Source organism: Bufo bufo, chromosome 6 (genome assembly GCF_905171765.1).
Source record: "Bufo bufo chromosome 6, aBufBuf1.1, whole genome shotgun sequence".
NCBI lineage: Eukaryota > Metazoa > Chordata > Amphibia > Anura > Bufonidae > Bufo > Bufo bufo.
In genome coordinates, this window is record NC_053394.1 from 413,361,118 (window position 1) to 413,433,206 (window position 72,089).

General features: G+C 45.2%; 1 protein-coding gene across 1 annotated transcript; it reads left to right on the forward strand.

Moving 5' to 3' along the window:
• Nucleotides 1-9,081: 9,081 nt before the first annotated feature.
• Nucleotides 9,082-50,696, forward strand: ENDOV (endonuclease V). Its single transcript, XM_040437204.1, has 8 exons — nt 9,082-9,307; nt 11,311-11,482; nt 11,961-12,095; nt 13,790-13,829; nt 15,835-15,947; nt 29,922-29,990; nt 31,836-31,964; nt 50,475-50,696. The coding sequence occupies exons 1-8, from the start codon at nt 9,105-9,107 to the stop codon at nt 50,538-50,540; spliced, it is 927 nt and encodes a 308-aa protein (XP_040293138.1). The 5' UTR covers nt 9,082-9,104; the 3' UTR covers nt 50,541-50,696.
• Nucleotides 50,697-72,089: the final 21,393 nt, after the last annotated feature.

Here is a 72,089-nt window from a genome sequence, read left to right on the forward strand (position 1 = left end):
CAGGCTGGCCTATGTATTCCCTCCAATTTCCATGATACCAAGGGTATTGATGAAGATCAAGCAAGACCAGACCTCAGTGATAGCCATCATCCCATTCTGGCCGAAGAGGTCTTGGTTCACCCAGCTCATGCAGATGAGTCAGGGCAATTATTGGAGACTTCCCCTAATACAGGACCTTGTGTATCAGGACACAGGTCCCTGTCTAGATCTGAGGAGACTCAGTCTGACAGCCTGGAGACTGACCGGTCCCTTCTAGAAGCTAGAGGGCTTTCGGTGGAGGTCCTGAGAACAATCTCTCACTCCAGAGCGGATTCTACGAATCAGAAATATTCCCGCATATTCAAGATATTTATACGATGGTGCACGGATAGAGAGGTAGTTTCCTCAGATCCTCCTCTCTCTGAGATTCTTCAATTCCTGCAAGATGGTCTAGACAAGGGTCTAAGCCCATCTACATTGAGAGCTCACGTTGCTGCCTTGTCAGCATGCCTTGGTAAGCCAATTTCTCAGGACCCCCTAATTAAGAGGTTCCTTAAAGGTGCTCAGAGGCTTAGGCCCAGCATCCAGAGACCAATCCCTGAGTGGGAGCTGCCAGTGGTCCTAAGGGGGTTGTGTTCCCCCCCCTTCGAGCCTTTGGAACAGGTAGACTTAAAATACCTTTCCCTCAAAGTTACCTTTCTCTTGGCCATAACCTCAGCCAAGAGGGTTGGGGAGCTCCAGGCTCTGGGGGCAGCGGAACCATACTTAAGTTTTCTGCAGGACAAGGTCCTGTTAAGATTTCTGCCTACCTTTCTACCAAAGGTGCCTTCGTTTGTGAACACCAACCAGACAATAACACTGCCGGTGTTTTCTCCTACCTCTAACACTCCTGAGGAGGAGAGATTACTTTCCTTGGACATCTCAAGAGTCCTTAGAATTTATTTAAATAGAACGGAAGAGTTCAGGAGATCAGAAAATCTGCTGATCTCTTATTCGGGGAACAACAGAGGGCTCAAGGTTTCCAAACCCACCTTGAGCAGATGGATTAAGGAGGCTATTAAGCTGGCGTTTACGTCCCAAGACTTACCACCGCCATCCTTCTTATCTGCCCATTCTACAAGGGCAGTTTCTACGTCATATGCGGAAAGGAAACTAATCCCTTTAGAGCAAATTTGTGCGGCTGCCTCGTGGAGCACGCAAAACACCTTTATTTCCCATTACCGCCTGGAGAATAGGCGGTTACAGGGAACAGCCTTTGGACGGTCCGTGTTAAATGCTGCTCGTCCATAGGTCAGCTCTCTAACTCCTGTGGATAATCCAGCTACTTAGTAGTAGTCCTTTAGCCCTCCCAAAATTTGTGCGAGGTTCCTTGCTACTTCCCCACTTGTGCTGCTGGTTAGGACGAAAGGGAAGCGTCAATTTTGACGTAAATTTGTTTTCCCTTAGTCCTAACAGCAGCACACAAATATCCCTCCCTCTATGCTGTTATGATTACTTGTTAAAAAAGCGACTAGCCCTGTGTAGGGCGGCCTATATAAGGAGGGGGGAGTTAATTAATTAATTAATTACTTATGATGCAGAATTTTATTCAGCAAAAATTCCGCCTGTCCTGACCAGCTTCACAGGGGCGAATACCCCACTTGTGCTGCTGTTAGGACTAAGGGAAAACAAATTTACGTCAAAATTGACGCTTCCCAGTGTCAGATATCATCACAGAGTTATTACCAAGCTTTCCCAGTGTCAGATATCAACACTGAGTTATTACCAAGCTTTCCCAGTGTCAGATATCATCACAGAGTTATTACCCAGCTTTCCCAGTGTCAGATATCAACACCGAGTTATTACCAAGCTTTCCCAGTGTCAGATATCAACACTGAGTTATTACCAAGCTTTCCCAGTGTCAGATATCATCACTGAGTTATTATCCAGCTTTCCCAGTGTCAGATGTTATCACTGATCCGTCGGTGATCAGACTGCAGTGTGTGGACGGTGCTCTGTGCTGGAAAGGGTTAACCTGTTTGCTCCAGGTGAGGTCCCGCTGCACAGCGCCATCTATTGGTGTTTTTGTTCTAGAATCTTAAGTCCAGGCTAGTTTTAACCCCTGGTTGACCAGTAACTGTTTGTCAGAAGTGATCCTTACAGAAAGTCCAAACATCTTCTGAACAAGTTTTTTTTTTTTTTCCTGGCGTATACTTTTATAACAGCGTGTACAAATTGACTAACACTGGATCCTTCAGGGGACATTAACTCCATAGGAGCTCCGAGTTGTAGTTCTACCGTTGTGGAGATGGACATGGAAGCGATAACATGGTTCTATCATAGACGTGGTTTGGAGCGCCCTCTATTGGACTGTTTAAGAACCTGCTGGTGTTTGCTAATGAAACCAAGTAGTACTATGGCTACGCGTGTATCTACAGCGCCCTCTATTAGTTGTAGTTGGGCGTTACAATCCACTGCGGACAGAAGTTTCTAAAATATAGCGCCATCTATGGGTAGTGCAGGGCGGCTGAGCTCTGACATGGACGAGTTTACCTCAGTCGCTGCCCCTGCAGTCTTTTTCTAAGTATCGGCTCATAGCGCAGTACGGCAGAATTCACAGCACACAGAAGCTTTGTAATAACTGTTATAATGATTGTTTTATTGTCTTCACAGTCCGTTGTACACAGCGCTCTCTGTTGTTTTTCAATGCAGTTAGACGCTGCAGTAGTTTAGCGCCCTCTATTGGGCATTAAGTGCGGTGTCGCTATGCAGCGCCCTCTATTGTTTTCAAGCTGTAGTTGTAGCTGCTCTGTAGTTTAGCTCCCTGTATTCTATTCCACTGAGAAAGTAATTATTAAAGGGAGTCTGTCACCTCCACATCAAACTGATGATATGGCTCTGCGGGAGGCAGATCCACAACACTGATGGTGGTACCCGGGTTTAGTTTTTTAGTGCCTCCAAAGTGTCAAAATCGTTAATTTCTAACGATAATTTGTTTTCCCTTAGTCCTAACAGCAGCACAGATGGGGTTAACTGCCCCTGTGGACTGGTAGGACCAGCGGAATTTTAATGAGCCCAAGAACCAATAAACGATCTTCAGCTCCCTGAAAGGGAGGAGATCACCCCCCAGCCCACCGTGTTTTTAACAAGCATAATGTATTTAGGGTGGGATATTTGTGTGCTGCTGTTAGGACTAAGGGAAAACAAATTATCGTTAGAAATTAACGATTCCCTTACGTCCTACCAGCAGCACAGATGGGGAGATAGCAAGAAGAATCCCCTAGGGAGGGTCCTCATGCCTGGCAGAACTAAGAACAGTCTGCCCAAAAGCCGAAAACTCTGCCATCCTAGCATCTATCCTATAATGGGAGATGAAGGTTGACTCAGAGCTCCAGGAGGCCGCCTTACATATCAACTCTAAGGGGAGGAGTCTTCTCTCCGCAACCGAGGTGGAGACCGCCCTAGTAGAATGGGCTCTCACAAACTCAGGAGGATCTAAGGATTGGGAGACGAAAGCTTCCATAATGGCCTCCTTGATCCAGCGACTAATGGTAGCTTTAGACGCTTTACGGCCTTTAGACTTACCGGCAAACAGGATAAGAAGATTCTCATCTATCCTGAACTCTCTAGATCTATCCACATAGATCTGGAGGCATCTTGAAATATCCAGCGGGTCTCTAGCTGGAGTATCAGAGGAGGAGGCTGTAAACAAAACTGGTAAAGAGATTACCTGATTGATATTCTGGAAAGTAGGCACCTTAGGCCTGAAGTAGGGTAAAAACTTCAGGAGTACTCTATCCTGTAGGAAAATAATGTACGGGTGAATTGCAGAGAAAGCCTGCAATTCAGAAATTCTTTTGGCTGAAGCTATAGCCAGAAGAAAGACCATCTTTAAAGTCAAAAATTTGAACTTTACCTCCTCCAAGGGCTCGAAGGGGGGAGATGCTGGCCCCCTGAGCACTACTGAAAGATCCCACTGGGGGATAGGTTTCAGTATAGTAGGCTTTAGTCTTTCAGCTCCCTTCAGGAAACGTTTAATGAGTGGGTCCCGAGAATGTGGCCTGTTGAGACAGGCCAAGATGGCATAAACCTGTACCTTCAAGGTAGCTGGAGATAGGCCTCTATCTAATCCATCTTGAAGAAATTGAAGTATCGCAGGAAGGGGCGGATCTGCAGACTCTGCTCGGGAATGCGACAAAGTTCTCAGGACCGACTCGGAAAGCCCTTCTATGTTGGGAAGGGACTGATCAACCTCCAGGCTGTCAGGTTGAACCTGTGCAGATCTGGGCAGAGGTGAGTGTCCCACGACACCAGGGTCTGCTTCGGGGGGAGTCTCCAGTATTGTCCCCGACTCATCTGAATGAGCTGGGTAAACCAGGATCTTCTGGGCCAAAACGGTATGATGGCTATTACCGAGGCCTGATCCTGACGGATTTTCATCAATACCCTCGGTATCATGGAAAACGGAGGGAAGATGTAAGCCAGCCTGAACCTCCACGGTATTGACAGAGCATCTATCGCCAGGGGGTTGTCTTCCCTGTAGAGGGAACAGAACCTCAGCACCTTGGCGTTGAACCTGGTTGCCATGAGATCCACTTCTGGCATACCCCATCTGTGAACTAGCTGCCTGAAGATCTCCGGATGCAGAGACCACTCCATGGTCGGTAATCCTCGACTTAAGCGGTCCGCTATCATATTGAGGGAGCCTCGAATATGAATGGCAGATAGATGGCAAAGGTTCGTCTCTGCCCACCGAAGAATTACCCCGATCTCTGACAGAAGGGGCAATGATCTTGTGCCTCCCTGTTTGTTTATATAGAGAACTGCAGTCATATTGTCTGACTGGACTTTCACTGCTTTGCCCCGGATCTGAGGGGCAAAGTGAAGGAGGGCTAGCCGGATAGCTCGCATCTCGCGAAGATTGGAAGAAAGACGCCGCTCCAGAGGAGACCAAGATCCGTGTATTGGGGATCCGTCCAGGTGAGCGCCCCAGCCTACAAGGGACGCGTCTGTAGTCAATATGACCCAAGCTGGTTGGGTCATAGACTTCCCTGGTGGTAGCTGAAACCACCATCTGAGGGAATTCCGGGTTTGACCGGACAGGGAGCACAGGGAATCTAGCCCCGCAGGGCTGCCGTTCCATAAGTGTAAGACCTCCGACTGAAGAGGACGGAGGTGCCATAGCGCCCAAGGGACTGCATCCGCAGCCGCTGACATGAGCCCCAGCATCTTCATGAGAGTCCGGATAGAGACTCGACGAGGGACATAAAGGACCTTTGCCAGGTCCTGAATCCGCGCTCTCCTTTCTGGAGTCAACCGGAGGGACATCTCCACAGAGTCGACCACGAATCCTAAGTAATGGATTGAAGTCGATGGGCTCACATTCGACTTCTGCCAGTTGATAATCCAGCCTAGGCGGAAGAGAAAAGAGATTGCGACCTGAAGATGGTGGGTAAGGATCGGAACTGAAGAGGCTATGAAAAGCCAATCGTCCAGATAAGGAATAATAGTCAGTCCTTGAAGTCTCAAAGCTGCCACCACCGACACCACCACCTTGGTGAAGATAAGGGGGGCAGAAGAGATTCCGAAGGGAAGCGCGGCGTACTGAAAGTGCCTGCGAACCCCTGAAATCTGGACCGCGATCCTGAGGAGTTTCCGGGACGCGGAATGGATCGGAATGTGAAGATACGCATCCTTGAGGTCCAGAGTAGCCATGACGTCCCCAGGGTTGAGGATATGGCTGACTGACCTTATGGTTTCCATGCGAAACCTTGTTTTCCTTATAAATCGATTGAGAAATCTCAAGTCGATGATCATCCGGAGATCTCCCGTCACATGCGGCGAGGGAGGACGGATACCACAGCTGGGTTCAAAGAAGAGGGGAGGGGACACCCCTCACCCCGACGGTACCCCAAATAGAAACGCCGACCAGCCTATAATAAAGGCAAATGAGAGGCCATGGAGGGCAAACTTTAGATTCAAAGAAAAATAGAGCCCCTAGCAAGTGCCCAGTGCTGCCCGCTTTACTTGCCCCTGACTCCTCCCCTCTGTATTATCCCGCCAGCCCTGTATCCTTGTGGCATCATTCTCGTCCTCATTCATAATCCAGCGCAAGTGCACTTTATCGCAGGGTCTGGGCATGCGCAGTACATTGCCCACTGTGGGCAGAGGCATACTGATATGCAGTGCGCATGCGCCAGTTAAGTAAGTGCACAGGCGCTGGATTATGAATGGAGACTAGAATGACACTGCAAGGATACAGAGGGGAGGAGTCAGAGGCAAGTAAGGCGGGGAGCACTGGGCACTTGCAGCACACTCTCCGCCCCTGGGCACTTGCAGCACACTCTCCGCCCTGGGCACTTGCAGCACACTCTCCGCCCCTGGGCACTTGCAGCACACTCTCCGCCCTGGGCACTTGCAGCACACTCTCCGCCCCTGGGCACTTGCAGCACACTCTCCACCCTGGGCACTTGCAGCACACTCTCCGCCCCTGGGCACTTGCAGCACACTCTCCCCCCTGGGCACTTGCAGCACACTCTCCCCCCTGGGCACTTGCAGCACACTCTCCCCCCTGGGCACTTGCAGCACACTCTCCCCCCTGGTCACTTGCAGCACACTCTCCCCCCTGGTCACTTGCAGCACACTCTCCGCCCTGGGCACTTGCAGCACACTCTCCCCCCTGGGCACTTGCAGCACACTCTCCACCCCTGGGCACTTGCAGCACACTCTCCGCCACTGGGCACTTGCAGCATACTCTCCGCCCCTGGGCACTTGCAGCATACTCTCCCCCCTGGGCACTTGCAGCACACTATCCCCCCTGGGCACTTGCAGCACACTCTCCGCCACTGGGCACTTGCAGCATACTCTCCCCCCTGGGCACTTGCAGCACACTATCCCCCCTGGGCACTTGCAGCACACTCTCCGCCCCTGGGCACTTGCAGCACACTCTCCCCCCTGGGCACTTGCAGCACACTCTCCCCCCTGGGCACTTGCATATCTTTAAAACTTTGTTTTCGGCACTTTGGAGGCTCTGAAAAACTAAACCCGGGTACCATCAGTGTTGTGGATCTGCCTCCCGCAGAGCTATATCATCAGTTTGATATGGAGGTGACAGACTCCCTTTAAAGGGGTATTCCCTTCACAGACAATGGGGCATATCGCTAGGATATGCCTCCATTGTCTGATAGGTGCGGGTCCCACACCTACAACAAGAATGGAGCTGGGAGAGTTGTGGCTGGAGGACCCCAGGTTTTCCGGGGTCTGGCCACCACGAAGCACTGCCCCCATACAAGTGAATGGGAGTGTGCCGCGCATCCGCGGCCCCTGCTCCCATTTATTTCTATGGGGCCGACAGAAATATCTCCACAACTCTCTCTGCTCCGTTCTCCATGTAGGTGCGGGTTCCAGAGGTGGCATGGCGATATGCCCCCATTGTCTGTGATGGCAGAACTCCTTGAAGGCCTCTTTCACACTGTCAGTGTTTGGTCAGTCTTTGATCAGTGATTATGAGCCATAACCAGGCGTGGGGCTTAGGCTACTTTCACACTAGCGTTTCTATTTTCCGGTATTGATATCCGGCATAGGATCTCAATACTGGAGAATAAAACCCTTCCGTTTTGTTCCCATTCATTGTCAATGGGGGAAAAAACTTAACTGAATGGAACGGAGCGCTCCAAAAAGCATTCCGTTCTGTTTAGTTGCGTTCCCATACCAGAGAGCAAGCTGCGGTTTTCTTTCCGTCATGGGAATTTGACAAAATAGAAAACTGATCCGTCCCCCACTGACTTTCAGTGGAGTTCATGACACAATTTGCGGTCCCCAATGCACGGGCAACGTCCATGCAGCGGCCGGGACGGATCGAGACCCATTTAACTTGAATGGGTCTCGATCCGTCCTCTGTAAGCAGCGTTTTTCTGTTTGGATGTGGTGCGGAGCAAGACGGATCCGTCCTGACACACCATGTAAGTCTACTTTCACACTGGCGTTTTGGCTTTCCGTTTCTGAGATCCGTTCAGGGCTCAGCGGTCCAAAACGGATCAGTTTGCATTCTAATGCATTCTGAATGGGAAAGGATCCGCTCAGAATGCATCAGTTTGCCTCCGTCCCGTCTCCATTTCGCTCTGGAGGTGGACACCAAAACGATGTCCGCCTGACGAAGCGGAGCCAAATGGATCCGTCATGGCACACGGCGTAAGTCAATTGGGACTGATCCGTTTTTTTTCTGACACAATAGAAAACGGATCCATCCCCCACTGACTTTCAATGGTGTCCATGACGGATCCGTTTGCGGTTGTATTATGGTAACAGAAGTGTTTTTGCAGATCCATGACGGATCCGCAAAAAACGCTAATGTGAAAGTGGCCAACGGAACGGGAGGCATTTTGGTGCATTCCGTTTCGTTCAGTTTTGTCCCCATTGACAATAAATGGGGACAAAACTGAAGCGTTTTCTTCCGCTATTGAGATCCTCCAACGGATCTCTATAGCGGAGAATTCTTCACCATATCCAGAGATCCCTTACTACAGTGTGGTAGAGCTGAGAACAGGGTAGGAATAACAGTAATCCCGATAGATGGCGCTGTCCACCACTCCGCCTCACAATATATAGCGCCATCTATCGGTTTTGAATGTTTTGTTATCATGTTTAAATTATGAAAAGCGACGTTTGGTAAAAGTGCGCCCTCTATTGGATGTAAGATGTCTGTCATCATAATTAAAAGCGACGTTTGGTAAAAGTGCGCCCTCTATTGGATGTAAGATGTCTGTCATCATAATTAAAAGCGACGTTGTGAAAAGTGCGCCCTCTGTTGGGTTTACAGTGCTAACGTGTATTTATAGATTACGGGCTCAACTTCTGAACCGCTGACTTCTGGGATTTATAGTCTTTCACTTCTATTGCAGTCAGCCATGAGTGTTTCACGTAGCGTAGTGCGCCATCTGGCGGTTTCTCATATGATCGCGTGTAAAAGATGTTGCATGGCGCCCTCTATTGGTTGTTCGTTCACAAGCGTCTCTGAAACCGTCGCTTTTTTACAATTTCGCGAAGTAATACAATTCTCTGAAAATATATACCCTGCATTCCGGCTCTAAAAGACGGTGAAGATGCCCCCATAGTGAGTGACTCGCTCTATCGACGCCACAGCATTAATGGCGTCATACGTCCCTTATTTGGCTGCAGTGACGGAGAACACACAGCAGAGGGCGCCGCGGAAAGGCGTCGTTGTGTGCGGTGATGAGACATGCCGGAAGTGGGTCAGCCTCTGTGCTGTCACCATGGCGTCCGCGGAGCAAACCGAGAACCAAGCTCCAGGCCAAGCCATGGACGAGGAGATGTTACAGGCATGGGAGAGGCAAGTGGGACCGCTTCTGGTGCACGTTTTCTTTCGGGCATTACCGCGGGCAGCCTTTCCTACCTGCTGCTGTGGGACAGGAAGGTCCCATGATGTCGCACGGTGTGCTGGGATTTGTAGTTCCACTACTTCCAGAGAGATTGGGACTTTTTGTTGCTGCACTTTCAAGTTGTGTCCACATAGAATTGTGCAAATGGATGTGGACACGGGAGTGAATGCTCTACGTGTCAGTGGCTGTCTTCTGCCTGATTTCTATAAGATTACACTGCCAGTGAGCTTCCTGGCTTCTTTCAAGGGCAATGACGTCATATTAATCAGTCACATGACCTAGGCTGCAGTACCAAACACGGCCACTATACAATGTATGGCGCTGTGAGGAGACCGCACCGCTCAACGGAGCGCCCTGGTGTCTTCAAACATCTGATGGGTGGGGTACCAGGAGTCCATCAGATATTGATGACCTATCCTAAGGATCAGTCCTCATTATCAAACGCCAAGAAAACCCCTTTAAGACTGCCAGAAGAGCTTGTATGCAGGCAGCGTTTCTTTGGTCGAATGCCGGCATTTATGCCAGAAACCCAACAGACTCCATTATAGTGAACAGGATGCGGCAGCCCCTGGCGGTGTCCGACTGCAGGAATAGAATGCCTGCCACAGGTGTGGACTTACCCTTGGAATTTGATAAAATTTTGTCTGCCTTCAACCCCCACTAGGGGGAGCTCACTACATACATATTTATCCAGCTCCAGCTGAAGTTAAAAGGGTTTTCTGAGATAGGCAGGCCGGCAGTGTAACGTCACTCAGTCCGTCATGCTCCTCCCACTTCATTAATGAAGCTTGTGGAGCCGGAGCGTGACGGAGTGAGTGACGTTACGCTGCCGGCCGGCCTGCTAGTTTTATAGTCAGTACTACTGAGGTTTACATAACTAGACTTTACATATGAAGACTGCTGTGAGCGGGGCCCAGTGTGATGGGGGTCACTATTTACACAGGGACATGAGAAGACACAGAGGAGACCAGCATAAGATGCTATATATGTGTCATCCACAGATTCCCCCCCCCCCCCCCATAGCAGTGTATAATCCACAGATCCCCCATAACAGTGTCATCCACAGATCCCCATATCAGTGTGTTATCCACAGATCCCCATAACAGTGTGTCATCCACAGATCCCCATAACAGTGTGTCATCCACAGACCCCATAACAGCGCGTCATCCACAGATCCCCATAACAGCGCGTCATCCACAGATCCCCATAACAGCGCGTCATCCATAGATGCCCTCATAACAGTGCGTCATCCACAGATCCCCTCCATAACAGTGTCATCCACAGATCCCCTCCATAAGGTGCGCCATCCAAATATGCCCCCATAACAGTGCGTCATCCATAGACCCCCTATAAGTGTTTCATCCACAGATCCCCCATAACAGTGTCATCCACAGATCCCCCATAACAGTGCGTCATCCACAGATCCCCATAACAGTGCTTCATCCACAGATCCCCCATAACAGTGCTTCATCCACAAATCCCCTCCATAACAGTGTCATCCACAGACCACCATTAGTTCAAAACCCACCAAAAGCACACCTTTTGGTTCAAAATATATTTTTTCTTATTTTCCTCCTCAAAAACCTAGGTGCATCTTATAAACACACAGCTAGCTCCCCCTGGTGGTAGTTGCCAGCAGCATTTTGCCTGCTCTGTCCAGAGTCCCGGTCTCTCTTACTTCATAGACCAGGGGTTAGCAACCTCCACCACTCCAGCTGTTCTGTAACTACAACACCCAGAATGCTCCATTCACTTCTGTGGTAATTAGAAGAATTGCCAATTATGTTTGCATGCTGGGAGTTGTAGTTTCACAGCAGCTGGAGTTTCCAAAGGTTGCTAATCCCTGTCATAGACAATATGATTATATGGGGGGGGGGGGGGGGGGCTTTAGAAATGTGGTGTTAACTACATTAGTAATCCTGACGGAGGAGGACGACTGTCCATTTCATTCCAGGGAGCAGGGCATCTTGAAAGACAGATTGATCACCAGCAACACTGAAACCTGGCAGAATATCCCTCATTTCCATGGCCTGGAGCGCATTGGAGGAGTGGACCTGTCCTATGTAAAAGAAGATGACACGACTGCATGTGCCTCACTCATAGTACTGAGCTACCCAGATCTGGAGGTAAGTGTCACTGCAAACCCAAAACCAATGTGAATCATCCACCCGGAATGCTAAATGTGTGAAGGAGTCCGTGCCACCAGGATGTAGAAATTAATATAATGGATCAAGTTATTTTTTTTAATTGAAAAATAAATCCATTTCTTTAACTATATTCTCCTATTGTTTTGTGTCTACAGCTTCTATGTACACCAGTGTGTCTCCATGGCAACAGACTACAAACAATCCCTCTGCAGTCATTCTCCTTCCATCCGCCTCCTACTTCTTGCTGTCATACATCAGAACTAAGGGAAGAGAGAATGACTACAGGATCAGACTACACAGGGTTTGTTTGTAGTCTGTTACCATGGAGACACAGGTCTGCATAGGAGATGTCGAAGACTATTAGAAAACTTTTTTAATCATCATTTTCCAGTGTAAATACGTTGGAGCAATCACTTTTAAATTTCTTATTGCTGCCACTATACCTGGTGTGTTCTAGGTAATCTACGAGGACTGTCAAATGGTGACCCTTGATGCCCCCTACATAGCTGGCTTCTTAGCCTTTCGAGAAGTACCATCACTGGTGGAGGCAGTGAAGAGGCTGCAGGAGAAGGACTCCAGATTGATGCCTCAGGTGAGCTGGACCTGGGGTTTATAGTGCCGTGTACCTGTGAACGAGTGATTGCATCCATCACACCCGGCCATTATTACCAGAGCCTGTGGCCGTCTCAGTTTTTGGCACATTTTTGACTATGTCTTCTGCATGACGGAAACGGGACGGATCCGTTATGCAGCGGAATGAATAACAGAATGCCTCTAAAGGCATTCCGTCATAGTATTGCGTTATGGTCCGTGGTAACGGAATCCATAACGCAATTCGCCTTTTACCAGTAAACGAAGCATGAACGAATTTAATAACTTGAAATTCGCTCATCTCTAGCCGTGATCAAGTGAGATCACGGCATCTAAAGTGTTAAAAACCAAGAAGCACACGCTTCCTGGCTTGTTACCGCCATCCTTTGTTGCCAATGAGGATGCCAGTAATTGATTTAAATGCGCTCAGCCTCACTGAAGAGACAGAGGGTATTCATGGTGCAATTCTATTTTGGCCACCAGGTGGCAGGCCAACATAAGAAATGAGCAATAGTCAGTAATACGGTAAATGCATTTTAAAAATCAATGATTGTTCAAAATAAAAAAAAAATGCATTTTGTACGCTCATATATGAGCTTCAAAAATGTTTTAAAAAACTGTTAAACATTTAAAAAAATATAAAAGTTTAAATCCTCCCCCTTTCCGTATAATAAAAAATAAATACCTAAATAACAAAAAATATAAACATCATGGGTATCACCGTAACTGAAAACGTCTGTACTACGGTGAGTGGCGTAAAGGAAAAAAGGGTCAAAATGTCCAATTTGCCATTTTTTTCATTGCTTCTGTTAACCAAAAAAATTTAATAAAATGTGATCAAAAAGTCACACACACTCCAAAATGGTATCAATAAAAACGATAGATTATCCTGCAAAAAATGAGCCCCCACACAGCTCAGTAGATATAACAAAAATTTTTTTTTTCAAAGTTTCAATTTATCTTTACACTATTTAGACATATACATATGGGATATCGTTGTAATCGTACTGACCCAGAGAAGGGCATGGGCCAGTTTTTCCACAAACGGAACGCCGTGGGAACAAAACCCGTAAAACGGTTGAGGATTTTTTTTTTCTCCAATTCCACCCCATTTGGATTTTATTTACCGCTTCCCACGACATTGTATGGCATTAGAAAGTACAACTTGTCCCGCAAATAATAAGGCCTCATATTACTATGTGAAAGGAAATATAAAAAAGTTAAGTCTCAAGGAAGATAGGGAATAAAAATGAAAACAAAAAAAACTCTGGTATCCTAAGGGTTAAACAAAAAAAATATATATATGTTTTCTCTGCGCCATAGGTGAGGTTACTGTGTGCTTCGGACCTCCTGCCTTCAGTTCCTGTGACATAAAGCAGGTGTCTGACCACGTTCAGTGCGTAGATCCAGTACACGTGTTGGTTTGAGGAAAAGCTCTTAGATTTTTTCCAGCAATCAGCAGAATTGTGAATGCAGCTCTGGATTATAATACAGATTCAGTAGCACAGAATCAGTACTGTCCTGTAGGTTGACTGTGTTTAGCTGTAATGTTGTCTTCAGAGAGGACATGCATTGATTCATGTAAATTCTGTAAGGGTATGTTCACACGTAGAGGTTGTGCAGTGCAGTGACCACATCATTATCCCTTCGTGTACTGGTTCTGATATTCTCCTACATATTTTTCTTGTGTTTCAGGTGCTTCTTGTGGACGGTAATGGAGTCCTGCATCACAGGGGTAATTTATGATCCTCATTATTTAGTCTTTGGCTCAGTGGGATCTTATGGGTTAAAGGGGTTTTCTGACCTATGTAAAATATGGGTTTCATATAGCCAACCCTTAAAGGGATTTTCCAAGCGTTTTTTATTTTTTTATTGATGACCAATCTCTGGATAGGCATCATTATCTGATTGGTGGGGGTCCGACACCCAGGGCCCCCACCGATCAGCTGTTTGAGAAGGCATCAGCGCTCACAGTAGCGACGCAGACTTCTCAGTGCTCACCAAGCACAGCGCCGTACATTGTATAGTGGCCGTGCTTTGTATCGCAGCTCAGCCGAATTCATTTCATCGGACCCCCACTGATCGGATACTGATGACCTATCCAGAGGACACTGGACACAGCAGGGACGTCAGTATGGACGGGACATATGGTCACCTGTCTGGCTGATACACAGCCCATTGGACAGCTGCGATGCACGTAGTAAAGCCTTTCTTTTTTATCTTTTATGGCCTGTCATTCAGACCCCCACCTAAATGTCTAACCTGTGGAAAACCCAGTGTTGCCCAGTCCCCCTTCTTGGCCTGATGACCATGCATTACCCTCCAAATAGCCGCATTTGCCCATTTTTTGATGCCACATTCAAATCTATGGAGCTGGATACTGTCACTGACAAAATTGAGCCCCATGTCTCTTGGCAGAAGCGGTCACAGACCACTCCATCGAGGCTGAGGAGGCACATGTATTGCTCTGCTCCTCTTCAGCGCTGGTATCTATTAGCAAAAAGCTACTTACAGAAGCTGCCTATAGGTTGATTGAATAATGTTTCATACCAGCGTTGCTCTGATTACTGGGAGAGAGAGCTGGTAGGAAAAGAAGCCATACCACACCATAAAGAGGAAAAGAAGGTGAACCTGCAATGACTACTGGGAAAGTCAGAAGAGTCTGCTTTGACTACTGGGGAAGTGAGGGGAGTCAGTTGCGACTACTGTTGAAGTTAGGAGAGTCTGCTGTGACTCCTGGGGAAGTGGGCAGAGTTTGCTGTGACTCCTGGGGAAGTGGGCGGAGTTTGCTGTGACTCCTGGGGAAGTGGGCAGAGTTTGCTGTGACTCCTGGGGAAGTGGGCGGAGTTTGCTGTGACTCCTGGGGAAGTGGGCGGGGTCTGCTGGGAGTACTGGGAAAGTTAGGGGAGTTGGCTGCAACTACTGGGGAAGTGAGGGGAGTCTTCTGGGAGTACTGGGGAAGTGAGGGGAGTCTTCTGGGAGTACTGGGGAAGTGAGGGGAGTCTTCTGGGAGTACTGGGGAAGTGAGGGGAGTCTTCTGGGAGTACTGGGGAAGTGAGGAAGTGGTAGCTGCAAATACAGTGAAGGGGTTTAAGCATGCATGGGATAGGCATAAGGCCATCCTTCATATAAGATAGGGCCAGGGGCTATTCATAGTATTCAGATATATTGGGCAGACTAGATGGGCCAAATGGTTCTTATCTGCCGACACATTCTATGTTTCTATGTTTCTGGGAGTACTGGGGAAATAAGGGGAGTCTGCTGTGAATACTGTGTAAGTCAGGAGAGTCTGACTACTGAGAAGGTGAGGTGAGCCTGCTGTGACTACAGGGAAGTGAGGGGAGTCTGTAACTACTAGGGAAGTTAGAGAGTCTGCTGTGAGTAATGAGAAAGTGAGGGTAATGTGCTGTGAGTACTGGGGAAGTAAGGGGGAGTCTGCTGTGACTATTAGGGAACTGAGGGGAGTATGCTGTGACTACTAGGGAAGTACATAAGAGAATATGAATCAATTCTTACTACTGGAAAAAAAGGAAGAGAGGCTCCTAGACCTGGCTAGGAATGGTCCTTGCCAGGTGTTAGGTATTTTGCCCAGAGTGTTCCTTTAAATCAATAGTTGACCATATGGGTACCAACCATATATAGACTTAGGAATATTCTATTGATTTCTTCTGCCTATAATACTGGTGAACGACCACCATTTGTACAGCTGCATTAATTACGTCTCCTTTATTCTTCTCCAGGTTTCGGAGTAGCGTGTCACCTTGGGATCCTCACTGGTCTTCCCACCATTGGTGTTGCCAAGAACTTGCTCCAGGTCGATGGTCTAGAAAATAATGAGTCACATAGAGAACAGGTAACTACAAGGATCCACAGTAATCCTGTTATCTACTAAAACCCCACTACAAATGTGGGAGATTTATAAAACTGTCTATATTGCCCATAACAACCAATCACAATGCACCTTTTATTTCATATTTTGCTCTTGAAAGCTGTGCTTTGATTGGTTACTATGGACGATAACGATAGTATTGATATCAGATTGGTGGGTTCTGACTCTCAGATCCAACTCCAATCCACCGTGTGAAGGGGCCTGCTCAATTTTGGACATGGGTCACTCGACATGCACACTGTAGCATTGTCCTCCTGTTCAAGTGAATGGGACAAAGCCGAAATATCCAGCACCTTTACTACCAGATGTTCAGCATGCAAGAAACGGCCCCATGTAAACGATGAAGACTCGCAGTGCTCGTACAAGCATCGCAGTCCCTTCATGCTACTGATCTACAAGGGTGCTGAGAGTTGTACCCCAACCGATTATAATACTGATAACCTAAACCAAGGATAGGTCATCAATATCTAGAAACTGTAGAACCTCTTTAAAAATTAAACTTAAAGTTTTCTTTCTATAAATAACTATTACTGTACACGCTAAGATGAAAAAACGTTATAAAGCTTATTACAGAAAAATGCCTCTTTCTCCACTTATCAGACTCCTCACCGCCTTCTCCTTCTTTTTTTTTTTTTTTTTGTTTTGAAAATACTTTATTTTGAATCAAGAGCAGAAAATACATCTGCCCCACAACAGGGTACTTATTTCACATATCATACATCAGAGATGCAAACATATTTAAGTACTTACAATCATGGGAAAAAAGGGGGGAAGAAAGTAAAAGAGAGGAAAGGGAATGGGAAGGGGGAAGGGATAGGGATTTCCTACTTTCCCTAACTCGCTTGCCGAAGAGCCCTGTCTAATTCAGGAGGAGAAACCTCTATATTTTTTCCAAGGGGACCACGTGGCCTCGAACACTTGTGTTCTTTTGGACTCCCACCCTGCAATCTGTTCCATTCTGTACAATGCATCACATTTCACAGTCCATTGGGAGATGGACGGGGCTCTACGACTCTTCCAATTGAATGCTATCAGAATTCTCGCAGCTGCTAACAGTTGGCCTAGCAAGGAGGTGATATGTCTATTACCTTTCACCTCACCCAATAAGCCTAACAAACACCCTTTAGCTGAGGGGACAAACTTTACACCACTAATCTGTGAGCAAATCTTACAAATCTGTGCCCAGTAACTAGAAATAACAGGACAAGTCCACCATATATGCAGTAGGGATCCCTCTGCAATAAGGCACCTCCAGCATCTAGAGTCACATTCAGGGTAAATGATATGTAATCTTTGGGGCGTGTAGTACCACCTAGTAATCAGTTTATACAGGTTTTCCTGCAATTTAACGCATCTGGAAACCCTGGGTGCATTTGAGCAGATCTGCCCAACCTCCCTGTCTGAGAAGTGAATATCTAAATCATTTTCCCACCTACGGACGAAGCCATATGAGTCAGGTCTGGTCTGGGAAACAAGCACAGAATACAACTTCGCTACCTTTTTCCCAGGGGGTACCTTGGAAAGTGTAATTTTTTCGAATTGTGTCATAGAGGCAGTTGGTGAAATTTTATTTTTTCCCAAGTATTGTTTAATATACAATTTGTGGATAAAGGATAACGTTTGTAATTTAGGATGATCATCCCATCCATCAACTAAATGACCCGATGGGTCTAATAAGTCAACTAACTGGAAGGACAGCTCTTTAAGGTTCCCTGGCAGTGTAGAGCCGAAAGTTCCCCCAGAGCTCCCTAGAATGTCCCTCACCTGAAGCACAGGCGACACCTCCTGGCTTGAAAGTAGCACCTTAGACAAGTCAGAGTGCCATATCTTCAAAGTATTTTTTGTCATGAGACTAAGTGGCTTGATCTGCTGAGGCATATCTCTAGGGGGCGAAAGAAGGAATGATCTCAGAGGGATCTTTGTATCACCTGACTCTGTCAGGATGTCCAACCTATTTTCTGCATTCCTAATCCATTCCAGACATCTCGTCCCCTGAATAGCCCTATAATACTCTGCCATATCAGGAAGACCCATCCCCCCTAGTCTGTTTAGCTGTATCATTGTTGAATGCGGGATACAGGGTTTGGATTTTTTCCAGAGGAATCTAGAAAAACATTGTCTCAGTTGGGCGAAAAAGGATTTTGGCAGGTGGATAGGCAATACCGACATGTAGTACAGTATTTTGGGGACTAATACGGACTTAATCAATGTACGCCTTCCAAACCACGAGGTGAATGGGATGCTCCATGAGTCGATAGTGGCTGAAATTGACTTGTGTAGATTACTGAAATTGTCTTCAAATAGATCACATGGATCTGAGGTTATGTTTACCCCTAAAAATTTAATAGAGCGTGTTGTCCAGCTATATCCATAAAGCTTTTCTAAGGTCGTCTGTAACTCCTTACCTGCCGTGACATTTAAAGCTTGGGATTTCGTGGGGTTAATAAGGAAGTTGGACATTGACCCAAACTTCTGGAACAGGTCCTGTATAGCAGGAAGCGCCTCCGATGGATTTGTTATAATAACCAAAAGATCATCGGCAAAAGCCGCCAACTGGTGATAGGTGCTTCCCACCTTCAGCCCCTGGATTTTATCCTCCTGACGTATTGCTTGGAACAAGCATTCTACTACAAGAATAAAGAGCAGGGGGGACAGGGGGCAACCCTGCCTTGTACCATTGCCAATCGTAAAACTGGGGGATAAAGTTCCGTTTACCATTACTCTAGCCGTGGGGGAAGCATACATAGCCATTGTCGCACTAATGAATTGAGGCGGAATCCCGAACTTAGCTAGGGCCAGACGCATAAAAAGCCAGTCAATGCGATCAAAAGCCTTTTCTGCGTCTGTCCCTAGGAGAACCAGAGGGATGGATTTTTCCCTAGCTTGGTGTATAATATTGACCATCCTAGCAGTATTCATCCTTCCTTCCCTGCCGGACACAAATCCCACCTGTTCCACATTGATCAGTTTAGGTAGAAAGGGTTGTAACCTGAGAGCTAGCATTTTGGCATACAACTTCAGGTCTGCATTTAAAAGCGAAATAGGCCGGTAACTGGCACAGGATGAAGGATCCTTGCCCTCCTTCGGCAGGATGGTAATTAGGGCCGACAACATATGTGTCGGAAGTGGGTTACCTTTATACACTTCATTATATACTTTTAGCATTCTGGGTAACAGTATTGAGGAGAAGCTGGTATATTATCCCGCCGTTAATCCATCTGGTCCAGGACACTTGTGTCTAGGGACTGAGCTTAATGCCTTGTTCAATTCTTGCAACGAAAAGGGCTTAGCTAGGGACTGAGCTTGAACCTGTGAAATAACCGGGAGGCGTAATCCTGATAGCCACTTTTTAATGTCCTCTTTCCTTATTTCAATTTCCGTCGCACTACTAGTCTCTCTAAGGTTATATAGCGAGCTGTAATAGGTACAGAACTGCTTTGCAATAAGGTCAATTGACATAAGTGATCTCGCAGATGCATCTTGAATAGAGTGTATATAAGATTTAACTCTGCGTTTTTTCAGACTAGACATCATAAACTTTGATGCCTTATCCCCATGCGCATAGTATTTAAACTGCGCCGACAGGTAAAGTTTGGCTACCCGGTTGTTCAGTAAGTTCTTAAGCTCTGCCCTTAACTTATTCAGTTTATTTAATATTTCTGGCGAAATCTGTTTTTTGTGCAATAATTCCATTGCTTGTATCTGATCCTGCAACCTCACAATCGAGGCTTCCCTTTTTTTTTTAATATGAGAGTTCAGCGCAATAAAGTGCCCTCTCACAACCGCTTTGTGAGCTTCCCAGACCAGACCCGGCGACATATCCTCCGTCTCGTTGAGACTGAAGTATTCCTCCAGATGCTTACTAATACCTAGAACATAGTCATGTTTGCTCAGTAAAAACTCATCTAATCTCCAGGTAAACTGCGTTCTGGGAAGAGACCTAACCCTAATCGTCAAGTATACAGGGGCATGATCTGACAATAGAATACTACCTATCGACGCATGGGAGCAATCGCCCAGAGACCCTGAGGGGACAAACAAGTAGTCTAACCTCTGATATGACGCATGCGCCACTGAATAAAATGAATAATCCTTCGAGGTAGGGTTCAAGGCCCTCCACACATCCACTAGTCCCATATCGGCTAATTTCTTCTTAATTCTCCTAATAGTGACTTGGGACAATGAAGAAGAACCCGTTTATGTGTCTAGTTGTGGAATCAATGCTGCGTTGATGTCACCCCCTACTACTACTACTATACCCTCAGCAAAATCTTGCAGTTTAGCTAAAGTTTTTTCCATCCACACTGCTTGACCCGCGTTGGGAGTATACAGATTACCTATTGTAATTTTCTGGTCTCCTAATGACCCTTTCAAAAATAGGAACCGGCCCTCTTCATCTTGGAGGGTTGAATGCACCACCAGCGGAACATTTTTATGAATCGCTATAGAAACCCCTTTCGAGGCCCCAGATGGAGAAGTACTATGGAACCACTGGTTGTAAACCATGTGTGATAGACGAGGAACATGTTTTCTCTTGAAATGGGTCTCCTGCAAGAGAGCGATGCTCACTTTTTGTCTATTAAGAAGCTGGCAAATTTGAGTGCGCTTGGGTGGTGCATTCAATCCTCTCACATTATAAGTGCACAGTTTTAACTCCGCCATACTTTAGATATAGTAATCATTACTTGCCCGTAATACTTCTTTTCAATATTCCTTCGGGATAATGCTTCGGAAGTAGGAAGAAGGGAAAGGAAAGGGAAAAAGGTGAAAAAGGGTGAAAAACAAACTGAACATATAAACATCCTTGAGATTACCAAAGATAAAGCCTCAATGACCCACTGTCTAGTTTTAACAGTGCATTTGAAAACCTGAAATGCTACTGTGGTCATCAAGAGGGGGTAGAGAGGACCAGGGGAACGGGTCCTAAATGTGAAGAATGAGTATAGAAATGTTAATGGTAAGACATATCTATAAAATCGCATGACAATATAATCAGTTATGGATTCACTCTGCGGTAAGGCTACTTTCACACTTGCGTTGTTCTGTTCCGGCATAGAGTTCCGTCACAGGGGCTCTATACCGGAAAAGAACTGATCAGGTATGTCCCCATGCATTCTGAATGGAGAGTAATCCGTTCAGTTTGCATCAGGATGTCTTCAGTTCAGTCGTTTTGACTGATCAGGCAAAAGAGAAAACCGTAACATGCTACGGTTTTATCTCCGGCTAAAAAAACTGAAGACTTGCCTGAATGCCGGATCAGGCATTTTTTCCCATAGGAATGTATTAGTGCCGGATCCGGCATTCAGAATACCGGAATGCCGGATCCGTCCTTCCGGTATGCGCATGCGCAGACTGAAATAAAGGTGAAAAAATAAATGCCGGATCCGTTTTTGCCGGATGACACCGGAAAGACGGATCCGGCATTTCAATGCATTTTTTCGACTGATCAGGCATTTCTAAGACTGATCAGGATCCTGATCAGTCTTACTAATGCCATCAGTTAGCATACATTTTGCCTGATCCGGCAGGCAGTTCCGGCGACGGAACTGCTTGCCGGATCTCTCTGCCGCAAGTGTGAAAGTAGCCTTAGATGAAAGAAAACCCCAGGGGGTAACGCTGATACTAACTCCACACTGGGAACATGAATATAATCTACTAAAAGGGGTCGTGCATAGAAAACATAACTCCCTACAGTCCAAGGTGACTGACAACTCACGGGAATTCAGGCACAGATACAGGCTCTGACAAGCCCTAAGGAAAGTCCCACATCAGGTGAGGAACATAGCGAGACTCTTCACTCGATATCCATTCCTGGTGCCTCCTTCATGGGGTCTCCCGATCTCCTCCCCCTGCGGCGGTCCTTCGTCTGGGTTACCGGGATCCACGGCTTTACTCCGGGTAAGTCCGGTAAATCGGTCAGGTCCCTCGCTGAGTGCCAATTAGGGATGTCCATAGAGTCCACTCCCAAGACATCACATACTAATGGGATATCTGCCGGAGAACGCACCGTTAATTTTCGGCCTGGCGCATTAATCAGCAATCCGAAAGGATGGAGCCAGCGATAATTAATACTCTTGCCTCTCAGAACATCCAGGAGCGGTTTCAACAACCTTCTTTTTTGAAGGGTGATCGGGGATAAATCTTGAAAGATCTGTACCTCCGCGTCTCCAAAAGGAATAGTTTTTTTGGATCTGGCTGCTCTCATTATCTGATCCTTGGATAAAAAGCTGGATAGCCGGCAAATCACGTCCCTTGGAGGTTCTCCCTCTTTCGGAGGGGGGCGCAAGGCTCTATGAATTCTGTCCATGGTGAGATCCCCCACAAGATCAGGGCCCACCAGCGCTGTGAACATTTCAGTCACCGCTCCCCGCAAGGCCTCAGGCCCTATATCTTCCGGTAGACCTTTCAGTCTGAGATTATTGCGGCGACCTCGGTTGTCCTGATCCTCCACCATCTCATACAGGTGGTTAATGTGCGCCTGTGTTCTATCTAGGCTACTAGCCACCGCTGCACTATGCAATATGACAGCTTCTTGCTGGTTTTCCACTTCTTCCACCTTTTCCTTCACTTGCCTGAGATCCCGCTTAAAGTCCTGCAGGTCTTTACGGAGGGGGGAAATAGTGTCTGCCAGGAGATCCTTCATAAACCTCCGTGATATCGGCAGATTCTCTCCTTCTAGCTCCTGCTCATGGTCACTTTCTCTGTCAGAGTCTGCCGAGACTTCCGACGCTGCAGGGGTTCCCGCTCTCGACGCCATCTTGGGAGCCTGCTTGCCACCTGCCGTGCTATGTTTGCGGACATATTTATCCATTTCCCCATGTCCGGAGCCGGGTTTGATCGGTCCCAGAGTGTCCTTAGACCTTTCTCTCAAAGTCTTGCCCATTTTCTAGCTTGTAAACGCTCAGTAGAAACTCGTTCTCACAGGACCCAGAGCAGAGCTCACAGCGGCATGTGTGTCTCGCTCTGCTGCCAAGCTCCGCCCCCCACCTCCTTCTCCTTCTGACTCCTGATTTCATAAAACCCCTTAAATGGACCAACTACCCCACTGTGCAGAACAATCCGGTTATTTTATGATACTGCAGCGAGTGACTGTTTTTTTTGCCTGCCACAAAATATTAATGCACAGTACACATTTGTCATTGAATATTTATACTTAACCCCTTTAATATTCAGGAGTGATTTGCACCAAATGGTGAAATAAATCCGTCTGCTGAACACGATGCCCCTATCTCCACCGCCAGAGCATGATAAATAATGTAATGCTGCGGGTGACTTTCCTGGTATATTTGATAGGATTTCACAGAAATGTCATTTATCAGCTTGAGATGTCTTGTTTATAAAGCGTTGGATTCTAGTAACTGTTCGGCTTCATTTCCTTGAGGACGTCTTTGATCATAATTTTCCAGTTTAAGGAAACGTATAACGATAACTGTGTACTTATCTTGCGCACATCATGAGTTAACTGAGTTTTCTGAGACTTAAAGGGGGTTTTCCAGGCATTTAATATTGATGACTTCTCCTCAGGATAAGTCACCAATATCACCCGGCCCCCCTTCGCCGCTCAGCTGTATAAAGAGAAGGCACCCGCTGTGCATGCAGGAAGAGAGAAAGGAGACGGCCTTCTCTTCATACAGGTGTCGGACACCCGCTGATCTGATATTGATGACCTATCCTGAGGATAGGTCATCAGTATTAAAAGCCTGGAAAACCCTCTTTAAATACAGATGACCTATCCTCTGGATAGGTCATCAGTACGTGATTGGTGGGGTTCCGATCACCGCCGATCAACTGGTTGAGAAGGCAGCGGTACTCGCAGTAGCACAGCGCCCTTCTCTCAGCTTTCCCTAGGCCAGTGACGTCACGTTCATCGGTCACGTGGCCTAGACGCAGCTCAGCTCCCTTGAAGTGAATGGGGCTGAGCTGCAATACCAAGCACAGCCGCTATACAATGTACGGAGCTGTGCTAGGTGAGCAGGGAGAAAGCCATGGCGCTTACAGGAGCACTGCTGCCAGCCAATCAGCTATTTGAGACAGCACTGTTGCTCACAGTAGCACCAAGGTCTTTTCTCAGCTCGCCAAGCACAGCACCGTACATTGTAAAGTGGCTGTACTTGGTATCGCATCTCGGCCCCTTCACTTTAGTGGCGCTGAGCTGCACCTAGGCCACGTGACCGATGAGCGTGATGTTATATGGGCTAGGCAAATCTGAGAGAAGACCGTGGCGTTACTGCGATCGGCACTGCCATCTCAACAACAACTGATCTGCAGGATTCTCGGGTGTTGTGCCCCCACCAATAATATCCAGTGGATCTGATAGTAGATGGAAACCCCTTTAAGCCTCGTTATAGGCTGACACAGGTCTGTAGAAATCACCACTTAGCAGTCCTCTCATTATCGTCACAATCTAGATTAAAAGGACAGGTAACGCCCATTTATAGGTAACACAGGATCCACCACTGGCAGTAGGTGATGTCACAGCTCTACTCCACCCCCTACCTGCAAAATGACTTCTGCAAAGGTCACAAAGTATTCCCACAACACTCCTCCACAGAAGTCAGTGAGTTATCTCCAGTCTGCAGCTTCATAGGGTTAATGTGGCTGCTGTAAATCTGTAAAACCTCAGGCAAGATGGCTGCCCCCATAATCATGTACATAAAACAGAATGAAAAAAATCTACCATCAGAAAATAAAACTGATAAAAAAAAATTCAGACAATAAAAAGATAGAGTCTCTGAAAAATATACTAGTCTCCTCTAGCGCTGCAAATCCAAAGACAATGTGGGAAAAGTCTATTACTTGACGAAAATGTATAGAAAAAGACTGCGCTGCAAGAGGAAAATCTTCTCTATGTATAAAGTTCGTTTTTGAATCTTCAACTAGTAGGATCACATGCCACCTCACGGTCCAACATTAGTGTGCAAACCTGTAGATGATGAGAAAACGCACTATGGTGTAGCAGGTTCCAAGCATCTAACGCTCCATGTGAACAGGTTATACTCACAGGATTCCTGGTAAGTGAAGGCGTGTAGAAATCTCGATGGTATCAAGGTAGAACTCTGCTAAAAGAGAGGACTATAGCGTAGTATGTCACAACACTTGGTCTGCCTGCAAACAGATTATACTCACAGGGCTTCACTTGTCAGGTGCGTATGTAAAATCTATTATAGACTGCTCAGATCCTGGATTACAGCTAACATCGATGTCCAAAACCTCCCAGGGAAAAGGTCGCAAGAGAAGTATGTGCGCACCAAAGGTCAGATAAAAACTATTTAATATTGGCAAAAAGTACAACTATAAAACATATAAAAATCTGGAGTATTGCCCGACCCGGGTTTCGCGATGATGCCCCAGACGAAGCATCATCGCGAAACCCGGGTCGGGCAATACTCCAGATTTTTATATGTTTTATAGTTGTACTTTTTGCCAATATTAAATAGTTTTTATCTGACCTTTGGTGCGCACATACTTCTCTTGCGACCTTTTCCCTGGGAGGTTTTGGACATCGATGTTAGCTGTAATCCAGGATCTGAGCAGTCTATAATAGATTTTACATACGCACCTGACAAGTGAAGCCCTGTGAGTATAATCTGTTTGCAGGCAGACCAAGTGTTGTGACATACTACGCTATAGTCCTCTCTTTTAGCAGAGTTCTACCTTGATACCATCGAGATTTCTACACGCCTTCACTTACCAGGAATCCTGTGAGTATAACCTGTTCACATGGAGCGTTAGATGCTTGGAACCTGCTACACCATAGTGCGTTTTCTCATCATCTACAGGTTTGCACACTAATGTTGGACCGATAAAAAAAAATAATGTTTTACTTTCTGATTTTTATTATTAAAAAATATATAGGTGACACATTCCCTTTAAATCATTTTATCCTCCACTTACAACCATTCTGTTTTCGATTTAAACCCGTTCTCGTCATAGGCGGTCTTGTCTCCACCAATCAGGCTGGCTTTATGCCCTATAAGCAGACCAGAGATGCCACCAGAATTCAGATAGTGGGGGCATCGGGTGCCCCCCACTGTACTCCTGTTTTTAGATGAAAAGCTTTCGAGCTGGTGCATTGGGGGGTTCCTGAGGGCTGCATTGGTTAAGTTCGGCTTTTCCGGCTTTTAAAAAAAAAAATTGATTATGTCGTTATACACGTGTCCTACAGCCCGAATATGGAACAAGGGCTTCTGGTCGGAAGAGATTAGGATGCATAACGGAACTCGTCAGGGCTTGGTCTTTTGCCCCCCCTCCTGCTATTTAACGTGTTGCTGAAAACTTTGGCTCAAGTCTAAGATTTAATGAAGGGATTCATGGCATAGAATGTGGTAGGTACATATGTAAAGTCGGTTTGTATGCCGACCATATCATTATCACATGTTAAAACCTGGTATCTTCCTTGAACGACCTCAAAGAGAGAGCCCAATACCCAAAGGTGTCCTAGTATAAGACGAATGCCAATTAATCCGACTGCAGATTTAGTTTCTGCAGGTTGCGCCTGCGCATTAAGGCAGCCTTGGGCACTGACAGCTCACAGTGCCCGAGGCTGCCTGATGGCAAAGGCTTAACCCACGTACATGGCGGTTGTAACCGGGCTAGGATCAGGCACCGAATGTACGGTACATGATCCAGGAAGTGCCTTCCACCTAATAACACCGGTGGGAATATTTTCAACACTTTAACTGTTAAAGTGCTTAAAGGGATTTTCCAAGATTTTGACACCGATGACCTATTATCAGGTTAGGTTATCAGTATTTGATCAGTGGGGGTCCGACAAATGGGCCCCCCGTCGATCAGCTGCTTGAGAAGGCACTGGCGTTCCTGTGAGCACAGCGGCCTTCTCTCTGCTTTTCCTAGGCTGAGTGACGACACGTTCATGCGTCACGTGGCCTAGGAGCAGCTCAGCCCCATTCAAGTGAAAGGGTTGAGCGCGATACCAGGTTACAGCCGCGATACAATGTACGGTGCTGCGATCAAATATTGAAGGTAGGTCATCAATATCAAAATCTCGGAAAACCCCTTTAATCACATAAAGGGAACTGGGTGGGATGTGCACCCCAGATGTGGCTCTATATCAAAAAGCTGCCCTGCTGTCCAATAATTTAAAAGGTTTCTATATTTGTGGTTCGCCCAGTTAAGATAAAATAGTAATCGAGCAACAAATATCAATTACCTTTAGATTCCATCAATAGTGCATTTAAAATGAGGCCAGGATTGTTAGTAGGAATAAAAACCTTAAAGGGGTTGTCTCACTTCAGTAAGTGGCATTTATCATGTAGAGAAAGTTGATACGAGCAACTTACTAATGTATTGTGATTGTCCATATTGCTTCCTTTGCTGGCTGGATTCATTTATCCATCACATTATACACTGCTCGTTTCTATGGTTACAGTCCTCCCTGCAATCTATCAGCGGTGGTCGTGCTTGCACAATATCGGAAAAAGCACTAGCCTATGTGCGCTCCCATGGTCCTGGCCACAAGAGAGGCTGACTCTTTTTCCCATAGTGTGCAAGCACGACCACCACTGATGGATTGCAGGGTGGTCTGTAACCATGGAAACGAGCAGTGTATAATGTGATGGATAAATGAATCCAGCCAGCAAAGGAAGCAATATGGATAATAACAATACATTAGTAAGTGGCTTGTATTCACTTTATCTACATGATAAATGCCTCTTCCTGAAGCGAGACAGCCCATTTAGGATGTATGCATCAGATTTTTCTCTAGAATGATTCCCTGGTTTAACTCCAGGTTTAAGTCTTACCTCCTGGAGGGGAGTGGGTATTTAATCATTGAGCAATCTGTCTTTTTAGGGTAAAGACTTTTGAGGAATTGTTAGATGAATTTAACCTTTCCAGAAACTTCTTTCTGTTTTCAGATACAGTCCTTTGTAAATACACATGGCCCTTTACGAACACTTGATCAATCCTCTCACAGGCTCCCAACTATTTGCATCGGGGCATTTCCGTACTATATAGAGAACTCTTATCCTTTAAGGATAAGGCTAAACCACCATTTACAGGTGAAAAGCTTCCTGATAACTAGTCAGCAACAAGCATTCAAATGGTCTAGCAAGCTATCTCATTGTATTAATCATATAGAGGCCATGCGAAAACTTCAGTGGTGATGGTACTTAAAGGAGTGTAAGAAGGTACAAGGAATCATCGTAGATGATGGGTATGTGTCACCGAGGTTCCTGACCTCGGTGGAGTAAGAGCCAGTGTTCTGTGTCAGCAGCAGTTGCTGTTTGACACCTTGCTATATAGTATGGCTGTAAATAGCTGATCCGGGACGGCTCTTACTGGCAGTAGTCAAAGTGCTGGGTGGGTGACTACTCCCCACGATCCAGGCCGGGTTTTGACAGGCCTATAAAAACCAGCCAGCACTGCCAGGTGTGGTGGATTACTCCTCTCTGACACTGGAGCTGTGTGTGTGCTGGGATCTGAGGCTTGTGCCGTGCTGGAGGGCTAAGACCTGTGAGTAGGGGAAACGGGCCCCCTAAAAGCCTGCTATGGACTGCTGGAGGCAGGACTGCCAACAAGGTGATTTTTGCTATGTGGACTTTCCATTGTGTGTGAACTAACACCAAGACTGCAGCAAAGTGACGTTTTGTTTTTGCTTTATGTGTAAATAAACACGGAAGTTTGATTGAAGAACTGGTAATTTGCCTCCGCACACCTTGTCTACCAGAGCGAATCCCCACAGGGGTTATCCAGTACTAAATGAGTGGCCCAGACGATGCCTTCCTGATCCCCAACGCTGGATCCAGTCACTTGGGCTCCTGCACTGGCAGTTCTTTTCCCACGTGCGCCAAGGAGAACATATTTAGATGGGGGCCCAAAAGACCGCTGCAGGCGATCACAGGCCGCAGTGGTGACCTGCTCCCCCTGCGTCACATGTGATGTCATACGGGACACAAGTTTATTCACTAAAAATGTGCATGGACGATGATAAGATTTCATGTAAAAAATTTGAGATGCTTAGATTGGTCAGAAAATCCCATAGGAAGCTGATAAACATAGGAGGTAAACATCCTGCCAGGATGCAGTGATATTAAGAACAGGAAGTGAAAGTGCTGACATGAAAAACAGGCATATGGTGCAAAAATATGCAGAGGTACTCTTGGCAACTGAAAAAAAAAATCATTATGGGACCCTCCTAAATCGGTTTCGAAGGAAGCATACTTCCATGTCAGGTAGGTAGTTTGAAACATAACCATAACTCTCCTGTGAAAATCCGGTCCTCTGATCCTGAGAAATGCCTTTTGTTATTTTTATGCAAATAAGGTTCATGGTGCACCGTGAGCAGGGCCCCTGTCTTTGGTCGACCATCACTCTGCCAGTAACGCTGCCTCCTCACTCTTGTTTGATTGACAGCCGCTGAGATTTCAGAGCTGGTAGTGATGATGCAGCGGAAACCATGTGCAATGAATGCACCAAATAGAGCAACCCCACCTACAGTGCACCGAAAACCTTATTTGCATAAAAATAAAAAGAAGCATTTCTCAGGATTAGGGGGACCGGATTTTCATAAGAAAGGTATATGGGGTATCTAACCTATATGGTGGTATGCTTATTTCAGTACTGATGTTGGTGGTGACATACTCTCTTTAACTCTTAGTTTGAAGAAGCACTGCCCCCTGCTGGATCAGGGTCTGGAGAGAGCATACTCTGCTGTTATGCATTGTGGGGGATGTAGTGTCTCCGTCAGTCTCAATACATGCACACTCAGCCGTGCATCATGTGTATTGAAATGGGGTAGGGGCAGGAGGAGCAGCTATTAGCCAAATGAGGATCTGTCAGATTAGCAAACTTCTGATGAGCTGCCCCTGGGCAGATGCTGTAAAAGTAAGGAATGCTAAGAGATTGCAGCTCTGAAGCTTGCAGAAATGTGAATTCAGCTCTGGACTACAATACAGGGCTGTATATTTTATTTTTCAGGCCAAAGAGCTTCAAAGTTCAGGAGACTTCTTTTATCTGGAAGGCAGCTCAGGAAATATTCTGGGAGCAGTAAGTATACAGCACAAGTGCATTTTAATTCTGGGAAAAAATTGCATCATCATCTTGTATTGAATGGAGTTTTCCAGGAATATACATAAATGGCCTATCCTTAGGATGGGCCATCACTGTGTGATCGGGAGCGGCCTTATTCCCAGGATCTTCAGCGATCAAAAGGAAGTGCAGCTGCCCCTATAAAATTTTTCCAGGCCCAGCCTGCAACATGATGGGACTTTATAACTTAGCTTTAGTATATTATAGAGGGGCCAAGAGAAAACATGGGACCTCTATGGAAATACAGTATCCTTCTCATGCAGCCAACCGGGCTGAAGGAATCAGATGTTACGATGTGGACAATGACCAAGTGACCATCATCTTTTGCTGCCCTCCCCACACCCCCGGCCACTAACAGTATTTTAGGCTTACCAATAACTATATGGGATAGACAAAGCAAATGTACATTCCCAGCCTACACAGAATGGTAAAAGACAACTGAGCCTAAAGTGGTTGTCCGGGTTCAGAGCTGAACCCAAATATAACCTCTTCTTCACTCATGTGGAGCATCGGAGCATTTCTTGCCATGCGCTGCATAGCACAGGACAAGGTCTGTTTTCTTGACATCCTCACTCAGGGTCGGACTGGGAACTTAAAGCGGCCCTGGAAAAAATAAATAAAAGTGGCCCAAAGTTGTAGGTGCCATCCAAACTGACGGACGGCAGGGCAACACAAGTAGGCAGGGACAACTAAACTAGGCCAGCAATACTGTATTGCAGAGCAAAATACAGCACCAACAAAATACTGCCACCCATGCCACAGTATGAAACTGTATCATCGTCCTATGGAAGGCCGTTGGCAAGGAGAGTAAATGCCTGCTCCTACATTAATTTATGCTGAGAGCATCAGATCTTTATGTACCTGGTTAGTGGCCATGAGAAGAGCTTCGGTGGTCTTCTGGGCATCAGCCCACTGGGAACTTTCCCTGTAAGGTCTATGGCCAGTCCACCCCTGTCCTCACTATTCTATTCCACCTAGCAGTGATCCCGGTGATGTCACAGTCTCAGATGGGCTGTCTATAGCGCTCTAAAACAGCCTACAGAGAGATAGTGGAGCATGATCTCCCCTACTGTATGTGTGCTGTGCATGGGAGACATCATAGTAGCTAGTGTACAGCCACTAGTTCAGGGAAAACTGGCAATTAGAGATGGAGCCTGCAAAAAGGTTCTGAATACTCACCTGAAATGACAGGACAACCTGAAATTGGCCGCAATGGTCACTGGACCAAGCCACTTCCTGGTCCTGCAGGGACCAGAATCGTCCGGGAACAGAGCAGCTTCGGGATCACGGACAGTTAAGTGGGTTTTTAGTTTTTTTAGGGAGTCATGGGAGGACCACAGGGGTTGTCAGCTCCAAGGTTGGATATCCCCTCTAAGGGGGACACCAGAGTACCTAGAGTAAATCCACACAAACACGGGGAGAACATGCAAACTCAATTCAGATCTTGTCCTTGGTCAGGTTCAAACCTAGGACCCCAGCGCTGCAAGGCACGAGTGCTAACCACTGAGCCACCATGCTGCCATGTTATATATACACATGTACATAAAAGTATTGCTCATGTTTTTGGCTGCATTCAGAAAGCTGGAAAAGTGTTCACATTTATAGATATTGTTTTCAGATTATGTTCATTGTTAAAGAGCTTTATGCATAAAGAGTTCATCCTTCCATATTCCTGCATTCCTACCGTCTAGTTCAGTGCCAATGCTGAGGCTAGGAATCACCAGTCGAGGGGACCACATGGTTTTCTGCACATCTGTCTCTGCAAAGCTATAGTGACGCCAAACTCCATACTTCCTCCCTCAGGGCTTGAAGAGTAGCCAAAAAAGCGTTAAACCCATCTATATCTCAGTTGGACACAAAATAAGCCTGGAGACTGCTGTGAAGCTAGTCCATTCCTGCTGCAAGTATCGGGTACCTGAGCCAACAAGACAGGTACGTCATCAAATCCTTTTTATTTTCTTTATTAAAGTAACTGTCTGCCTTTGAATAACATACTTCTTTCTTAATTAATTTCTTTACATATCCGTATAGGGGCCAGAGCTCCATTTTCTCTTATACAGAGCTCCAAATATTCTGCATAGACATAGTTTTAAAACATAACATGCTGCTCCTTGTAACCACCACTAGAAGGAGCTCACTGTATGTTGTATACACAGTGAATTCAATAATATATTATGGAGCTCCCTCTAGTGGTGGCTGCAGAATCCTAGCTTTCAAATGATTAACTACTAACTGCAGCATTTGAGATGCAGAAGGAAAAACTTTACTGGTTCTGTGTATAGAGGGTAGCAGCAAGTGAGAGCAGGTAGCATGAATGCAGCTTATTACTGTCTCCTATGACCCCAGGCATCAAATATATCAACCTATATTCATTTTATTTACCTTCTTCCTTTCCCAAGTGAACGTTTATGCAATTTACAAAACATTATAGTTTCATGCAAAATTGCATGAAGGCCTCAATCAGTGTAAAACACCAGGTGTCTATTTTCAGAATATATATGGGTATAAGAGTATAATATGATTTATTTTTTAAATCTCAAGTTTAAAAACTGTCTCAAACTCTGGCAATGAAAGGATATAAAATGACCCGTATGACTAAAGAGTCATCTGACACGTGTTTTCTTGAACCTTATAGGCTGTTGACACTAGAATTTTTCTTATTGTTTAATTAGTTCCAAAATTCAACATTAAGCAACTTTCTAAATAATTTTCATTAAATATTTCCTACAATTTGACTTCTGCAAAGTGTGTCACTCCTTCACCAAACTAGTGGTGCTGCTGCCGCTGCCTTATGTCAGAGCACTGCTCTTGTTTCTTACATCTTTCTCTGCTCTCTCTTCTCTGCTCTCCCTAGCAGCAGGGAGGAGGTTGTACATGGCAGATCAGAGTGGGGAGGGGTAGGATCACATAAGCGGTGTGCGATCCTAAGCGTCACTAACTGTGAGTTCAAGGGAGAGGAGATCTGTCATGGGCTGCTGGAGAAATCAGTCCAGGAATGAAGCGGTGCTGATACATGAGAGCTAGTGAAGACAGCAGCATCCTGAGCACACAGACGTCACATCCAGCATGTATTACTGGGAGAAACATGTCCACATGAAAAGAAAAAAGAAGACAAAAAAAAGTTTGAAACTGGGAGCAGGTTACAATCGGAATACCAGGGAGTTTAAAAATGAATGAAGATGAAAGACTGAAACCTTGTGCAACTTTTGGTAACCACTGAGATATGCGAAATCTGACACCTCATAGATGCCTGTATCTAAACCCTCATGGTTATGTGACATGGCAAGTAGTGTACGGCTACGTAAGGGGAATCCAGGAGAATTAGAATCTCAGTCCATTGCAGCAAACCTCTAAAAATCAGCATTCAGTCTGCTCTGTGCACCTGTAGAAAACAGATGCAGCCGTCACTCTGATATATCAGCCTTGCGGTGCTCGCGTCCAGAGTCAGCGTCCCATAAATCAATGTGAAGTAAAGGACCGGCACTCGCAGTAAGGTATCATCTTCAATCTTTCTTTATTTCGCCATGTAGAGGACTAGAAAAACAACGCGCTTCGACTCACATACTGAGTCTTTGTCAAGTACAATTTAAAGAAAAAATATGGGATTGAAATAGTCCGCCACTGATGACGTCAATAACACATGACACATGACAACAGGGTTGTCATAGAAACAAAATACAAACAATAAGCGGCAGACTACATGGACATGGAAAACAACATGCTGACGATATAGATGTAGATATATATATACACACGCAGTGGACTAAGGATGTTAAATAAACGAACATAAAGAAAAGAAACATAAACATAATAAATTGTTAGTGCACATTGAATAAACGACCTGCAGTAGAATTTTCAAAAATTCTGGTTATCTGAAAAAAATTGAAAAAATTATAACTACATGATAAAAATTCAAGTAAATGCCTATATATTGGATATAAAATATCCTTATAAAACAACTTATGTTTTATATTCGTATTTTACAAAAAGGCACTCGGTTCATATTCACGATTGAGGCCCTTTGGTTCCAGGGTCTGCAACCTGTGAATCCAAAAGGCCTCGCGTTTTTTAAGTAGCTGTCATCCATCTCCACCCCTGCGTGGTGGCAATACCTGCTCAATCACCTGAAAGTGGAGCTGGGAGAAGTTGTGGCCACACCGATCAAAAGGAAAAGGAACAGGTAACAGTAAATTTTTCTTTCTGATAGTAGATTTATGTTTACAAAATCTGTCGACGTTTGTAAACATAAATCTACAATAAGAAAGAAAAATTAGCTGCGATAATCGGCAGTCTTCTCTTCCGGGTGGCAAGCGCGCGTCCTTCACTCAGTATGCCTGCGCCGATTGAGGAACGTTACGGCGCAGGCGCAGGAATTTAGCAGCAGACGGGGCCAGCGGGAGGAGGAGAGCGCTCGCTGGCCCTGTCTATCAAGAGGAGATGGGGCGTGTCTAGAAGCGGCAGATGCGGCGGCTACCAGCAAGTACACGCCCAACTTGCCGGTAGTGAAGAAATTTGCATATGATAAAAGTATGATTTTTACAAGAAATAAGCCACAGACATAGGTAGGACATGTATGATTGCACTCAGCTGACATTAGCAAATAGCTAATGTCGGCTAATGAAAATTTGCACAATGGGGGGTGACAGAAGCCCTTTAGACTGGTTTATAGAAATAGAAAAACATTACAGCTTTCTTCCAAAAATGGTGCCTCACATGTTCACAGGTGGTGTATGGTATTGCAGCTCAGCTCTATTCATTTTAGTAGAGCAGAGCTGCAACCTGTGGATGGGGGGGGGGGCACTGTTTTTGGAAGAAGGCAGCTATGTTTTTCTAATCTTGTACTGTTCCTTGAAATCTAAGAAAATTCTGGTCCAGCGCCTGATAATCTGGCACATGATTAGTCTTTGGAGCAAAAGCACCAAATTTCAGATGATTGAAATCATGTTGCTGAGTCCTTGGCTTGCTGAAATCTTGCAGCTCATACTTACCAGGGCTCGTTCTTCTTATAGCGCTGTATTCGCCCATTTCGGATGACCCGATGTCACACGTAAAGTTTGCACTTTTTGTCTTCATAGAAGCAGCATTTGAAGACTGTCCACAAAAGACCAGGAAAGCTTGTTATCTGTAAGCTCCTTAATCTGTTTCTTACTGCTGCTTCCCATCATGTAGGCCATGCAGCTCCGATTAACCCCTTCTGGATTCCTCTTAGGAAGAAAATCCAAGAGATGCAAAACTAGGAAATGAAGAGAGTCGTTTTATAGTTATTTAAAGTGCACTTAATATCTTGAGGAGATTAGATCTGCTTTTCTGTTCTTTAATCACCTGTGTACGTCAATGGGAGTCTGTCAACAATGTCTACCATGCCAAGCTGCTGAGAGTACTACGATGGTGCTGGAGAGGGCAGTACAAACATACCTTATGTAGGGGGCCCTTTCTCACCAGGAGTAGTGAGAATACGATCTTTTATTCTGCCAGGTTCTGCTCCTGCAAGTGCTCTCTGCTCTCCGGATTGATCTGCTTTACAGCCTGTCACCTGTTCTGAGTGACATCAGTAGCATCCAAACAGGAGACCACTACAGCTGTCACTCAGAGCAGATGGGAGTTACTGTGAAGAAGCAGAAAGCACTTCACTTTGAAGCTCTACCACCAGTGTACTTGCAGGAGCAAAATCTGACAGAATAAAATTGCATATTCTCACTGCTCCTGGTGAGAAAAACTCCACAAAAGGTGTGTTTAGCCTTCTCTCCTCAGCCAACACCTATTGTTGTGAGCAGTTTAGCATGGTCAAAACTGCTGACAGACTCCCTTTAACACAGCTGTAAAGCTAAAAGATAATATTCTACCTTTCTGTAGCCACCACTAGGGGGAGCTTACTGAAGACCAATTTATCACTGAGTTCAATGAGGGTTTTAGTAAAATATAACTAAAGAAAAGTTACAGAAAGTGGAGCTGTCATGTCCTCCAACAATGGCAGCTGACTTTATCTGGCTGAAGCTCCCCTTCACACATTCGTCCACAGTTTCTTCTCTTCTTGGAACACTTCACTCAGCAATGAACACTGTATTATGCAATCCAAGACTGACATAGGGAATTAAAAGGGTATTCTCATTTTAGAAAGCAAAGCCATACCACTAGAATATGCCATTGCTTCATGATTAGTGGGGGTTGGACTTCTGGGACTCCCACCGATCCTGAGAATGAGCCCTGAATGGGGTTGCCCTGTACTTCCTGTGCACAGCAGTTCTGAGTGCAGCTTCCCCATCATTCTTAGGATCAGTAGGATCTCGCTGATCATAAAGATGGGAATGCCCCTTTAAAGAATAACAAAGGGAGGATCCCTATGTCATGATCTTCCCCCTTAGACCCTGCACTTCATGTAACTCTGTATATACTTTTTGACTTTTTCTTAGCAGTATGGTCCCTGGTGGTCTAGAGAGGTGAAGGGTCTTACTGTTCCAATGCCTGTTGGTCTGTAGTAGGTAAATCTTTAAAGGGGTTATGCAAGAATACAGTGATACCTCGGTTCACGAACGCTTCTGTTCACGAACAACTCGGTTCACGAACAGAAAAGTTCATAAAAATATGCTCCGGTTCACGAACTCCGCCTCGGTTCACGAACAGGAGCCGCAGCCTTTTTAATGCTATTTCCAGGCTGTCACATGGTCGTGACTTCCTGTAGGAAGAACGTGGAGAGAAGAAGAGACACAGAAAGAAGTACTGTGAGTACTCTGCAAACATTTTAAGTGATTTTTTTGATTTTTGGTGTGCTTTTTAGCACATACAGTACTGTACAGTTCACTGGACACCCAATATGGCTCCCAAGAAGCATAGTGGAAAGAAGAAAGTGCGGAGCAGCAATGAAGGTGACAAGAACAGCAATGCAGGTGACAATGTGCAAAGTGGAAATGCAAGTGACAATGTGCAAAGTGGAAATGCAGGTGACAAGAATGTGCAGCGCAAGCATGGTGGCAAAAAGAAAGTGCAGAGCAGTAGTAAAGGTGACAGCAAGGTTGTGAAGAAAATAACCATTGAGCTATACTATACTGTACTAATGTGTATTGTAATTTGTTTCATATTTTTGTGCTTCAAAAACCCCCAAAAAAAGGTCAGCACGGATTAACCGGATTTACATTGAACCCTATGGGAAAATGTGCCTCGGTTCACAACCAATTCGGTTCGCGACCAGAGTCAGTTCACGAATTAAGTTCGTGAACCGAGGTATCACTGTATATATATTTTTTTTCCATTTGCACCCCCCTACATACACACTTGGCCAGACCTGTAAGGGAAGCCTTCCTCGCTGAGACATCGCTACAGCCGATCACTAATGGTCACTTGATGCAAGGGGATCTGGACTCGCCGCAGCCAGTAATTTGTTGCAGGCGGTGTCAACTGCATGTTTTCAGCAGGGGATCCCAGCTAAGCATTGCAGACGTGGAGGAGAAGGAGAGGGGAGCCAGCGCCAGAAAGCAGATAAGTCATCTTTCCTTTACAGGTCCGTCCAAAAACCTCCCCATTCTTGCACAACCCCTTAAAAGAGGATATCCGACTCTGCATCTGATGGCCTATCATGCCCTATCCAACCTTCTCACTGCTTGACTTAGGCCGTGAAGTCCCAAACAATTGGTCACGTGGCCCAGGCGCAGAGCAGCCCATTCACTTGAAGCCACGAGCAGGCCGCATCGCTCACAGGAACGCCTGGCCCTTCTCAAATAGCTGATGGGTGGGGAACCCGGGTGTCGGATCCCCACCCATCAGATCAGTTACAAAGAGTCGGATAACCCCTTTAATAGGAACAGCCTTAGTGTAAGAAGGATTAATTATTTCATCTCCAGTGGACTAGATTGGAAAAAGAGTTGTTTTTATAACTGGTAGAAAAAAAACTGGTATAAAATGCTAGGATCTTATCGGCTTCTGTCCACGAGCACATAACATGCTATAGTATCACTGATGATCCACATTAAAGTAACTTTCCCAAAAAATCGCAATACATGGTTAATGGAACTGTAATCTAAATGACCAGCAGATGGCAGCACAGGACAAATGTTCTACTGACCACCAGGGCAGCGCGTCTTACGGTTTTAGGATTTGGGAAATACAATATCAAAACCATAGCTCCCAACTGTTCCAAATTTGCTGGGAGTGTTCCTGATTTTTCAGAGACAGTCTCGGCAAATTTGCGCTGTCCAGGGTGAAAATGGGCGGGGACAACACAAACTCCGCCCACAAATGGTGTTTCTGGTCTGGTGCGGGTCTTATAATGTTCTGATTTTACCAACTCAAATGTTGGTAAGTATGCCAAAACCCCTGTTTTATATGTCTTACCTATCCATATGAACATCATAGACCTCCCTCTAAACCACCCCTGCAAAGAGCATCTCTGTCCAGCGGATCCATGGATTACATGGACACCCATTGACTTCAGTGGGCGCTGTGTAATGCTGTATTTCGCTGGCATATGATATGAACATAATTGGACAGATAAAGATAAAAAAAAAAAAAATGATCATCGCCTGTAGGTACTGACGTGCATATCCATTTTTCTGCTGCCGGGTGAACAGTCAATTTAATAAAGTCGGCTGGAACTGGACATAACTAAGAAATAGTATGTAAAGCTTTGTTCCTTGGGATCTCCATTATGTTTCAAGTTTTCTGTAAGTTAAATATATTCATTATATAATTGAAAGATTCTGCAACTTTCTATTATACTTTGCGTTCCAATTTCGTATCATTTTCAAGATCTGTGCTTGTTGTCAGTGAATGGAAATGTTGGTTTGGCTCTTCCAAATTCTTTCCCTGCACAGCGCCACTTCTGACTACCAGCCGAGCGGGGAACTTCAGCCTAGCCCCATTCATAGCCCCGTGCTGCAATTCCATGCACAGCCTGGTTGGCCAGGAGCACTAGTGTTGGGGGGCTGTAACTCTTCTTAGGGTACTTTCACACTAGCGTTTTTCTTTTCCGGCATAGAGTTCTGTCAAAAGGGCTCAATGTCGGAAAAGAACTGATCAGGTATATCCCCATGCATTCTGAATGGGGAGCAATCCATTCAGGATGTCTTCCATTCAGTCATTTTGACTGATCAGGCAAAAGATAAAACCGTAGCAAAAAAACTGAAGACTTGCCTGAATGCCGGATCCGGCATTTTTTTCCATAGCAATGTATTAGTGCCGGATCCGGCATTCAAAATACTGGAATGCCGCATCCGTCCTTCCGGTCTGCACATGCGCAGACCAAAAATGAGGTGAAAAAAATAAATGCCAGATCCGTTATGCCGGATGACACCGGAAAGACAGATTCGGCATTTCAATGCATTTTTCTGACTGATCAGGCATTTTTAAGACTGATCAGGATCCTGATCTGTCTTAGGCCTCTTTCACACTTGCGTTGTCCGGATCCGTCGTGTACTCCATTTGCCGGAAGTGCCCGCCGGATCCGTAACATCGCAAGTGAACTGAAAGCATTTGAAGACGTGTTCAGTGTTACTATGGCAGCCAGGACGCTATTAAAGTCCTGGTTGCCATAGTAGTAGTGGGGAGCGGGGGAGCGGTATACTTACAGTCCGTGCGGCTCCCGGGGAGCTCCAGAATGACGTCAGAGCGCCCCATGTGCATGGATGACGTGATCCATGCAATCACGTCATCCATGCGCGTGGGGGGCCCTGACGTCACTCTGAAGCGCCCCGGGAGCCGTACGGACGGTAAGTATACTGCTCCCCCGCTCCCCACTACACTTTACCATGGCAAACAGGACTTTAGCGTCCTGGCAGCCATGGTCACCATTCAGAAAAAGCTAAACGTTGGATCCGGTAATGCGCAGAAACAACGTTTAGCTTAAGGCCGGATTCCGGATCCGGCCTTGCGGCAAGTGTTCAGGATTTTTGGCCAGAGCAAAAAGCGCAGCATGCTGCGGTATTTTCTCCGGACAAAAAACGTTCCGGTCCTGAACTGAAGACATCCTGATGCATCCTGAACGGATTTCTCTCCATTCAGAATGCATTGGGATAATCCTGATCAGGATTTTTCTGGCATAGAGCCCCGACGACGGAACTCTATGCCGGAACACAACAACGCAAGTGTGAAAGAGCCCTTACAAATGCCATCAGTTGGCATGCGTTTTGCCGAATCCGGCAGGCAGTTCCGGCGACGGAACTGCTTTCCGGATCACTCTACCGCAAGTGTGAAAGTAGCCTTAGGATCAGTGGGGTACCAGCAGTCAGGCCTCCCACCAAGTGATGGCATATCCTAGTAAACTTGACCAGCCCTGGCCTAGTCCTGCTCACACAGCTGCCGTTTTTACATTGTGTCAGAGGTCAGAAATGGAGGCTATCCTGCGCTACTTCAGTGTTTCGTTCATGCACAATACTTTTACATTGTAACAAACTCTCAGCTTAGTAAGTAGGACTACATTAGGATGGGTTCTCACTCTCTGAACGGTTATAAAAATGGTCACGATTGAGTAAGAATATTGTTATAGAGCGTGAACTGTGTGAAGGATGAGCCCTCTATTGTCTGCTGCCCGAGGTCTCGGTACGCCCCCGTATGACATCTGAAGCACCGTAGCGGTGTGTTATGTCCTACGGCCAGGACATGTTGAGAGATGAACTTCTTTATATCTGCCATGAGGACACTAAACCTCCGGCTCGTGCCCAGCAGCTAAGCGTTCCGGAAATTGTCAATGTAAATCCTGATAATCAGATGTAAACCTTAGATTTAGTTGTCTTTGGCTATTGCCAGTGCTGTAAAATCATTACTCTGTAAGTCAGCCGCTTTCCATATGCCCTTTTTCGAGCTCATGGATATCATGGGGGGGGCATCAACTGAAGACTCTGCTCTTGGCAGACGTGACCTGTCCATTCAGTGGCTAACCATTCAGTGACTGCCATGTAATGCTACATTTCTCCTTCATCAGGCACTGTTGTATGGCCAACAAGGGTTTTCAGAAGGGGTTTTAGGAACACCAAGTACAAATTTAGGGTAAAGTTAGTGGTGCTGGGGCTCAATGGACACCCAATCGTGTATTCCTGTACAGTACCAATGGAGGCTTTAAATGTTCCTCCACTTTGGCATGGTGCTCTGATAGCTTCAGAATTGGGTTGTCCCAGTTGGGCAAACCCTTTTAATATGGCATAAGGATGTTACAAGCATTGGAATTGTTTAATTAACTCCAATAAAAACTGTAAAGAGCTGTTCACAATAAGAACCAATAAAATCCTTGCTTCATCTTCCATCTGCCCTAATAAATAAGACCTAGAATTTGGTTGGTACCGTATGTTGCGCGTGATCACTATACGAGACTTCAACCAAAGATGAGAGTCACTTGGATTTGGATTAAACAGTGTGACCAGTGGTTTACCTCCAATAGAGACAGACCACGCAGATGCTATGGGGCCCAGGGGGAGGAAAGGCCTCCTCTCCTAAATATACTTACATAGCTACCTGTTAGAGGAGAGCATAGGACATGGAGAAGGAGCTTTGTTGAGGTCATCATCAACAACGAAAATCATGGTAGTGCCGGATCTAGCACATCGTGGACGACAACACCTGATGGATCCCGCTGACTGTGATGAGATCTGACAGGATTCCATCATGGACCCTGGCAGGCTGAAAAGTTGCATCCAGCGTTTATGACCTGATCTGCAAATGAAGCCCCAACACAGATGTGACCAAAGCCTTATATGTTCTCTAGCATCAGATTATTATGTCCTGCTGCAGCTGGGGTGTATTATGATGTTCTGCAGCAACTGAGGTGCGTACTATGAGGTTCTGCAGAAGCTGAAGTGTGTATTAGGAGGTTCTGCAGCAGCTTAAGTGTGAATTAGGAGGTTCTGCAACAGCTGAAGTATATATTGTGAGGTTCTACAGCAGCTGAGATGTGTATTATGAGGTTTTGCAGCAGCTGAGATGTGTATTATGAGGTTCTGTAGCAGCTGAGGTATGTTAGTAAGTTCTGCAGCAGCTAAGGTGTGTATTAGGAGGTTCTACAGCAGCTGAGGTGTGTATTAGGAAGTTCTGCAGCAGCTGAAGTATATTATTATGAGGTTCTGCAGCAACTGAGATGTGTATTATGAGGTTCATTAGCAGTTGAGGTGTGTGTTAGTAGGTTCTGCAGCAGGTAATGTGTGTATTAGGAGGCTCAACAGCAGCTGAAGTGTGAATTAGGAAGTTCTGCAGCAGCTGAGGTGTGTATTTGGGAGGCTGTACAGCAGCGGAGGTGTGTGTTATGATGTTCTGCAACAGCTGAGGTGCATATTAGGAAGCTCTTCAGCAGCTTATGTGGTTTAGGAGGTTTTGCAGCGTCTGAGGTGTATATTATGAGGTTCTGCAGCAGTTGAGCTGTGTGTTAGTAGGTTCTGCAGCAGCTGAGGTGTGTAGTAGGAGGTTCTGCAGCAGCTAAGAGTGTGTATTAGGAGGTTCTGTAGAAGCTGAGGCGTGTATGAGGAGGCTCTACAGCAGCTGAGGTGTGTTTTAGGAGGTTCTGCAGCAAGTGAGGTGTGTGTTATTAGGTTCTGCAGCAGCTGAGGTGTGTATTATGAGTTTCTTCAGCAGATAAGGTGTGTGTTATGATGTTCAGCAGCTGAGGTGTGTGTTATGATGTTCTGCAGCAGCTGAGGTGTGTATTAGGAGGCCCTAAAGCAGCTGAGGTGTGTGTTATGATGTTCTGCAGCAGCTGAGGTGTGTATTAAGAGGTTCTGCAGCAGCTGAGGTGTGTATGAGGAGGTTCTGCAGCAGTTGAGCTGTGTGTTAGTAGGATCTGCAGCAGTTGAGGTGTGTATGAGGAGGTTCTGCAGAAGTTGAGGTGTGTGTTATGATGTCTGCAGTAGCTGAGGTGTGTGTTAGTAGGTTCTGCAGCAGCTGAGGTGTGTATTAAGAGGTTCTTCAGCAGCTGAGGTGTGTATTAGGAGGCTTTACAGCAGCTGAGGTGTGTTACTAGGTTCTGCAGCAGCTGAGATGTGTGTTATGATGTTCAGCAGCTGAGGTGTTTATTAGGAGGTTCTGCAGTAGCTGAGGTGTGTATTAGGAGGTTCTCTAGTCAGTTGTGATTGGATTAAATCGTTTAGTATTCTGTGTCGGCACTTTGTAAAATGTTTTTCATTTTATTAGCAAGTAAGGTAGTTTTTAATTATTTCTACAAAGGTGGTGCCATTTGCCCAATCTGCCTGGGGCACGAAACTACCATGTTCCGGCCCTGTTCCTCTGCCAGCACATGTTGCCTTGTGACCTCACTGACCAGTCTGGACCTGACGGGATCCAGCAGCGTCACCAGTCCTATGCACTTTTGCCCTTCCTATCCAATAGAGCGCCTTGATTAGGGGGTACATATGGGTGTGCTTGCTCCTCCTCCCATCGGTTGCTTGACGCACATGGAGGTGACTAGGAGCAGCACACCATATGTGTGGCGTCTGCGCTCCTGAACATAGAAGCCCAATGGCTTAGGTTGGTTTAGCGTAGGGATCCCTACCTGAGACCACCTTGGCGCTTGGTAGGCGGGCACAGATGTGTTTTGATCAAAATATATTGGCTAAGTTTCTCTGATTTTATCATACCAGAGTGAGGACTTTGTCCATATATAATGCTTGCATCTACTTTACTAAGTGCATTATTCTCTTTTTTCTGTGATTTTCTTGAACATACAGGTTGCCTTAAGTTGCTGGTCCTGCTGATGTGCCTTCAGAATATTTTTAGTATTATTCAGATTTCCATTAGTGAAGTTTTTCACACTTTTCAATACAGTTGAATTTTCCAGACTCTTTAGAACTTGTTCTTACCACTATCACTTTTCGAATCTAAAAGCAACATTGTGCTACCACTTCGTCCCAGCATCTTATTCAGTGTCTTTGAAAGAGCGTTTTCTTCTCCGAAGGTAGATCATCTTAGTTCCTTCCACTATTCAAGATTTATGTCAACATGACCTTCTTTCAACAATGGTCTGTAACTTGTTTTTCTGTCTAAATGTTGGTTGTCTGACAGAGTCATGTCTCAGTCAAATAAAATGTTCCATTTAAAGAAGAATATGTTCAGCAGTGACATCAGCTCAGCACGGTCAGAAACCAGTGGGACCCAGGTACACTCATCTACTGTTTGGAGAAGTCTGGCCAGAGGTGATCTTTGTTGAATAATTGCAGACAAAAAGCCATACCTCTGACGTGGAAACAAGGCCAAGAGATTCAACTATGCACGAAAACATAGGAACAGGGGGTGCAAAAAAACTGATGAGTCAAAATATGAAATATTTTGTAACACAAGGCAGTTTGTTGGCCAAATGGCTGGAGAGCAGTACAATAATGAGTGTCTACAGGCAACAGTGAAGCACGGTGGAGGTTCCTTGCAAGTTTGGGGCTGCATCTCAGCAAATAGAGTTGGTCAGGATTAGGCTGCTTTCACATCTGCACTTTTACATTTCCGTTCTTCTGCTCCATTATAGGAGCAGAAGAACGGAAATGTCGAATCTGACACTTCCATTATTTTCAGTGCTTAGAAATACAGATACTTTTCCATCATGCAATACCATCAGGGAGGCATCTGATTGCCTCCAAATTTATTCTGAAACAGGATGACAACCCCAAACATACTGCCAATGTCATAAGATCTCTCTTCATCGTAAAGAAGAATGAGGAGTCCTGGAAGTGATGATATGGCACTGCAGATCCCTGATCTCAACATGATCGAGTTTGTCTGGGATTACATGAAGAGACAGAAGGATTTGAGAAAGCCTACATTCACAGAAGATCTATGGTTAGTTCTCCAAGAGGTTTGGAACAACCTGACGAGTTCCTTCAAAAACTGTGTACAAGTGCAACTAGAAGAACTGATACTGTTTGGAAACCAAAGAAAGATCACACCAAATATTGATTGAATTTAGATTTCTGTCTTGATGTCCTCTGTGCCATCGCTATGTGACCCCGATCGCTATGCCATCACTCATCCGAATGCAGGGCAGCGGCGTGCCGGCGCTATTACACAATGCGATCTGCCGCCGTCACCATTGTGATTATTAAGCATGTTGAAAATCACAATTAGCTGCTCGTTCATCTGGCATTTGGAGGCAGTATTATACTGCCAGATGATCGTCAATGAACGTTCATAGGAGCGATCATCTGCCAGAATATCTGGCAGTCTAGTACGCCCTTTACTTTGCAGCACTTTTTCCACACCTGCCTAAAACATTTGCACAGTTCTGTATATTACAAACTTTCATCTGCAGTTGTGTTATGTGTCAGGTGGGTTTGCAGGACCCCCCTGGGTCTCAGAAAACTCCTTCATTATTACCAACCAGCATCAACAATGGAAATCAACCATGATGGGGTTCGGTCGAGTCAGATAATTCCACTGGGGCTTCGGTGGCTCCAGCTTCTCCACTGCAACTCCCACAGCTTCCCTCGGGTTTACAGAAACATGGAGTTGTGTCTTTACTCGAGGACTGGATAGCGTTCACCCGGAAAGGTTTAGGGCTCTTGTCCATTCGGGTTTACAGACATAAGATCACCGCCGTCTGTGTCATGTTGTAAAGAGCACATCAGAAGCCCACCTCAAGTCATGGTCACATTTAAAATAGAATCAATCCCTTGGGATTATAGAAGATTATTTCAGCACAAAGCCCCTCATGCATAATAAGATATGTGTAATCTGCCTAAAGAGATTTTCCTGCTTCCTCTACAGTCGGCGTCGCTACTCTAATGTGCTTGGATGTAGATGACACTGATACTGGATGTTCTTTTTTGAGGAGGCATGTATATAACATATGTATGCGGGTATACGCCAGGTTCCTACATGCGACCACACAGTAGAGGTGCAGATCCAACCCCATTATAATATTCCCACCCCCCACCAAAGGGCGGTTGTCAGCCAAGCACTCGTTCAGCTCGACAGCTATTCGGCTCACCCCACCAAACACATGCACTTACAAGTATTCACTTTGCATAGGTAAGCCCCAGCCATAGTGCCAGGACCTATGAAGGTCATAGGGGAGAGTGGAGTCACCCACTCAGTGCCCCCTCTGTGAGCCACCGCAGGGAAAAAAAAAGGTTCAGTTCTGTCGGTGTAAACCACTGATTGCCTTAGATGTTCAGTCTAATAAAGCAGAATTAGTTATTTTACGTTTGTGCTAATTACTACTTGTAATAAGAAATCCAGAAACAGTCAACAAGCTTGTCTGTGGACGCTAAGTGGAATATTTCTTCTTATACCTTCAGCTAATACTAGAACACTGTGCTCTTTGGGCAAGAGCAAGGATCTGAAGGCTAGGATTGCCCCTTAAAAATCACTTTCAGAAGTTCTCACTGATGGAATGTTGGCCGCCTATGAGATATTATTAACACGTTCCAATCAATTAGTCTGAGGGATTATATCTAGGGATGAGCGAATCGACTTCGGATGTTTCATCCGAAGTCGATTCGCTCATCCCTAATTATATCGCATCATAGGTTAAACCGTGGGAGGCGACTGGACAGCACCTGAAATGAATAGCCTGGAACAGGGTCCAGCTGCTGCCCAGCAGGGTCTGAATCCTGTCCCACCTTCCCTGGGACATTCAATGAGATCATAGCAGCAGGAGACTGGCGTGTCCAGCACTGACGTAGCAATCAGTCATCTCTCTGCCAGTCAAGATCACCGTGCAGTGTTTCAGCTGGCAGAAAGGCAAACGTTTCTATCTCAGGTCCCTCCAGCCTGAGGGAATGATGCATCCGTCCCTCTCTGAACACAGCTTACAAACAGAATGAATCTACATATAAAGTTGAGTCACTTTGTAATTGCATTGCATTATTTATCTTGTACTGATCCAGAGTTACAGCCTGTTATACTCCAGAGCTTCGTTCACAATTCTGCAAGCTCCCAGCATTCTTGACATAACACTATTCGTTAATGTGATATAGGAAGATATAGTTGTACCCCTGCTACATAGAAGTTCATCATAACTTTTAGGGGCATGTCTGTCATCAAGCTTGTTGACTGTTTCCAGTAGTAACCGGTAGTATGTGAGCACAGCCCACCTCTGGGACCCACACCTATCTCCAGAACGGAACCTTCCATTCATTTCTCTGGGACCCCTTTAAATAGCCAAGTGCAGGCTCGCCTATCTCCGCCAGTCTCTTAGAAGTAAATGGAGCAGTGGCCATGCTTTTGCGGTGCCACCAATGTCTCAGATGAGACAAGCCCTTTAAAGAGGTTTTCTGGGAGTAGAATATGGATGACCTATCCTCAGGGTAGGGGTCTGTGGGGTCCCGACACCGGGCAGCCACCAATCAGCTGCACTTGCACAGCACCATACTTTGTGGCTGTACTTGGGATTGCACCCCAGGCCCATTCACTTGAATGGGACTGAGCTGCGTCCAGGCCATGTGACGGATGAACGTGACATCACTAGCCTAGGAAGAGTTCACTGCGCTCAATAGAGCGCCACAGCTTCTTCAAACAGCTGATCGGTGAGGATGCCTAGTGTCGGACCCCCCCTGATCAGATATTGATGACCTATACTGAGAATAGTTCAATATTTTAATCTTTCTCTTTATCCATAAGCAGAACTGGAATGTGCACATCTATATTTCTTTGTTGCTCTAACAAGTGAACTACTACATCGGCAGTGCTCCAGAGCTGCACTTCCTACTGTCAGTGTGAACAGGAAGTGGCCACCATAGTCAACACTTTTGCAGTCTACGGAGGGCCGTCTTTTTCACCCATACTGGTTTTTGACATCTGATGCATTATTATAATTTCGGCCTTCGTCCCTATGCGTGGACTTATCCTTGACAGCAAAGTCCAACATGGGTCACATTTTCCATACCCGACATGTAAGTTACCCTGATTTGAGGTTCATTCATGCATATAGCTGTGTGTATTGAAGGACTGCTCAATGTTGTGTGGGGACCAGACATTACAGACCTCTTCATGTATTGAATGCCAGTATTTTCATAGCATTTTCCTATAGAAGGTCAATCGGCTGTTTCTTAAAGGAATTGTCCAGGATGTAAAATAGTCAATACCAAACAAAACCCATAGACAGGAGTGGTGCTGTTTCTGGAAAAAAACACACAGATCTTTAGCACACAATTCCTTGAAAAATTAAAGTAAGGCGATGAGATTATTAAGCACTTTAAATTCTAGGTGACAACCCTAGTCTAAACTATAATGGTGACCATATTAGATCTGAACCAGTCTTCCCAGAAATTGTAACTAAGAAGCTGATGAATACAGCTGGACAGAAGAGGATGACTTGTGGATCTATATTAACTGATATGGGCCTTTTAGGGGGAAATTGCTCATAATCCATGTCTTGCAGAGACAGAATAAAAAAAAACACGTCAAGCTTCCTATACATGACTCCCATATGAGCACTATAGCCAAGGATTCAGCAATCTCAATAAGTCACAATATCTGTCCAGGGCCGAACGACCTGAAAAACATTATTAATCTGCTGGACTGAAATCCCTGGACATAGAAATAACATTTCACTGCAAAGCAATATAAAGATGAACGATTACAGGAGAACCTAAAGTAAAAGGTGTCTTCCACTAAAGCTAATAAAAAGAGTGGTGGATATCACCAACACGTGTAAGTCAATGTTCTCAGGGTTCAAGATATGTGAGATAATGTCGTGCTCTTGGGGAGGCAGACAGGTTTCTGGACTTTTCATATGTGACCCCGTTGAATAACACCGCAGTCAACCTCCATGACATACTACAAGAACATTCAGACAAGCACATTCATAGTCGCAGGTGCACATCCATAAAGCTAGCATGCAGAAAGCAAACAAAAAAAGGTATGGCAGCACAACATCTCACATACAAACAATAAAACTGGGAAATAGGGATTATTCTAAATTAAAATGGTATTATACCGACTATAAATGAAAAAAAAAATAGAAGCATTTTTGATCAAACGTGTGTCGGGCCCATCTACCAGGCATCAAGGTGGCTTCTGCAGATGGGTCCCTAACAGAACTGCCTCTCCTGGGCTTGACTAAGCCGACAATGTTCAGGGTGGTGTAGGAACCAGCTACATTTATACTCTGCTCAGAAGCCCCAGGCAGATGGGTGGGAAGTGCTCAATCTAAAAGAGGCAGCTACCCTCAATATATACTATTGTCTGGATGAGTCCATTATGATAGGACGGAGCTAAGAGCTGAAGACTAAGTGAGACTCTTCAAAAATGATCATTTTATCACCCTGCATAACGCAGTAGACCATCTACCTCATTGGTCTTGATCTAGAACATTTTACTTGAAAGGTAAATGTTGCTCTTTGTGCTTCCACACCGAGACTCCCCAAGAGGTTTGTCCATTGGAGCCTTTTCTTCTTTTTACCGTCTTGTCTGCTCTGTGATCTAAATTACCCATTCAACTTCCCTTTAATGTTTATTTCACGCTCCTCTCCACCTTTATTCTGTGAATTAGATGAAGGATGATGCAACTCTCCTCCAGATAAACTCCTGTGATGCCGATGGACTCATTAGCTAATCAACACTGACAAGCGGAGTGCTTCAAAGCACAGCCAGCTGCACAAAGTCCTCCTCACTTTTGGTACTAGAAGCTAAAAGCAAATGATTCCTCATACACCATCCATGACCTGACGGGTATCTGGAGATCTGCACATCTGGACACATCAGTTAATCATAAGTTCTCATACCACAACTTTGTAAAGTTTTTTGTTTTTTAAACTCACTTATTACTAAAAGTATTCCATGGACCCGGACTCCTTTGTATTAATACCTCAGTATGGTCGGTAGACATGACATCACCAATAATGTGCAAATTACAGCTTTTACTTAACTTTTCCATGTTTTCCTGTTCCTTCAGGAAGCTACAGCTGCTTCCTCGGCCTTTGTGAGAGCCAGCTTGTCTATCTGTTTCTAACCCCAATGTTAACATGAACAGGATATTTGCACTTACTATAACTGAGCTCCCTCTTGCACTAGAAGGTTTGAGAACTAGAAGATTTATTAGGTTTCTGTTGGGTGAATGTATTTTGTCTTGAGAATGGAGGATACAGGACCTGCAGGTTCTGACACAGGCACTTAAAGGGCATCTGTCAGCAGTTTTGATCATGCTAATTAGTTAGGGGCTTAGGAGAGGAGTACCTATCTGACGTTGGTGGGATATCCTATCAACATGCCACCAATGTCTGAGGTGAGACAACCCTTCTAAAAAGTTGTAAGTCATGCTGCATGCCATATTTGCAACTTTTTGTGCTTCGCGTCACTTCTAAAGAGGCAAAAATAAGGGGTCAGGGCTTAGCCACAGATGTACTATAATTTAAGTGTTGGAAGTCTCAGACTCTACTGGGATCAGACTTTTTTTAATTTATTTTTTTATTTGGGATTTGTTTGTCAAAAGTGAAAGGTCTAAAGTGGCGTTCAGAGGTGGACATGTCCTTTCTTTAAAAATTGTTAATGCAACACTCAGTGTGATTTATTTGAGATAAACTGTTGGCTCTTCGTTTTTTATTTCAGGCTGATATAAGATCAAGGGAATTCTGTGTTAAAACAACCAACGAGAAGCAGATGCCGCAGGACTGACCCACTTATAGCAAGGACGAGAATTACCAAGGCTGGCTCGGATTTTAATGCACCTCTGAACTCAGATCTAATATTTCTTCTCTATAATTTTTTTACATTTTAAATGAAAATATTCTTTTTTACCAGGATACTTATTTTTGAATAAAGAGATTTCACCAATCATTGACTTTTGTTTTTTATGGAAATAGGAGACCGGAAAAATACATGGAGGAGAGAAGTTACCCATCACACTCATCTTAAAAACCCACCAGCCACCCACTACCAACTCTCCCACATGTTTACACACACTCTATAGGTGCCTTTGGTGGGAATTGATTTGAGTGCTTTTTTTTTTATTTGAACCTTTTTGGATAAGTTCACAAGTTTCCAATGGAGAAATCTACAGAGGATTCCAAGGGTTTCTATCACGGTTTCGACAGTTTTAAGGCATTGGATCCGCCCATGGCTTTAGCCCCATTCAGCAATGTCTGCAAAGAAGTTGCACCAAGAATAGACATGGCCTTTCTTGGTGTGGTCTGGAAAACTGCATGGAAATAATCCGCGGCCACATAAACAGTAGAAAACTATTTTTCACAACAAAAATTATTAAGAAAATCCTCAAAATGCTGTAAAAAATCACCCTCACCAATCCTCCACTACTTCCAGTCTCCCACCGTTGTCCACTTACTTTTTTTGGGGGAAAAAAGTCTAAATATGGAAATTAGAAATTAGAACTCCTTGGATCAACGACCCTTCTCCAGTAATCTAGTAACTATACCCTGTAATATTCTTACACTCCAGAAATACATCCAGGCCTCTCTTCCCTTAGTAAGTTCCCTATCACCAACTCCCCTAGAAGAGGGTTCCATAGTTTTACTGCTCTTACAGTAAAGAATCCTCTTCTATGTTCATGTAAAAACCTTCTATCCTGTAGACATAGAGAATGTCTCCTTGTCACAGTCCTGGGTATAGGTAGGTCAATGTGAGAGACCTCTGAAATATTTTACATCGCTATCAGATCTCCCTTCAGTCTCCTTTTTCTAAACCTAATGAATCCTAATTTAGATGATTTTTCGAGTACTGTAGTCCCTCTATTCCATGTATTACCTGGGTGCCCAGATGCGAAACGCACGTCGGGGTTTATGATCACTGGTCGGTATTATTTCTATGTTACTTACTACTGGTATTTTTTGATTACCTTGTTATTGCTTTATGTTTTCCTGATCTTATGTATCGTTGGGAATAGTATGTTTTGCACTATGCACTTTATTTAGTCATATGAGACATATTGGGTCCGGCATATAGCTATTATTATAATTATTATTACTTTTATCCCAGTAGTTTATGATATACATATGCTGACAGTGTGTCTTTTATCTGTCTGTACTTGACTGCTACTGTGTCTTACTATTTTATATATATGTTTGTGTACTTGAACCAATAAAATTTTAATTTTTATATCGGGGTTGCACTACATTGTGTCTTCTTATAGGTCTCAATAGAGCCTAGTTGCAAATATAGTCACACACCCGTTCTTTGGTTGCTTCTGTTTTTGGAAGAAAAATTAGCCATGGTTTTCTAGTCCTATACAGCTCCTTTAAGTAAAGGAAATGAGGAGCAGAATTTACGTTTAAAGAGTTAATAGAGGAGGTATTCAGGATCCTCATCTTTTGACCAGAGGGGAGAGAGGCTACAAACTGGGTCTCCAACTTTGGATGATCTGTCCTGCATAACACAGACAAACCATTGATTTCAGTGGACACCGTGTAATACATAGTTTCCCCTAGGGAGGCGCTGCAGGGAAATTGAAAACTTTCTGGGGAGTTTCCCTATAGATTACAGCTGATTGTGCAATGAGCCGGACCGTGGTACGGTTACATGGACGCCAATTATGCAGTGGGTCAGGATATGGGTATAATAGTCTATGGTTTTTGTTTGTGACGCCAATTGCAGCGTGCGCAGGTTAAGGTCAAAGGGCCCTTTAAGGTGTTGCAACTCACGTAACAGGTTAGGATTGCCAGAGTGGTATAATGTCTCTGTATAGTAGTGGGTATAGTGTCAATGGTGTCTCCTACCTGGGTACGGCTGGACTCCTGGATCCTGGCTCACTTGCAATAAAATGAGTGTTGCTAGTAGGAGTAATTGAGGGTTTTGGTAGCAGTAAATGAGATCCATACTTGGGATATAATTCAAAACTAGTCTTTACTTGATGCGGCAGTAATCCATATGAGATACAGCAATAGTCTGAAGTCCCAGCAGGTATTGGCAATGTGTGGCAGGAATCTATCTTCTGCTTCTATCATATGCCTGGAGCTCTTTTGCAGGATAAGTCGTCTGCTTGTGGCTCTGTAATGTGGCAGGAATCTATATCTTCTGCGCTATCTGTCTTCTGCTGTGTTGGGGACTGACTAGCTGAGGAGGAATTTGGCTTCTCCTGGTCTCTGGACGGTACTCACAGTTGTGCTCACAGGGTATGGTTCTTCCTGGAGTTCTGGAGATGGCTGCTTGCTTTCTACCAGCTGAGGCTGTAGGGCTCAGACTGGGAATGATGATCTTTTGTCTCAGCCGAGACAAGATTCTGGCTTGGATCCCTAGAACTGGGAGCTCCTACCAGCACAGCCTTCCCCTAGCCGGGGTGGCTGGCACACTCACACTACCTTCCTTCCCCACCCATGAGGCAGGATGTGTGAACATTCAACACCTTCTCAAAGAGGGGGGAGCTAAACTGGAATGTACTATTCCAGTCTAGATACACTAAACTGAACTAAGTCCCTGGTAAACACATTGCTGCCACCTGCTGGTGTACATGGACATTACAGCAAAGTATATTTAACAAGGGTTCCAATGCACATTAGTGAGGATGTGATGTTAAAGTACACACAATGACAATGCAGATACACTTAATAGGTTGTAGCGGGGTAAAAGAGTTTAGTAACATAACTCTGAGATGTTACAATTGCTTGCCCTTCCTCCTGACACACTATGTGATCAGTTTATTATCATGGGACGCTTTTAACAAGTAGGAATTGCCTAAAGCGGAGAACCCCTTTAAGTAAAAAAACGATGATGAATAGAAAATAATGGCGATAACATAATGAGCTCAGTTCTTTTGAAAAATTCAAAGGCTCCCCCCCCCCCTTAATTAATGATCTACATTTCCATGCAATAGTCAATAATCTTCTTTTATCCCGTCTGGCATTAATAAAAGATGCGTTGTGCCGATGTACCGCTATCTGATGCTGACATTACCCGTGCAGAACCTGCAGAGCTTTGCGATACAGAGTTGGCAGGTGAGGCAGAGAAATAAAGAGATTCCTCCTCATTGACATTCCCAGCTGGTCTCTGCTCTTCTCCATACTCCAGCAGTGTTTTCCCAGCCATCAAAACCCATTAGCTCAGCGGCGGGGCTCTTTGAGATGATACTTGATCGGGGAGGGGCGAGGTCTGAACACATGGAAGCAGCTGGCAGATTTTGGATTTGGGGTAATTTCTAGCAGTGAATTCACTGGGGATCACAGGCATCAGAAACTGAGTACTGAGTAAACAGATATAATCTCACAATCAACACATCTACCTCCCCTCTCCTTGTGTGTGAGACTCTGAGTGAGGAACCTCTACAACCTCAGCTCTCCAGAAGTCACGTCTTCATGGTAGTAGATTGCAGTGGGCTTCTTACATGAGGGCGCATGACCCTAAATGTACCCATCCTAGTCAATAGTCCTTGAATATCGTTGGCTCCGGCACCATACCAGGCCTTTGCCACCATCAAGCTTCTCATTGGACTTCTACAAGTTATTGGGAGTTTGAGGGCCCCATTAGCAGTTATGTACAAATTGAAGGGGACTCAAGTATAAGTCGTTCACGTGAAGAGGATATGAAGCTCCAGGACCTCAGGACTGTCATACTGGACCTGGGACATTTCACAGGCATGTTTAAAGAGAGTCTGTCACCTCCATATGGCCATATACAGTGCTTACATTGCCCTATAGCACACCTATACATGAATGTTATGGTACCTTTGTCTTTGTCTTTACACTTGCAGAAGCTGGAAAAATGAACTTTGATTGATATGCAAATGAGCACTCGCAAGTGCCCAGGGGGCGGCGTTCACTGTGTTGGTGCCCAGGCTGCCCTGCCTTTTTTCATTGTTCCCCCGCCCCAGCCTCTGCCTCTGCATCTGCCCTCCCTCCTATTCCCTTGCGTCATCCTAAGGTTCGGCCGAGATCCCGTGACTGTGCACTGCCTCGCCGGGCCGGAGCATGCGCACTGCGATGCCCATTGTGTGCATCGCTTTAACTACTGCGCATGCCACATTGCCGCTGGTTTCGCGCCGTTCGCCAGAGCATGCGCAGTAGTTAAAGTGATGCAATGCCCACAATGGACATCGCAGTGCGCATGCTCCGGCCCGGCGAGGCAGTGCACAGTCGCGGGATCTCGGCCGGACCTTAGTATGACGCAAGGGAATAGGAGGGAAGGCATATGCCTCGCCGGCCGGAGCATGCGCACTGCGATGTCCATTGTGGGCATTGCATCACTTTAACTACTGAGCATGCTCCGGCGAACGGCGCGAAAAAAGGCACCAACACAGTGAACCCCGCCCCTGGGCACTTGAGCGTGCTCATTTGCATATCAATCAACGTTCGTTTTTCCAGCTTCTGCAAGTGTAAAGACAAAGACAAAGGTACCATAACATTCATGTATAGGTGTGCTATAGGGCAATGTAAGCACTGTATATGGCCATATGGAGGTGACAGACTCCCTTTAAGTGAGTATAATTATTTGGAGGCACAAGGAAGGCATTGTACTGCATGAGGGACACTAAGAGAGCATAATGTGGTGTGAGGAAGCACTATGGAGGCATCATACTATTTTGAGGGCACTAAAGGGGCATCATACAGTCCTGATCAAAGGTTTAAGACCACTTGAAAAATGGCAAAAATTTCTATTTAGCATGGCTGGATCTTAACAAGGTTCCAAGTAGAGCTTCAACATGCAACAAGAAGAAATGGGAGGGAGACAAAACATTTTTTGAGCATTCAATTTAATCAAAACAACAAATAAACTGAAACAGGCTGTTTTTCAGCTGATCAAAAGTTTAGGACCACACCTCCAAAAAAAAAATAAACCCCCCCAAAACAGAAATCCAACTTCCAAACATGAACTCAGTAATGAGTAGCTCCGCCATTATTGTTGATTACTTCAAAAATTTGTTTCGGCATGCTTGATGCAAGCGTTTCCATGAGGTGAGTGGGAACATTTCTCCAAGTGGTGAAGACGGTCACACAAAGGCCATCTACTGTCTGGAACTGTTGTCCATTTTTGTAAACTTCCCTTACCATCCATCCCCAAAGGTTCTCAATTGGATTTAGATCAGGGGAACATGCAGGATGGGCCAAAAGAGTGATGTTATTCTCCTGGAAGAAGTCCCTTGTCCTGCGGGCATTGTGTACTGTAGCGTTGTCCTGTTGAAAAACCCAGTCGCTACCACACAGACGAGGGCCCTCAGTCATGAGGAATGCTCTCTGCAACATCTGGACATAGCCAGCGGCCGTTTGACGCCCCTGCACTTCCTGAAGCTCCATTGTTCCACTGAAGGAAAAAGCACACCAGACCATTATGGCGCCCGCTTCACTGTGGCGCGTAGAAAACATCTCAGGTGGGATCTGCTTGTCATGCCAGTAACGTTGGAAACCATCAGGACCATCAAGGTTAAATTTTTTCTCATCAGAGAATAAAACTTTCTTCCACCTTTGAATGTCCCATGTTTGGTGCTCTCTTGCAAAGTCCAAACGAGCAGTTCTGTGGCGTTCAAGGAGACGAGGTTTTTGAAGACGTTTTTTGATTTTGAAGCCCTTCAGTCTCAGATGCCGTCTGATGGTTATGGGGCTGCAGTCAGCACCAGTAAGGGCCTTAATTTGGGTCGAGGATCGTCCAGTGTCTTGACGGACAGCCAATTGGATCCTCTGGCTCAGTGCTGAAGTCATTTTTTGGGGTCTTCCACTTGACTTTTTTGTTCCATAACCCTCAGGATCATTTAAGAAATTCCAAATGACTGTCTTACTGCGTCCCACCTCAGCAGCGATGGCGCGCTGTGAGAGACCCTGCTTATGCAGTTCAACAACCCGACCACGTTCAAAAAGGGAGAGTTTTTTGCCTTTGCCATCACAACGTGTGACTACCTGACAGAAAATGACAATGAATCCACATCTTTGCACAGATTTGGCCTTTTAAAGGCATGTGGTCCTAAAATTTAGATCAGCTGAAAAACAGCCTGTTTCAGTTTATTCGTTGTTTTCATTAAATTGAATGCTCAAAAAATGTTTTGTCTCACTCCCATTTCTTCTTGTTGCATGTTGAAGCTCTACTTGGAACCTTGTTAAGATCCGGCCATGCTAAATATGATTTTTTGCCATTTTTCAAGTGGTCTTAAACTTTTGATCAGGACGTTACTATGTGGGGGTCTCTAAGGGGTCATCATTACTGTGTGGGAAGAATCCTTACTATGTGGAAGGCACAAAGAGGTACTATTACTTTGTGGGGATACAAAGGGGTCTTGGTGGGATTAGGTGTATGGATAGCAACTGGATAAAGTTAGAGACGTGGCTCAATGTAAAAACCATTAGTCGCAACGCACAGCGTGTGCTTCTGCTGTTGCGCCTCTTTGTATATATAAGTTGCAAGATATGCATTCAGACATTGCAATTTTTGCTGCGATTTTTATAAAACTGTGGCAAAGCTGCAATATTTTAACATGGTAAACATGTGTATGGGGGTGTCGCAACTTTACCTTGACAGCAGATTTCCAGGCAAAGAAGGACTGGACATAATGGATTTTAATATGCCATATTAAAATTTGTTCTCAAGATAAGCCTGGCCACAGCTTGTTTACTTTTCCCCATTGAGAGCACGTCCGTTTTCAAAACCATTGTCTATGGGGCTATTCATATGGCCATTTTTTAATGGCCAGTGAATAGCGGCCATCAAAAAATAGGACATGTCCTATTTTTGTCCGTTTTCACAGCCAGACAGACCCCCATTAAAATGAGTGGGGACGTTTTTAATGGCCGTTTAGACAGGAGTGCATCCATCTAACAGCCATTAATAATGGGTACACTAGTGCAATATAGCCTTTTAGGGGTTAAAAAAACAAAAACAAATGATCATGCTGGGAGTGTACGGTGATGTCATGACGCTTGAGCACAGGTTCTTGGGCAGGTCTTTCAGAATCAAGACAGAAATGACTGCCTATGGGTGACATTATTACTGCTGAGGCCATTCTGGGGGAGATTATTACTGCTCGGGGCCACTATGGGGGACATTATGACTGCTGGAGCCCATATAGAGGACATTAGTACTGCTGGGGGCCATTATGGGGGACATTATTACCGATGGGGCCACTATGGAGGACATTATTACTGCTGGGGGACACTATGGGGGACATTATTACTGCTGGGAGCCACTATGGAGGACATTATAACTGCTGGGGGCCACTATGGGTGACATTATTACTGCTGGGGGCCATTATGAGGGACATTATTACTGCTGGGAGCCACTATGGAGGACATTATAACTGCTGGGGGCCACTATGGGTGACATTATTACTGCTGGGGGCCACTATGAGGGACATTATTACTGCTGGGGGCCACTATGGGGGACATTATTATCGCTAGGGGCCACTATGGGGGACCTTATTACCGCTGGGGGCCACTATTGGGGACATTATTAATGCTAGGGGCCACTAGGGGGGTACATAATTACAGCTGGGAGCCACTATAAGGGACATTATTACCACTAATGGCCACTATGGGGGATATTATTACTGCTGGGGGCCACTAGGGGGGACATTATGTATACAGCAGGGGTTGTGATGTTATTTAAAAAAAAAGAATGAAATTCATCCATTTTTAACGGCCTTGAAAAAGGATGCAAAAATGGCCATTAAAAACGGACAGAAAATGGAAGCACAATTGGTTGAAAAATAGCCATGAAAAACTGACAGTGCGTCCATTTTTAACAGTCCATTTTTTTCTCTGTCATGTGAATGTAGCCTTAGTTGCCCATAGCAACCAATCAGATTGGTCCTTTCATTTTCCAAAGGAGCTCAGAAAAATGAAAAGTGGAATCTGATTGGTTGCTATGGGCAACTAAGCCAGTTTACTTTTGCATCAATTTTGATAAATCTCCCCCATGGGACGGGATTTGGGGCTTTAACAGAAAACAAAGAGTCGACTCTTTACAGCCACTGACCAAATACACTGCCTGTCCCAAAAAAAAGTCGCCACCTGGATTTAACTAAGCAAATAGTTCTGAGCCTCCTATTAGATAATTACTGCATGGGCGAATATCTTTCAGCTGGCAATAAGTTATTTATGAGTTGCTTCTCATTTCTTAAACAACCATGTCGAAAGACACATCTCGTGGTCGTGGAAAAGATGTTAGTCTGTTTATGAGAAGGGTCAAATCATTGGCATGCATCAAGCAGAGAAAACATCTAAGGAGATTGCAGAAACTACAAAAATTGGGTAAAGAACTGTCCAACGCATTAGTAAACACTGAAAGGATAGTGGGGACCCATCGTATTTGAGGAAGAAATGTGGCAGGGAAAAAATCCTGAATGATCGTGATCGGCGATCACTTAAACGTTTGGTGAAATCAAATCGAAGAAAAACAACAGTAGAACTCAGGGCTATGTTTAATAGTGAAAGTAAGAGCATTTCCACACGCACAATGCGAAGGGAACTCAAGGGATTGGGACTGAACAGCTGTGTAGCCGTAAGAAAACCACTAATCAGTGAGGCAAACCAGAAAAAAAGGCTTCAATTTTCTAGGGATCATAAAGATTGGACTCTGGAGCAATGGAAGAAGGTGATGTGGTCTGATGAGTCCAGATTTACCCTGTTCCAGAGTGATGGGCGCATCAGGGTAAGAAGAGAGGCAGATGAAGTGATGCCCCCATCATGCCCAATGCCTACTGTACCAGCCTGTGGGGGCAGTGCTATGATCTGGGGTTGCTGCAGTTGGTCAGGTCTAGGTTCAGCAACAGTTTGTGCTCCAAGAATGAGGTCAGCCGACTACCTGAACATACTGAATGACCAGGTTATTCCATCAATGGGTTTTTTCTTCCCTGATGGCACGGGCATATTCCAAGATGACAATGCCAGGATTCATCGGGCTCAAATAGTGAAAGAGTGGTTCAGGGAGCATGAGACATCATTTTCACACATGGATTGGCCACCACAGAGTCCAGACCTTAACCCCATTAACAATCTTTGGGATGTGATGGAGAAGGCTTTGCGCAGCAGTCAGACTCTACCATCAATCAATGCAAGATCTTGGTGAACAATGAATGCAACACTGGATGGAAATAAATCTTGTGACATTGCAGAAGCTTATCGAAACAATGCCACAGCGAATGCGGGCCGTAATCAAAGCTAAAGGCGGTCCAACTAAATTTTTGGTGGCGACTTTGTTTTTGGACGGGCAGTGTATGTGGATTCTGTAAGTCGTGATCCATTTGGTGCTGGTTAAACTGGGATGCAGAGTCTATGATACCCTTGTGGTGTCCCACTACGTAAGGGTGGGCACTACACAAGGGGGAATTGGGCCACGTTGTTCTCCACCTCCTGTGGAACATGGTCATTGTATTTTATATGTCATTTTAATGTATATTGTTCATGTTATTTATGTTATCTCCTGTGTACCAGGCCTATTAAGGGTGTAGTCAGGGCCGGTGCAAGGATTTTTGCCAACACAAGCGAAGCTACATTTTGGCGCCCCCCCCCCATCTCGCAGCTCACCTGGCCTTGGTCCCGTCTGCAGTAGCTGGCTTCTCCTCTGTGTGGTTCTGGTATCTTCTCTCTGCTTCAGACAATCACTGGTTTGAGGACTGGATTTTTCGCCCTCTAAGACGCACCTAGGTTTTAGAGGAGGATAATAAGAAAAAAATATTTTCCATTACACCTCAGGTCAGACCAGCAATCAGACCCCCAATGTTAATCAGACCTCAGATCAGACCACCATGTCAGACATCATGCCCCATCCATCATGCCCCCATGTCAGCCATCCGCCCTCCCCCAGGGTGCACCCTAAGGCAGCCGCTTGGTCTGCCTTACGGTAGCACCGGCCCTGGGTGTAGTTCCTCCTCCTAGACAGGAGAGGGAGCTAGGGAACCCCTTATATAAATAGTTAGGCCCAGACAGGGAAGGGTCAGTCAGAGGTTGTTGTGTGTCTGAGAAGCCAAGTGTGCACCCTAGCCAGAGGGTAGCTGGAAAGCAGCTTCTGACATGCAGCTAGATAGCCCAGGCTTTTAGTTTGCCACCATGAGAAGAGGTTACCTCCTGAGAAACCTGGAGTTCCTAGAAGAGTACAGAGCAGAGCCATTATTCCAGCCAGACAGAGAGCTGAAGGGCAGCAGGATATATTCAAAGCAAGGAGTCATATACAAGAGGAAGTTTTCCCTAACCAAGGACAAAGCCAGCAATAGGGCATACGGGCCTTGGGATAAAGACAGACAGGATTCTGAGGAAAAGTGCAGCCTGATCTGTAAATGTTTTAACCCTCTGAGTATCTTGCAAGAACATTGTACCTGCCAATTGATGTAAAGCCTGCATGTGACTACTTCTTACATATGGAACTCTGACCAAAGACTGTAAATAGTTAACTGTTTCAGTAAAAGGAAGTTTTGGTTCACTGCAACTTGTGTTCCTCACTTATTACTACCATAAATCGGTGTGCCACCGTTACCAGCACTGGCGTCACGAACTTAAAGGGATCTTGCCACCGGCACATTAAACCTGCAACACCCAGGGCACCTCACCTACCATCGGCCTAGTCCCTATACACATAGAGTGCCCCAGAGGACCCCTGTGCCAGCCTCTCCATCACTGCTGTACGCCCGCCCAGGGTTTTCTATAAACTGTGAGTACCAAAGACACCCTTGGTTAGTGACTACCCCTGTGACCTCACATTCGCAACACCCTGCAGGGCTGCGTACTGCACCCTGGTCTTCACCCTCAACCCCCACAAGGATGTATGGATTTTGCTGCACAAAGGTCTCCAGGTGGCGGTTACCAGAATAGTCATGGAGTGCGGGTAGTTGTGCAGAGTCAATGATAGCATAGTCTGGACTGGAGACAACTAAATAGGCCGCCAGACCAGACTTCATTTTTATCTCTGTGCGGTTTGTTTCAGACTGGAGCCAGAGCAAAAGAAGAAGGCGGCAACCAGAAACGGCCACTTGCCGAGATGCGGTGCTGGAAAGTAACATAAAGGTATATCACAAACTTCAGACCTTTTCTACAAAAGCTTCATCAATTAGGTGCACACTAAGGTCACTATTGTCTAAACATAAGCATTAGGGATGAGCGAATAGACTTTGGATAAAACATCCGAAGTTGTTTTGCATAAAACTTTGTTCTAATACTATACGGAGCAGGAGCTCCATACAGTATTAGAATGTATTGGCTCCGATGAGCCGAAGTTATTGCTTCGGGAAGTCTCGCGAGACTTTGTGCAATAACTTCATAAATTAATTTGTACTGTAAAAAAACATTTCCCTGCGGATCTCTGCAGACCTCATGGTCAGTAGCAGGCAGAAGATTTAACAGAGGTCGCTGGTGCTGCTGCCGGATATTAAGCCAGAGACAGGCCTTCAAGAAAGACCAGCCAGCCTGTAAGCCATACAGCACTTTACATGGAAGGGCATACTGTAAGGCCCTGGAAAAAAACGTAAAAGTGGCCCCATGTGGTAGGTGCAAATTGACAGAAGATTAGATAACAGAAGTAGGCAGGGCCAGCAATACCATTGCAGTGCAGAGCACTTAGTGTAAGAAAATGAAAACTGCAGTAAGTAGCAATAATTAAAAGGTATGTATGATAGCACCACATATCAGAAAACCCAAATTATAGCAAAAAGTCACCATATTGTAATTCCCCACCAAAATGTACAATGTTCATGCACCTGATTGCCCCCCCCCCCCCCCCCACCTCTGGGCCCCATTGCAATAGCAGTGATTAATACCATGATGTCCATCTTCTACAACAGCTATTGCTGCACTTGAGCAGTAAATTGTTTTCCGCTGTCTATCTCTGTCTATCGCTTCTGCAACGGACGCCTCCTCCTAGGGCCCTCTATAAATAAAACGCGTCCCAGGTGTAGGAATTGCCGAGTGGTATAGTGCGGCCAAAAATGTCTCTTATTGTGTGTCACGGTGCTCCTACCTGGATACCGCTTGACCCCAGGCTTTGACTCTAAAGCAATAAATAGAGGGAATAATTGAGGGATTTGAAAAAAAGATTGAGTCCAGACCTTGTATGTAGTAGAACAGCAGCTTTACTTTGCATAAACGTTCTCCAAAATGGTTTACAGACTTTGTCTTAGTCCCAGCAGGTTTTAGCATTAAAACTGGCAGGCAAACTCGGGCCTGCTACATCTGTTTCTCTCTGGCTCTGCTGTACTGACAGGCTGACTGTATGACTTTGCTTCTTCTTGTATGCTGCGCTTCTCTTTGTATGGTCTGTTTCTAGATTAGGCCAGGGAACTTTCCTCCTGGCTCCTGAGGCTCTAAGCTTGGGCCTCCATGGCCAGCAGAGCTGAGGGTGCTCTGGCTGGCTTGGGCACATCCAGCAGAGACGTTCCCCCTGCACACCTGTCCCCTAGCAGGGGGTAAGCTAGACTAACTCTCACTGGTCCCCACCCTTCCTGCAGAGGGGGGTTAGAATGCCATTTGCTGGTGAACCAGGCACATTACACGTGAACATAACAGTTGCATAACAAAATAGGAATGCACATTGTGGAGAACCTGAAATAAATGCATAAGGTGACATGAGGTTAGACCAATAAAGACAGTAGCAAGGTGCAGAAGTGGTAAAACCACTCTGGGGTGTTAAACTTCCACAGTTTTAATGAGGACTGTTCTTTTTCCATCGGGAGAGACATAGCATGATGAAGAAAAAAAAAAATTCACAAGAATAAACTGAGGCTGACACAAAGGGTGACGGTATGTCTTTGTTCAGATTCAGACAAGTGGGTTGAAGCTTCAAGACAGCAGGAGAAGAGAAGTAAAGGTGCATCAGACAGAATGATGTCACCAGTTCTACAGAATGAATGGAGCACTGTGAATATATGTACAGTATATATATGGAGCATTGATAGTATAGACTGGTAACTTCACCCACACAAACAAGTATATACTGAGTTATGCTTGCAGCTTGCCATTTACTTAAAAGGGTTTTCCGAGATTTTTATAATGATGACCTAGGTCATCAGTATCTGACCGGTGGGGGTCCGACACCCGTAACCCCCGCCAATCAGCTGTTTTGAGAAGGCACTGGCACTCCTGTGGGCACAGCGGCCTTCTCACGGCTTACCATGCACAGCGCAGTACATTGTATAGTGGCTGTACTTGGTATCAACCCTATTCACTTGAATGGGGCTGAGTTGCTCCTAGGCCACAACACGTGAAAAAGCAGAGACGGCCATGGCGCTCACAGTAGCACCGCTGCCTTCTCAAACAGCTGATCAGCAGGGGTCCCAGGTGTCAGACTCCCACCGATCAGATACTGATAACCTATCCAGAGGATAGGTCATCAGTATAAAAATCTCAGAAAACCCCTTTAAGTTCCTTTATGAAGTCTATAGAGCAGGATAATAAACATTGTATACTGTAAGTGTAAGTTCTTCTGGGAGTACAGAAATCCATCAGATATACAGTCGTGGCCAAAAGTTTTGAGAATGACAAAAATATTAGTTTTCACAAAGTTTGCTGCTAAACTGCTTTTAGATCTTTGTTTCAGTTGTTTCTGTGATGTAGTGAAATATAATTACACGCACTTCATACGTTTCAAAGGCTTTTATCGACAATTACATGACATTTATGCAAAGAGTCAGTATTTGCAGTGTTGGCCCTTCTGGGCATGCTCTCAATCAACTTCTGGGCCAATTCCTGACTGATAGCAACCCATTCTTTCATAATAACTTCTTGGAGTTTGTCAGAATTAGTGGGTTTTTGTTTGTCCACCCGCCTCTTGAGGATTGACCACAAGTTCTCAATGGGATTAAGATCTGGGGAGTTTCCAGGCCATGGACCCAAAATGTCAATGTTTTGGTCCCCGAGCCACTTAGTTATCACTTTTGCCTTATGGCACGGTGCTCCATCGTGCTGGAAAATGCATTGTTCTTCACCAAACTGTTGTTGGATTGTTGGAAGAAGTTGCTGTTGGAGGGTGTTTTGGTGCCATTCTTTATTCATGGCTGTGTTTTTGGGCAAAATTGTGAGTGAGCCCACTCCCTTGGATGAGAAGCAACCCCACACATGAATGGTCTCGGGATGCTTTACTGTTGGCATGACACAGGACTGATGGTAGCGCTCACCTTTTCTTCTCCGGACAAGCCTTTTTCCAGATGCCCCAAACAAACGGAAAGAGGCTTCATCGGAGAATATGACTTTGCCCCAGTCCTCAGCAGTCCATTCACCATACTTTCTGCAGAAGACCAATCTGTCCCTGATGTTTTTTTTGGAGAGAAGTGGCTTCTTTGCTGCCCTTCTTGACACCAGGCCATCTTCCAAAAGTCTTCGCCTCACTGTGCGTGCAGATGCGCTCACACCTGCCTGCTGCCATTCCTGAGCAAGCTCTGCACTGGTGGCACTCCGATCCCGCAGCTTAATCCTCTTTAGGAGACGATCCTGGCGCTTGCTGGACTTTCTTGGATGCCCTGAAGCCTTCTTAACAAGAATTGAACCTCTTTCCTTGAAGTTCTTGATGATCCTATAAATTGTTGATTGAGGTGCAATCTTAGTAGCCACAATATCCCTGCCTGTGAAGCCATTTTTATGCAACGCAATGATGGCTGCACGCGTTTCTTTGCAGGTCACCATGGTTAACAATGGAAGAACAATGATTTCAAGCATGACCCTCCTTTTAACATGTCAAGTCTGCCATTTTACCCCCAATCAGCCTGACATAATGATCTCCAGCCTTGTGCTCGTCAACATTCTCACCTGAATTAACAAGACGATTACTGAAATGATCTCAGCAGGTCCTTTAATGACAGCAATGAAATGCAGTAGAAAGTTTTTTTGGGGATTAAGTTAATTTTCATGGCAAAGAAGGACTATGCAATTCATCTGATCACTCTTCATAACATTCTGGAGTATATGCAAATTGCTATTATAAAAACTTAAGCAGCAACTTTTCCAATTTACAATATTTATGTAATTCTCAAAACATTTGGCCACGACTGTATACTTCTGTCCATAGGGGGGTAGAAGTAGAATTGTTTAATGGGAAACATGTCTAATGAATGCACCTCTGTTACAAGGTCTGCTGGATCTACCTCGGTCACCGGTAAGTGATATTATTGTCAAGTGGAACTTAGGGACAACTCTATGAATGTCCTTGACTACACTCCTACACCCTTATCCAGTACACTATACCTCCCCACACTTTCATCATCTAGTACCGAGGTCTCTACACTCCCATTATCCAGTACACTACACATTTACACACCTTCATCATCTTGCACACGCCATCGGTTACAATGGCAGTCCATGCCGCTGCTGTCTTGTGCGCACAGGCGTCTACTGCATGTGTGTGAATTGGAACTAGTATTAAGTGTATCTCACCTTGATTGCAGTACCGCAAAGGTTAATCCTCCTTTACTTTGTGTGCAGGTGCTGGCTGTGTGGTGCTGATTGTTCCACTATATATGCTCTGCTGTCTGTCCATCCCATCCCTTAACTTCTGCTAGACCTTGCAAAAGAGCTATAATCCGCATGTCTACCTGTGTACTGATTTCTGCCTGTTCCCTCTTCTGACTCTGTGCCACCAGCTCTGACCGCTGCACTGAATTACAGATTTACACAAACTCTACCTGCCCTGACTGTTGCCTGTTTCCTGATTACAAGTGTTGCCTGCCCCCTTGTGCTTGTCCCTGGTGGATCTGATCACCATGGGCCAGCAGCCATCCACAACAGTGGTTTGGCACAGTGTGTCCACATTGTCTGTAACATCACCTCTTAATACCCCCACCATTGTGCAAACTGCACCTCTCTACATTCTCATCATCAAGAACACTATACCTCTCAACACCCACACCATCAAGAACAACCCACCTATTCACACCCTCATTACCCAGTTACATTACACCTCTCCACAGCTTCATAATCCAGTACAATACATCTCTCAACATATTCATCCCCCAATTACATTACACCTCTCCACACCCTTATCATCCAGTACATTACGCATTTGCACATCCTTATCATCTTGGACACTCCACCTCTCTATTCTCCACCATTGTACAAACTGCACCTCTCTACACCCTCATCAAGAACACTATACCTCTCAACACCCTCACCATCAATAACCACACTTTATTACCCAGTTACATTACACCTTTCCACACCCTTATCATCCTGTACAATACACATCTCCACACCCTCATCATATAATACGCTACACCTCTTCACACCCTCATCATCCTGTATCCTCCACCTTTCCACACCCTAATTATCCTTTACACTACACCCCCCCGCCCACACTCTCATCATCCAGTACACTTCACCTTTCTACATACTCTTCATCCTGTACAATACACATCTCTACACCCTCATCATCCAGCACCTTCTCTTTCTTTACAGCCTCATCATCCAGAGTACTCCATCTCTCCATACCCTCATCATCCAGTACATTCAACCTCTCCACACTCTCATCATCCAGTACATCCCCCTTCTTTACACACTCATCATCCAGTACACTCAACCCCTCCACATTCTCATTATCCAGTATACTACATAATTAAAGACAACTGGTGGAAGAGGAGGAGGACAGGACATGGCAGTTGGTGCGGGCTACCACAGAGGGGTAGCTTCTGGGGAAGTTTTTGTGCTGGTAGGATGTTATATTGTGCTGCACTGTGGTATTTTGTTCTGCTTCACTAAACTATTACTGACCAATCTACTTGTGTTGTCCCCAACTACAACATTTGGCCACTTTTAGTTTTTTCCTGAGCCACTTTAAGTTCTTAGTCAGCCCATGCTGCTCATTGCTAGAGTTGGACCTTGTTTACCACATCTACCAGGCTCAAGCAGAATCCTCCCCTAAATATACACTGCCTCAACATTTCTAGGAAGAAGATTTCCACATTGAAGAACGTTTGTGCTGTGATAAGGGATCCCACCAAGATCCTGGATTGAAATGTCTTCTGCGCTGATGTGATTAAGCTTGTGGAACCATTTTTGGTCTTGTACACTACACCAACTTGCCATAAACCTTGTCCAGGTTTAGAAAACCATAAAAGATTGTGGATATGAAAAAAAGACAACTGCACTCATGCAAGATATAAGTGATGACCCTTAGATCATTCTAGATGACATGGAGACATTTTAGTCTTTTGGCCAGCTAGATGAAAAAGAATTGTCGCAATTACGTGTCAGACCAGAGCAGTAAATAAGAAAGGATCAATCATGTTATAATCCAAAATACCTGCAGTTAAATCACTGGTCTGGGCCCACCAGAACGAGAGTAACTCTTTGTATTGGCTCTCTGCTCTAGCTAATAGAAGGGGGGTCCTTAATAGGGGACCTCCTCTATTATATCCTTATACCTTGATGGAGCCTATGAATAGATGTCTTTAAAGGCAAGTAACACTTTAAACTGCAGATATTATTTATGTGCAGGAGAGCGTCTGGCAATCCATGACTAAAACCGCTGAGTGGAACAAGGAGATTACTCTGTGGGCCACTTCTGAAGCCCCGTGCAATGGCGACCTTGGGACTCTTATTAAATCCAGGTTTATTTCTGTTGTAAAACACGTTTTGATACCTGGCGCAGTGCATCTAATTGAGCTGGATTTCCTTAGGGCGCCGTTCCATTTATTGCTCCAAGGCATGAACCTTCTTGCAGCATCTTATGCTTTTCTTCTCCTAAAGTCTCCTTTCCTTTTATCAGAAATGTAATCCTACATTACAGTACCGTGTGCAATGCTGCGAACCATATGGGGGTATTACGCAAAGTGGTGGAAAAAATAATAGAACATTGCCTATAGACTACACAGATATGATTGAAATATAAATTGCCTCCACTAGTAGAGGAAACTTTTGAACTTAAAGGGGTTCTCCAGGAATTAAGAAACGGAAAATGCTTAAATATTACTTTATTATAAATATATTCCCAAATATCTTTCATTAGTTATAATGGTTGTTTTGTCTGGGGAGCGATCATCAGGGGAAATAAAATGGCCACCATCCTATTAGTGCACACAAAACCTGTCCTAATCACACAGCAGGACAAGTTAATGTCACGGTGCGGTGTGGGTGGTAACCTCCACACCGAACCCAGGAGGGAAGGGAAGAGGTACTAGGCCTGGAAACTAGGGAAAGGGGAAAGGTCACCACCTAGTGAATCCCTAAACCGAGCCCTGACTACTATCAGTATGAACAGACCTCAATGGTAGGAATGTTCATACGTAGGAACCTAGAGCCCTGTCTGACCCTAAAGGGCCCTGGAAATAGTGTCAGGACAAAGGGTGAAGTGTTCTTTTCCAGCTGAAGGAACAGGAGACTCCCTCAGGCCTAATACTAAAAAATAGGGGAATACAACAAACTAAAAATAGGAAAAGACACTTAACTCCAAAGTACGCGGATGAGCAGGAACTCAATGGAGAACCAGACACCAGCACTTCCACAACCAGAAAGGAGCTATCAACCGCATAGCATGATGGATGAGACCAGACTAAATAGAGGAGTTGGAATGACCACTTAAGCTACACCTGAGACAAGAGGTGTGGTCATAACCAGCAACAACACAGAAACAAGTGAAACCATGGAGGCTGTCAGGTCAGATCACATCACGTGCAGCCAGTCTCTTAGATCTTCTGACCCCTGTCACGGGAGAGGCCGTGACAGTTAATTCACAACACTGATGTAAAGAGCTGCCTCATCTTCCTCTCTGCTCTGCTTGTCAGGAATTATCCTGAATACAGCTGATAAGATCTTCAGCTGAATCTCAGTAGGAATGGAGCTCATGAGGAGACATGAGGTACAGAGAGGATGGACAGGACCGAATGTGGGGCTGTGGTAATGGAGACTGCATTCATGTGCTGCTGCTCATTAGCCACATCCTCACCTCCTCTCTGTTACTTCATATCTCCTCATAAACTCCATTCCCACAGAGATTCAGCTGAAGATTTTATCAGCTGTATTCAGGATCATAATACCTGACAAGTAGAGCAGAGAGGAGGATGAGGCAGCTCTTCAGCTCAGTGTTATGAAGTAACTTGTCCTGCTGTGTGATTAGGACAGGTTCTGTGTGTACTAATAGGATGGTGGCCATTTTATTTCTCCTAATGATTGTTCCTTAGATGAAATAAACCATTCTAACTAATGAAAAGTATTTGGGAATATATTTATAATAAAGTATTATTTAATTATTTTCATTTTCTTAATTCCTGCACATTTTTTTTGTGGGGGGGGGGTAATAACCCCTCCCCTTCCTTTCTCCTCAGCAAATCTGCAAAGAAAAGCATACTTCCCGAAACAGGCTCTCGGCTCCGTCGTTCCATGGCCTCAGCTACTCCGCTGGTCTCCCTGGAAGTAAACATACTGTATGACGCTGCTGCAGCCAATCACTGGCCACAGCGGTGACCTGCTCTCCTGTGATGTGACCATTTGTCATGACGCAAGGGGAGCAGGTCACTGCTGCAGCCAGAGATTGGAGATTTACATCCAAGACCTAGAGGAGCAGTCAAGGCCATGGAGCGAAGTTGGCAATTTCTCCCCCCACCAAAAGGTGCAGAATCTTTTTATAGAATGTACAGTATGCGGTAAGCTCCTGGGTTCCTCCTAGTGGTGACTGCAGCCAGCAAGCATATTATAGCTTTATGCAGATGATTTGGAGCTCTGTATCAGAAAATCAGAACCATAATGACTATGACGTAGAAAGTATGGCCCTATTTAGATTGAGGGCTGGGCTTGTACTTTCCATGACTTCTAATTGTGTAAAAAATGTTTAAAAACTTTAAAAAAGCTGTTGTTCTGCATGCAGGCTACTTCTCTCATCATCATCTTACAGTTTAAATATAGAATGACTGTACATAAAAACCTGCCTCCATGTCTTACACCAGAGCTGTAGAGATGCTCTGTGTAACCATCTATTTCCTTCCACGCTGATCCTCTGATGCTCTACATATGGATTACCTTTTCACTCGCTAAGGAAACTGCTGCAGATTCTGCCCTGATTTTTCCTCCATCGCTGAATATTTATGAGCTGCGGATTTCTTTACAGTAGGAAAGGAGCGTTGGCCTGAACATCTTGTGGTCAGGGAACAAACAATTGGGACGTCTTGTTCAGGTTCTAGTGTCAATAATAGTCATTGGGGCCATTGTAACTAAGCAGCGCTAAATAGAACATGTCAATAACAGTTCAGATTTTATCTAATGTATTTAGTCTTCATCATCTGGACTTGATCTAAAGGGGAATAAAATATTAGTAGAGTAGGGTAATATAGGGTGTCTAAATTGGCAGCGAAAGAGGGCAACAGTCTGCAAACAGTCAGCCATAGGTGGTTGGCAGGGCAAATGCACAAATACAATGGAATACCCCTTTAAGACAATAGAACACACAGTCCGCTAGAGTTGATCCTGCTGAAAATCAGGTGCACATACAAGGGTTAAAAAGTTGTCTGTTTGCATTCATTATAGTTCAAATGTTATCAAACTGATAAGAATATGGCTTAAAGGGGTTCTCCGGCCCCTACTTGAAATATTTCCTTGCAAATAACCTGTGGAGGGAAGGTTATTACAGTAAGGCCTCATGCACACGACCGTTGTGTGCATCCGCGTCCGTGGTTCAGTTTTCCGTTTTTTTTTTTCGCGGACCTATTGACTTTCAATGGGTCCGTGGAAAAATCGGAAAATGCACCGTTTGGCAGCCGCATCCGTGAGCCGTGTTTCCTGGCCGTGAAAAAAATATGACCTGTCCTATTTTTTTCACGGTCAACGTTTGTTCGCGGACCCATTCAAGTCAATGGGTCCGTGAAAAATCACGGATGCACACAAGATTGTCATCAGCGTCCGTGATCCGTGTCCGTTTTTTCCTATCATTTCAATGGCAAACTTGACTTAGATTTTTTTTTTTTTTTTCATGTCCGTGGATCCTCCAAAAATCAAGGAAGACCCACGGATGAAAAAACGGTCACGGATCACGGACCTACGGACCCCGTTTTTGTGGACCTTAAAAAAAAACGGTCGTGTGCATGAGGCCTTATACTTACCCTCCGCAGCGCAGGGATTATAGTTCTTGGTGGTCACGTGACCGCTCTTTCAGCGTTTTCTTCTCTTCCTCTCTGAAGACAGCAGACTGCACGTCACCGGCTCCTGCCAGCCTTCCTCTGTCCCGACGCCTGCACACTACTGTGCATGCGCCTGGACGGCCGGCTGTCTCTTCAGTGTACAGGCTTCTATGTGAAGCCTGTACTGACTCATACACAGCATGATGAATGCGCTGTGTATGAGTGACAGCATAGCGATCAGCCACAGAGGCTGATCGCTATGCTGTGAATGTGACTGGGGG

Excerpts from the sequence above, each read along its gene's own strand:
- ENDOV (XM_040437204.1), top strand. The coding sequence starts at position 9,105 with ATGGCGTCATACGTCCCTTATTTGGCTGCAGTGACGGAGAACACACAG. Across the intron at positions 9,308-11,310 it reads ATGTTACAGGCATGGGAGAG|GGAGCAGGGCATCTTGAAAG; the intron begins GCAAGTGGGACC and ends ATTTCATTCCAG. Across the intron at positions 15,948-29,921 it reads ATGAGTCACATAGAGAACAG|GCCAAAGAGCTTCAAAGTTC; the intron begins GTAACTACAAGG and ends TTTATTTTTCAG.